This window comes from Sphaerodactylus townsendi, linkage group LG11 (genome assembly GCF_021028975.2).
Source record: "Sphaerodactylus townsendi isolate TG3544 linkage group LG11, MPM_Stown_v2.3, whole genome shotgun sequence".
Lineage (NCBI taxonomy): Eukaryota > Metazoa > Chordata > Lepidosauria > Squamata > Sphaerodactylidae > Sphaerodactylus > Sphaerodactylus townsendi.
In genome coordinates, this window is record NC_059435.1 from 21,898,971 (window position 1) to 21,970,721 (window position 71,751).

Genomic DNA, 71,751 nt, shown 5'->3' on the forward strand with positions numbered 1-71,751 from the left:
AATGTCCCGTCCGGTTGCTTATCTTGTATTGATTCACGCTGTGTGATCCGCTGAGTCCCAGTGAAAAAGGCGGGCTGTAAATAAGGCAGATAAATTAAAATAAATAAATAAAGTGACTGGCCGTGCCATTTGAATGCACTTAAGCCTGGAAGACTCTTACTTCTGAGGAAGCATGTTTGAGATTCTATGACACCTTAAGGTAGCCCAACATCTCCATTATGTGTTTATTCAGATATCAACAACCCTCTTTTTTTCACTATGCTCTGTACTGCATACATGTGACACCCAATCCATCTTTCCTGGTGTTGGGAATTCAAGGGCAAATGCTGGACATGTACATGATTGCCTCTTCGAAGGGCTTCGCTTGAACAACTGATACCCTGATGTCAATTCCAATTTCCTATTGGTCCCTGATACCTGAGGTTGGGCAGGCCTTGGGTATTTATTGTGCTTTTTTGCTCGATTCAAGACCAGCAGCACCCTACAAAACAACAAGTTTAGGGGGGGTGCGGGGGGGATATAGCTTTCCAGAGTCAAAGCACACTTCCTCGGATACCAAGGAGGCTTTGACTCTTGAAAGCTGCTACCCTGAAAATCTGTCGGTCTCTAAAAACGCTACTGTTCTCAAATCTTGCTGTTCTGCCTCAGACCAACACAGCTGCCCCCGGCTGAAACTATTATTTTTCTGCCCACAATGGCCTTGGGCTAGAGGCGCTTCCACCCTGTGTGTGCATCCACACCTTACAGGTGTTGATGGAGGCCTTGCCACCTCAGCATCGGGCTGAGCTGGGCTCTCTCTCTCTTAGCATCGCAGTTCAACTTCACCCTGGAGCTCCTTCGGCCTCCTCAGCCTGGGGGAGCGCACAGCCGCCACCAAAGTGCAAACCCTTTTACAGGCAAGAGGAGCTACCCACTCCCCCCCCCCCCATGCCAAAGCTTTTAGCACATTATCCGCTGGCAATTGGACGATCATCTAATTGTCAGCCCCCGGGTCTTCATCCAGCTTGTCTTTTGCCACCCTCGGATTTGCATCGGGAAAGACGCCTAATGGGCTTAAGAGGGCCCAGCACTTAGCGAGGAGGTGACTTTGAAATTAGCTGTGGGGAGGGAGGCACCGAGAAAGCCCCTGCATGCCCAACGCTGGGGGAGGGGGGGTCTTTCAGGAGCAGAGGGGAGACTTCCTTGGCTTCCAGCTGTTGGGTTTTTGCTGCCCAGAGAAGTGGTCAACACACAGATTTAACCCTTCTTTCCTTCCTCTTGTGGCACAGCGGTTAAGAACAGCAGATTCTAGCCCAGACAACTAGATTTGAGTCCCCACTCCTCCACATGAGCATCTTCGGAGGACCTGAGAGCCTGCAGGGAAGATGCCAGCCACAGATGCAGGCGAAACGTCAAGAAAAAAATGCTACTAGAACACGGCCATGCAGCCCGGAAACCACACAGCACCCCAGTGATTCCAGCCGTGAAAGCCTTCGACAATACAGTGTTAGTGAAGATAACTTGCTCAGTTATCCCTAACAGGCTGGGGTGGGAGGAGACAGGATGGGTTGTAAATATTTAACTTTCCAAGTAAGGCAGTCACAACCGAACATAGGGTGATCGTTCAATGCAATGTGGCTAGACATCGGCACCTTTCGGCTGCAAACTTAAACACAATCATGGGGCAGTTAGCCCAGTGGTGGGATTCAAATAATTTAACAACCAGTTCTGGTGGTGGGATGCAAATAATTTAACAACTGGTTGTTTATAAGCACCATTTTAACAACCGATTCTGCCAAAGTGGTATGAACCTGCTGAATCCCACCAGTAAGCCCCATGGGGCATGTGGGATTTACTTCCAAGTAGACCTGCACTTTTCACTACTCTAGGCACTGTCGGTGAAGGCAACTGAAAAGGGACAAGAGTAACTCTTCCACAAATCGATAATGATGGGCAGCGCTGGTGGCTCAGCTACTGCTGACAACACCAGGCAGGCATTGGACATGCAGAGCGGAGGTGAAGCGGATTGGAGTGGAGGCGGAGCCTGTGGGAAAGATCACAAGGCGAACCCAGCCTCCTTAGTGAATCCGTATTTCTGATTGGCTGCAGTCGGGGCATGCGTCGCAGCAGAAAGAGGAAGAGTCATAATTGTTGAAATGGACAAATGGCCCCGCAGGCGACATTCTTATTTTGATTGGTTGGTTGGTTGGTTGGTTGGTTGGTTGGTTGGTTGGTTGGTTGGTTGGTTGGTTGGTTTTGATATACCGCCCCATCCCCTAAGAACTCTGGGCGGTGTACAGGTCAATAAAAACACAGTTAAATTTAAATCTCTTAAATCATTCTTCCCTCCTCCTCACCTCACAACAACCCTTTGAGGTAGGATAAGGTGAGTCTGGTCAGTGAGATTCATGACAGAGGGTGGATTGGAACCTGCGATTCTCAAATAGTAAACCTTCACGCTGATCTCTACATCACACCAGGTCACATGCCCTGCCATGTAAGAAGGGGAGTCTTTAAGATCACTAGGGAATGGGACTTTAAATAGGCCTGCTTTCCCCCCCCCCACCCCCCACCCCCGAGTAAGAGGCGGGCGGGTGGAGTTAACCAAATATGAAATGCAAATCATCCTCCACATAGTTCGATTGGTCTGGTCAGTGGCCTCCAAGAAGAATAAGAATAAGAGTTTGGATTTATATCCCCCTTTCTCTCCTGTAAGGAGACTCAAAGGGGCTTACAATCTCCTTTCCCTTCCTCCCCACAACAAACACCCTGTGAGGTGGGTGGGGGCTGAGAGAGCTCTGAAGAACTGTGACTAGCCCAAGATCACCCAGCTGACATGTGTTGGAGTGCACAAGCTAATCTGGTTCACCAGATAAGCCTCCACAGCTCAAGTGGCAGAGGGCTTAGATATGCTACCTTCAGTTCCCTGAAAAGGTGGGGGCATTATAAGAAGGTCGTAAAAGTAAACACACACGCTTTAGTGGTCTCTGGATGGTGGGATGAATGTGCTTCTGTGAACCTGTCAGCAATGACTGGTGCTATTCTTGGGAAGACCAGCATTGTTGTTTTTTCACCCAGCCTTGGGGGAATCTCCCAACATCTGAATGCCTAGTTTCTTGAACAGTGCTCAGCAGAGAACGTGAGATCCAGGACTTTTGAGTCAACTGCTCCTGTGAACTAATTTCTGTTTATGCCATGCCATGTGCTATACTGTGTGCATTGGCTGGGAAATCAAACCACTAAAGCGTGTGTGTTCGCTTTTATGACCTTCTCATAGTGCCCCCACCGTTTGAAAGTAGCATATCTAAGCCCTCTGGCACTTGAGCTGTGGAGGCTTATCTGGTGAACCAGATTAGCTTGTGCACTCCAACACATGACAGCTGGGTGACCTTGGGCTAGTTACAGTTCTTCAGAGCTCTCTCCAGTTATATTTATTATTTATATTTATATATTATTTATTATTTGATATTAAGATGCTGCATTTTAATGAGGTTGATTTTAACATATAGAGCCATATCTAATGATTATTTAAACCTTGATATTATGGATTTTATTTGTGCTCTATCTATTTGTCGGTTCACCACCCTGAGCCCTCCGGGGGAGGGCGGTTTATAAATATAATAAATAATAAATAATAAATAATAAATAATAAATAATAAATAATAAATAATAAATAGATGATGATCGACGACGACGACGACGATGATGATGATGATAATAATAATAATAATAATAATTTGTTTGTTTAATCCGGTTGTTGTCGCACCCTATCCCCACAGGGCTCGTGGCAGGTCACGACAATTATAATGCAATCATCAAACATGTAAAATCAAAAAAGGACCAATACAATACCTATGATAGAAGCCGCCCTGAGCTCCCAAGGGGAAAGGCTGCATACCAGTGTGATGCACAATAATAACAAGCCAACACAGGCTGATTGGCCGAGCCTGTCATTCAGACTGGGGCAGGGAATGATTCTTGCCGCAGAGAATCGCCTGCTGCGTCTCAAGCCAGCTGAGAGATTCTCTAGTGTGGAATAGATGGGGGAGAATAGGAAGGACAGCGCAGAGGTCGGAGAAAGCAGCGCGGGGCCTGTGACCCAAGGGCTTTCAGGGCCATTGAGTATTGCTGCTGAGTGCCCTTTGCCTCGGAGAGAAAATCCTCCCTCTTTCCTTCCCCCTTCGCTATCCATAACCCAGCTTGTGGCCGCAGATAGGCACGGTGGGGCAAGCCGGTGGGCTGTTCGCCTCGGCGCAGGTGAATAGCTGGGGGTTGCTGGCTTGCCAGAGTAAATCATGGTCAGAGGCGCGCAGGAAAGGAAGGTCCATCACCGGAAATGGGTCTGTGGACACACCATACAGTCAATGTGATACTCTGTGAAGACAACCATACACTATGCCCATTGGCTGGCCTACTATTACATATACCAGGGGTAGGGAACCTGCGGCTCTCCAGATGTTCAGGAACTACAATTCCCATCAGCCTCTGTCAGCATGGCCAATTGGCCATGCTGGTAGGGGCTGATGGGAATTGTAGTTCCTGAACATCTGGAGAGCCGCAGGTTCCCTACCCCTGACATATACCAACCACGCAAGGACGTAAAGTGCCGGTGCTCTATTCTAAAGTGCCATATACATAAACAAAGGGGCAGCACATAAATACATGTAAACAAGATACAAGAATAATACACACGGATCACGGTTAAGCATGGAGTGCTACTGAATGGGCATCTTATACTTGTGATGCATACATCTATCTTAGGGACTTAAGTCCTATAAGCACAACTGTCCATGAGAGTTTCTATGGAAACCAATATTCCAGACCAGCTCCAAGGTCCTAGAACTTAAGTTCCTAAGCTAGATGTATGCACCACAAGTATAAGATGCACATTCAGTAGCACTCCGTGCTTAATAGTGATCTGTGTGAACTGTACCTTGTTTACATGTATTTATGTACTGCCCCTTTGTGTATGTATATGGCACTTTAGAATAGAGCACCTGTACTTTACGTCCTTGCGTGGTCTTCTGTATATGTAATAGTAGGTCAGCCAATGGGCATAGTGTAGGATTTTGAAAGAAATCCAGGTATGTCAGCCGTCAGCTCTTGCAGTCCGGGCTTCAGTGGGGATGGGTGTCGAGATCTATTCCTCAGGATCATGTCCAAAAAAGTCACCTTTCCCTTCGTCGTGGGGTGCTCACCGGCCACCCAGTCAAGCCGACAACCAAGAGAGTCTGGCCTTCCAGCCCACACCTGGAGAAAATTGCTATTGCTTTCTACCATAGGTACTGCCACCCGCCACTCTGATCCTGAGCGGGCTGGTTGGAAGAGGGGGCGGGGGCGGGTTTTCCCCAATCTCTGTGTATCTACCCAGAAGTAAGTCCCGCTGAGTTCGAGGACACTGCCTAATTGGTGTGCAATTGACTTGGCCCTAAATTCACTTCCCGGGCTTAAGCCTTCAGGATTGGAACTTCATAGCCCATTTTACACCGTCTGTTTTTGGGAGGAGGGGGGAGTAAACTCACAGGACACAAAAGTTTGGAGTTTTTTAAATCAACTTGAAGGTCACTTCTGTCCTGAAGGTAGTACACCTGCATCTCTCACTTTGATCATAGGATCATGGCAAAAAAAGGCCAGGAGTTTTCATGGGCGAAGGAAACTTCAGACCACACAGCATATTTATAATTTATAAGAGCTGCAAACCTGCAATCGTTATAAATGAACTCGTTTTCCGGAAAAAATGAGTTCATTTATAATGATTGCAACTCGTCATACATCTGCAGTGCGGAATCCACTGATCGTTCATTCCCCTGTTGGAAGAAGTCTGACTGCATTTGATTCCCTTGTGTAAAATGTCCTACACAAACCCTGCATTTTTTGTTGAGCAGATACTCCGCAGTCTGTTAGATTTTTTCCAGGAGTAAAACCCATTGAGTAGGAGCCTGAATGGACCTGCTTAAGGGTGCTCTCCTAATTGTAGATCTACTGGCAGTTAAATGGACTCCTCCAAGGCCCCTTCCACACATGCAGTATAATGCACTTTCAATCCACTTTCACAACTGTTTACAAGTGGAATTTGCTACTTAGCACAGTAAAATCCATCTCCCAAGTGCATTGAAAGTGGATTGAAAGTACATTATTCTGCATGTGTGGAAGGGGCCTGAAATCCAGCTGCAAAGTGCACTGAAAGTGGATTGAAAGGGCATTATTCTGCATTTGTGGAAGGGGCCCAAGAGACCAATGATTAGTGGGATTAGGCAAGCAGATTAAATGTCTTTTTAAAATCCCACAGAGAAAGCTTCTGCTATAAGCATGACTCGGGCACTTGGCTTCTGGCTGGCTTCTGGCGGCAGCTCTCCCATCCGAATCCCTACAAGAGGTTTACAACGAGGTTGTGGTTATTTAGGCTCCAGCTCTTATTCATGTAAGGGGGTGGGGGCGCAGTTTCCAAGGAGTAGAACCTGAAAGGGAAAGCAACCCAGCGGAAGTTGGGTTCTGCAGGGCTGAAGTGACCAGCCAGGAGCGCAGAGCAACCTTATTGCTGCCCCCAGTTTGCAGCCCAAACCCTGGTAACAGCAGCCAGACACAGGCCCCTTCCACACACTAATGCGTTTTCAAACCACTCTCACAACTGTTTGCAAGTGGATTTTGCTATTCCGCACAACTTCAAAGAGCACTGAAAGCAGTTTGAAAGTGCATTATTCTGCATGTGTGGAATGAGCCTAACTGTGTTGCCTTACGAGACAGTTCGGCTGGGATGCGGGGCTCACTCCATCCTCCCAGAGTGCAGGGCTGGGTTGCCCGTTACCCCACCCCTTTCAAATCCTGCCTGGAGAGGCAGGGCAGAAGCCCGCCAGCCCCTGGAGCCAGTCTGGCTTCTTCTTGACAAGCAGTTCTCCGGATTCAGTTCTTAATAATAGGAGGTACAACTGACCGTGTGAACGTACTCTGCGGGGTACCTCACGTGCGACTCAGCCATCAAGCCGTGTGCCAACAGGCTCTTGGGTGAAGCTGTGCTGAGGCCCCTTCTACACATGCAGAATAATGCCCTTTCAATCCACTTTCAGTGCACTTTGCAACTGGATTTTACAGTGTGGAATGGCAACATCCACTTGCAAACAATTGTGAATGTGGATTGCAAGTGCATTATTCTGCATGTGCGGGCCTAAGTCCAACCTAAGCGAGGGTTTTCTGTCATTACCCTTTCATCGAATAGAGTCACATAAGAGCCTTTGATGGGGACTTTTTAACAAAACGTCCCTTTCAAATCTGTGCTTTGAGATTGTCAGGGTTACCCACAAAGCTCCAAGCCTCTCCCCCAAGGGATTTGGGGCACGCAAACCTGGGGCTCACTGCAATTCCAGAGGGGGCTCGTATCTGGGGACACTTGGCTTATTTTTATTTTATCGTTAATTTGTTTTAAATAACATTATGTTATTTAAAGTCCGCCTTTCTCAGTGGGACAGAAGTAGATTCTGCACAACACATTTATAGCGAGTTGCAATCGTTATAAATGAGCCCGGGGAAATGAGTTCATGTACAACGATTGCAGCTCCTTATAAATGTGCTGTGCGGAATCCACAAGAGTGCGTCAATACAGCCAACAGGTTGGACCACCACGGGGTCAAAACAATCAGATCTGGTTTGTAGAAATCTGGACTCAACCAAAGGGAAGCAAAGTTAACGGTGGGGCACTAAGGCCAAAAACCGCACTTCCGCACATGCAGAATAATGCACTTTCAATCCACTTTGCAGCTGGATTTCCCTGTGCGGAACAGCAAAATTCACTTGCAAACATTCATGGAAGTGGATTGAAAGTGCATTATTCTGTATGTGCGGAAGGACCTTTAAAGGGGATCCCGCATACAGCAACAGGCAGAGTGGGAAATACTCGGCCCTTTCGCCTACAGCTTTGCTCCAACCAGCTTGCCAAACCATTCGGTACAGTTCGACCCCAAGCTTTGGACACACGCGGTGGATTCTCGCTTTCGGCGCCTGGGAATGGAATGGAAGCCCCCCTACTGTTGGGGACCGCGGGCGGCAGCGAGTTGATCCCGCAAGGTGTAAACTGGTCCTTTGACCGGGCGCGGGGATGCGATCCAGTGGGCTGCATGGAGAGATCTGTTGTCGGGGCGCCCCGGGAGGGCTTGGCAGGGGCGCGCTCTTACGCCCAGGGCAGGCGGGCCCTAGTTGGAGATGGCTGGTCTGGAGGGAGGGAGGGAGGGCGAGCTTGTCCTCCGCAGGATCCGGGAGGCCTGACGTGGCCGGGCGCTGATTGGACGGCAGCCGATAGGATCTGGGCGGCCAGCAAATTAAGGCCGGGGAGCCGCGGGGGCCGGCGGCACTGCGCGCCCTCCAGCCCAGCCGAGGGGGATGAGCGCCGCCTGAGCCAGCCGGCCGGTCGGTCTCCGCCCGCGCAACTTTCCGGGCCGGCCCTTCCCGGCCTCGCCTCGCCTCGGGGGCCAGCATGGAGTACACGGCGTCGCCCAAGCCGCAGCTCTCCTCGCGGGCCAACGCCTTCTCCATCGCGGCGCTCATGGCCAGCGGCAGCTCCAAGGCCAAGGGGGACCCCGACGACACCATCAAGCCGCTGGGTGAGTGAGTCCGGCCACCCGGAGGAGGGAGGGAAGGAGGGGCCCGATCCGGGAGGAAGAGCGCGCTCAGGAGTCAGCCGGGCGCGGCAGCAAAGGCGCCTTCCAGGGACCCCCCAGATCCACGCGGGGCGACCCTGAGGGCGTGCGGTTTTCGACCCTCTCCCTGCCGAATCCTGTGGGGTAGAATCGGAAACCGCGCGCCTCCCGCGTGGATCTGGGTCGCCCCGCGTGGATCTGGGGGGGTCCCTGGAAGGCACCGCGTGGATCTGGGGGGTCCCTGGAAGGCGCCGCGGGGGCGGACCGGCACCTTTCCAGGGTCTTTCCAGCCCCTCGAAACTCCCGCGGTCGCCTGGCTGTAAACGGGGAAGGCACGAGTGTCTGGGCTTTAAATTGTCATTTTGCATAGAGGGAATTGTTTTATCTGTTTCAAGTTTTCATACGTTGTCCGCCGCCTGGAGCCCTTCGGGGGTGGGCAGTCAATTAGATTCAAATAAGAAATAAATGTATAAATGAGGACGGGGACTTGGGAGGCGAACCTGGGACGCCTAAAGTCCGGCTGCCCGAGGGGGCTTCTCTCCCAAGCGAAAAGCCAGGTGGACCCGCGCTCTTGGCAATGTGGGGAAGGGAAACCAACCCGGAGAATCCCCAAGACTGTTCAGCCTCCCTGCTTCTCCCCCCACCCCCCCGCGCGCAGCATCTCGCAAATCTGGGCAGGCGCTTTTCACAACCCAACTTGCAGACTCGCCCAAACTTCTGCCGCCGAGAGGAAATCAAGATGCCCCGAGGGCGCTGCAAAGGGAATCGGTGTTATTACTACTGGGGACGGTCTCTTTTAGGGCCGAAACATCCAGGCTGAACAACTAATCGGCCCAGAGGAACCGGATCCGACGGGATCCGCTTCTCCAGCTGGATCCGTAGTTATGAAACTAGGGGGAAATAACCAGGAGTTTTGTCGCCCTTCGGAGTCGAGAGAAATGTCCACCGGGCTACGTTTGGATTCGAACTCGGGGCTTCGGATGCGCACAGCGAGGATCCGCTCCCCGCATCTACAGAAGCCCAGGAGAACTTTTGCTGGGAGACGTTTCTGTCTGGTCTTTCGGGTGCTACCAAAACTCCTGGCTATTTTGATTGCAACAGACCGATCCGGCTATCCCCCCCCCCACGCCCCCGGAAGAGAAAGTAGGGAAATCAACTGGATCGATCCCCTCCGGAGCGCGACCCGTGATCCACTGAAAGCCGTTCGACGGAACTGTAAGCGAGCTTCTTAGGCGAAGATCCCGCGCGCTCTGGGCAAGAATCGAACGCTGCCAGGAGGGGCGAACGGCTTCGAGGATCCCGCTGTTTATTCCCAGCCCAGAAGAAAGAGGCGCTCTGGAGGACGCAGATGGGGCTGTCGCCTGGGCCCGAACTCCCTTCCGCTGGTCAAACTGAGACTTCGAGGGGGGAAGAAACTGGCAGCGGTGTCCTATTTTTTTTAAAAAGAACGAAACCAAGAGATCTCTGCCTCCGAGGAGCTCACAATTACCCGAGAGAGTCAAGCCGACCTTCCCCGAGCTATTGAACTCCCCGTTAAACTGGCTGAACTGCTGCCAGCACTTCTGGGTCGCAGGCAGATCTTTTCCCACCATGTTATGATGGTTCGAGACCTCGCCCTGTCCAAATGCCTCTTCTGTCTTCCGGTTTGTGCAGCCCCGTTTTAGTTACTCATATATAAAGTCTCTTTCAACCAACTGTAGCACTGCTGCTGCCATCTTGGCTAGTCAAACAGGAAGGGCAAGAAATAGCTTCAAATATTCTGCTGTCGCGAATCGTTTCTTTTTGGAAAGGAAAATAACTTTTACAGGGAAATAATTCAGTGTCCCACCCCCCACCCCCACCCCCATCCAAGCCCTGAAGACCGCAGATAGTTTGGGATGTTCGTTAGTTCCCAGATTTGGCCAAGTGAGATTTTTGCAAAGACTTTCCCCGGAGAACCAAAAATTAGCAGCTTGTCTGTATCTCTCTTGGAGCCTCCAAGGAAACTCTGGTCTCCCCCCCCCCCCCCCCGCCCCTCCAGTTTCCCCAGGAACAAAATAGTAAAGTCCATATGTTTAAGTTTTTAATTTGTGGTGTCATTGAGAAGGAGCGGGTCTTTTGGAGCGGATAAACCCACTAGGACTTTTTTTAAAAAACTAATCTATTGAGTAAACTGTACCTGTTTTAAAGGGAGGTTGAGTTGAATTTCTGCTTTGCAAGGATCCGGAAAGACTGGAGGCACCGGAGCATCTTCCAGCTCCATTGACTTCAGCGGCAGAGTCTAAGCTCTCGCCATAAAAGTCCTGCCCCGCCGGCACAGTGCTCCGCTTTCTTTGGATCGTGAATCCGCTCCTGCTGTGTTGCCTCCAGTACTGCTGACTTTTCAGCGGCCAGAGGAGATGGCCTCCAATTGGGCGCCTCCAATTCTGTTTAGTCAGTCACAGCCAGAGCTGGCTAAGACCCCTTCCACACATGCAGAATAATCACTTTCAATCCACTGTTAGTGTCCTTTGCAGCGGGATTTCACTGTGCGGAATAGCAACATCACTTTGAAACAATTGTCAAAGTGGATTGAAAGTGCATTATTCTGCGTGTGCGGAAGGGAACCTAGATCTGCTGGAATTCCCTGGGTTATTTCGAGCAATTTGGGTGAGGGGGAGCCAGGTCTGAACTTGCACATGGTGGTTTTCTCCACAACATCTGGGCAATAGAAGGATATTGACTGGCTCTTCCAAGAGGTGTGGACATTGCAAGAGTGCCTGTTCGGAATATGCAGCTCACCCGCAGCTGTTGAAGGAAAAAGGGACTCGACCTCATAATAGGGGGAACTTGGGGTTTCTTCCCACCAGTTTGTCCCAGTTCGCATTTATTTTGTTTTCGGACATCCAGGCTAAAAGATACCGCACTTTCACTCTCAAGAAAGGGAAAGAAGCGGTGCCAAATATTCTTATATCGCACCTCCTATGAAGGGACTCTACTTCCGAGTAACCCGGTGCGGGATCAAGGTGCAAACGTGTGCATTTTGCCCTACAGCAAAGCGCGCACCGCCTCCCCCCCTTCCCCAGGACACCACTTTAAAGTCCCAACGCGTACAGAATTCTGCAAAACTGTGGAGTCTGATTTGTTGACAAGTACTGGGGTGACAGTTAATTAAAATTTAAAAAAAAACGCTTTAACTTGTCTGAAATGGGCGAGCGGAGAATGCCTTCCCGTGCACGATTTTCCTACGAAATAAGCGCAGGCCGTTTCGCGAGGCTGGTCCTAAACAAACGGGGTTTATATCCGATTGCACAAGGGTATTGATAACATCCCCTCTAGAGCAGTGGTGGCGACACGGGTGCCAGAGGTGGCACGCAGAGCCCTCTCTGCAAACAGAATGCCCCCCCCCCCCCATCTAGGCTGGCCTGGGCCGCTGGGCTCGATTATTAGCATTAAACCTAAGACCTAGTTTTGGGGAGGCAGTGTAGGTAACCCTGTTAAGGGCTGTTAAACCCCACTGATTTTCATTCGAAGAATTAAAGCACGATCCTTTACCTGGGAGTAAGCTCAGTTGCTGGCAATGGGGCTTGCTTCTGAGTAAACCCTCCTAGGGTTGTGATTCACCCGTTGGAAGAGTTGCACGGTTGCTTCAAAGCAAAGCCACCAACTGCCACCAAGCTTACTCCTGAGTAACGCACGACTCGGAGCCAACCATTTTTTCTAAACTAAAGCCTCAGTATTCAGGTTAAATTGCCATGTTGGCACTTTGGGATAAATAAGTGGGTTTGGGGTTGCAGTTTGGGCACTTGGTCTCGAAAAGGTTCGCCATCACTGCTCTAGAGTCTGAAAGATTCATCTCAATGTAAACATGATTATAAGGTCCCAGTTCGCCCAGGAGTTCTGGGAACTTCGCCCGCTTCAGCGAATGGCAATGCCCCAGAGTAAAAGCCATTCATTTAGAAGGGACTTCCTCAAGAGAAATGAATGCCCTGTGGGTCATGCTCCAAGCCGGGTGGTGAAAAAGCAGCAGTCGACGCCCCCAATGTCAGCAGCCTGGGAGGGGTGGGGCTCAAGACTGGTCAGGGGGTGAGGAAATATACCTCTGGGTTCCAAAGCGCAGGGGAACCTGCAGGCTTTGCTTAGGCCCCTTCCACACCCTTTCAGTGCCTTTTGCAGCTGGATTTTGTTGTGCGGAATAGCGAGATCCATTTGCAAACCATTGTGGAAGTGGATTGAAAGTGCATTATTCTGCACGTGCGGCTCTTGGGTTTCCACGAGATTAATTCTGTCTCCTGCGGGATCGTGAACCCCCAACACAATTCCCATCCTGTTGGACTGCACTTCGTCTGAAAAGGGGCTGCATAAACCAGTTTACTAGGCAGTCAGATATCCCGGAGCTAAATGGGAATGACTCCCCAGACAGTCAGGCTGTGCAGGGTGAAGGAGCATGCCCATTAGGTCCAGTTACATCCTCGGGGACCGGGAATTGCTGGGGGGTCGCTCCTTTTCGATGGTGGTCCTTGTCTCTGGTTGATTTCAGTCCTCAAGGAAAGATATATTTTGGGTTTCCCTTCCAAAGGGCTCTTGCAGCTAGACCCTCAGGACCCCACCCCTAGGGAAAGGGGTTTCAAGTGGTTTCTTTTTTAAAGGGTGAAGATTATCGGGGCCATTAGGACCAGCTTCCCTGCTCTCAATCAAACGGAGTCGTCCAGTCGAGAGCCCCTTATCAGCTGGAATCCCAAACTTCTTGGCAGGAGGGCCAGGAGAAATTCTCCGGATCCCGCCCTGTTGGGAGATCTTGCTTGCCTTCCCGACAAGGCATGGGGAAGAGAACTTTCTCGGCGGGTTGGGGCTTTGGGGAGACTCACCGGCTGCTAACCTTTGCGCAACGCATCAGGAGCCCCGTGGCCCTTTAAGGACTAACCACGTATATTCCCGCAGGAGTTTTGGGGAGCCAGAGCTGGCTGCATCGTGTTGTGCACAGTCCCAACGCAAATATGTTTACTCTTAACGTTGTAAGCCGATATGTTTGCTAGGGGCGCCTACTGGTGCAGTAAACTCATGAAATGTTCTGTGGGAATAAATGTCATCAGTCCTTAAAGGGCCAGCGCCCCCTCCCCTGGAATTATAACTTTCGCTACGGGACAGAACGGTCACTTGACGTTGCTTCCACTTTATTCGGGCGAGATTTTCGCGTCTTTATCCTGCCTGGTCTGTCCGGCTCTTCCACCCACTCTTATGTAAACTCCCTTTGCGCCTCTGATGCGGATCTAAACGTGTTGTGGAACGACCCCTCTTGAAAACACAAAACACACCTGTCAGGGTCGAATACCTGTCCTTCCTTGCGGGATCCAGCTTCGGCTTTCGCGTGGATCTCTTCGGAACCAACTAGGTCCCTTCTCCTCCGGGCAAGAGGCCGGAAATCTCGGATCCAAGACAGCTAGAAAGTTCTGGAGACAGCGGGGCCTGAGAGATGGGCCCCCATCTGAGCCCCCACACCACCGCCCTCCTTCCCCTATCTTTGATCTCAGCAAGTTCTGCTGCAATAGCTAGTTTTTAAAAGTTATTAAAAGTGCTTGGAGGGGGCCCCCGGGCTAATCCCCCACTCTGGTTCATCCTGTGCATCCTGTCCATATCCGGTTTCCCGCACGCCAACCCCGCAAGGACCCACTGTCTCCTCTTCTGGGCGTCTGAAGAGTGAAAAATGTCGCCTGCAAAATCTCGTGCTAGATTTTTAAAAGGGGGGGGGGCATTCTGGAGTTTCCGTTTAACTTTTACGCGCGAGGCAGACCTGCGGAGTTTCTCGGGACTCTTCCGAGGCCGGTGCCCCCAAGCCCGGACAGCTGGGCGTTCGCTGGAGAAGAATCACTATTGAAAACCCAGGTTATTAAGATTCCTCGCCGAGCTGAAGCTAAAGCTCGCCTCGGCCCGGCGCGATCCGTGAACCTTTGATCGGACCCCCTTCCCGGGCTGTTTGCAGTGCCGACGCCGCCTGGGTCTGTCTGTTGCGGCGTCCCACAAAAGCCCACTGACAAACTAACAGCGTCGATCCAGCCTAGCCTGGTCGGTCTTTCAGGGGCTAGCAGACCTCTCTTGAATTTGGCCGCAACAGACGGAGGAGGCGGGGGGTGGGGGGAAGCGATTTTGAGAGGTTTAGGACACCAGCAAAACCACCCCAGTGCCTGTCCCAAGCAAGACCGTTAGGGGTCTTTTCCGTGCCGCCGCGCCAAGCGTCCTGTGCAAATCGAAAGTCTGCGCATTCTTCCAGGAAATTGCCGATTACTCCCCCACCCTTCTTGATTTACCTATACCAATTTTAAAACAAAAACAAACAAACCTAATTACAGCGTGCAGAATGGAAAAGCAGCAGCCGCAGAAATAAACTTTCTCTCTACAACATAAAAAAAAAACCCATAACGTTTATCGCTTGTAATCCTCCGTAATTTGACGTGACGGCGGGTGAGCTTTGTAGTCCTCGGGTTCAAGCTGCCCTCCGAAGAGCAACACAGAGAAAGGAAACCACAAAAAGGTGCTTTTGTGTCAACTCTAACAGGATATTTACTCGGAAGTAAATTCCAAAGGGCTCCACTGCGTTTATGCCCAAGTAAACGAGCCCAACACTGCAGTGTTGTTGTGGTTTTAATGTAAGCAGTGACAGGATGTCAGCGGGTTTAGAAGGGTATAAAGTCTGGTTAGGATCTCAAGGTGTTTTACTGGCAGCACCGGGATAACGTGATCTTACAGCTTCCGCACTGCATATTTATGACGAGTTGCAATCGCTATAAATATGCTGTGCGGAATCAGGCGCTCCCAGTGTGTTTCTGGCTGCGGGGGTCAATCCAGCCCGCCCTGAGCCAGTCTGAATCTGTTGGAGAGATTTCAGCAGATGCGTCAATTCCGCCACTGAAATAAAAGGGGTTGGAGTGGGGTTGGTTTCTGTTGCTGTCCCCTGTAGTTTTCCACGGGCCGTTTATTCAAAAGGATGGGCGTTTAGACAAGGGCCGGGGGGGGGGGGCGTTTTCAGTTTTATCTTTAGAAAAGCAAACAATTCAACAAATCGAAAAAGAGAGAAAGAGAGAGAGAGAGGTTGACTTGATCCACTACAATTACTATTGTCGATTTCGTGATTGTCAATTTCATTTCTAGAAGCTTGTCAATTTCTCCTGCTTGTCAATTTCACCGCAGTAGATCTTCTGGCCTTTTTTTTTGAGCGGGCGATTTGGGTTTCTTTGAAGTGGATGCAGTTGTACCTGGCCAGGCTCTTTCTCACTTGGCCGTCCCCCTTTCCCGCCCCCTCCTCTTTTCTCCTTTCAGAACAATTCGTGGAGAAGTCCTCCTGCTCTCAGCCTCTGACCGACCTGCCGGCCTTGGACCCCCATGGGGACTTCAGTGGCGGGGGTAGCCCCTCTTCGCTGTGCACCGAGCCCCTGATTCCCACCACCCCCACCGTCCCCAGCGAGGAAATGGCCAAGATCTCCTGCAGCCTGGAAACCAAGGACCTCTGGGACAAATTCCACGAGCTGGGCACCGAGATGATCATCACCAAATCTGGGAGGTAAGACCTCCCCCCCCCCACACACACACATAGCCTGAAAGTTCTTTCCCCTTAACAGTAAGGACAGGTACCCATATTTTTATGTCCTGGTCACCCGCTGTGGGACAGCCCCAAGTATGTGAAACCATTTTATTTACAGAGTACTTTTTAATCCCCATTCTTCTCCCCAGAAGCTCAGGGCATTCCCTTTGCTCCTCTGTTTTATTCACACCGACCCTGCGGGCAAGGCAGAGAAAGGATGACTTGTCTGAGGTCACCTAGAGAATTTACAGATGAGAGCTATTTGGTAGAAAGAAGTGCACACAGACCCCTTCTGCACATGCGGAGTAACGCACTTTCAATCCACTTTCTAATCACTTTGCAGCTGTGCAGAATAGCAAAATCCACTTGCAAACAATTGTGAAAGTGGATTGAAAGTGCGTTATTCTGCATGTGCGGAAGGGGCTGTAGTTTGGGAATGGAGAATAGCCACCTCTCAGGTTTGCCGCCTCCTCTTGCAGATTTCTGCTAGGAAAGGTTTCCCATTCTTTATAAAGAAGAGCTGAGTCCCTCATTGGCCACTTGTAGCTCTTTATGCTGTTCCTCCGCACTTTGTGGCCTTCCATGTGAACAGCATTGGGTATCGGGCAGTGTTAAAACTGGGTTTGACCTGCCCTGGCCATTTCACACATTCATGTAATTGATTTATGTTGCAGTCACTGAGGTGATAAACCTGCATATGTCACTTGGCCCACCTTGGGGCCTTGTAGGTTCCCCAGATTGTTCTCATCTGGTGAACCAGATGTGTTTGTGCATTCCTACATTCCTGCTGGATGACCTTGGGCTAGTCACAGTTCTTTGGAACTCTCTCAGCCCCACCTCACAAGGGCTCATTCCGCACACGCAGAATAATGCACTTTCAAACTGCTTTCAGTGCTCTTTGAAGCTGTGCGGAATAGCAAAATCCACTTGCAAACAGTTGTGAAAGTGGTTTGAAAACGCATTATTTTGTGTGTGCGGAAGGGGCCAAAGTGTCTGTGGAAGGGAAAGGAGCTTATAAACCACCTTGAGTCTCCTTACAGGAGAGAAAGATGGGATATAAATCCAAACTCCTCCTCCTCCCCCTCCTCCTCTTCTTGCCTTTATTTTGTAAACAGCGCAGAACTGAGGGATTAGGTTTGTTTCCTTTGGTTTCCTTATGAAAACAGATCTACAAAATATTGAGTTGAGCTGGGTATCCATATTTGTGGAAAGGAAGGGTCTGTGGGGAGAAAGGGTTTTTTAAAAAACGCCTGAATGAAACGAGCAAATAAACAATTTTCTGAGACTCCCAAATAAACAAGCAAATAAACAATTTTCTGAGACTCCCAAATTTGATCAAATTGATCAACATACAGATCAATTTGATCAAATTTGGGAGTCTCAGAAAATTGTGTGCCGCCTGCCCTGTAAAGCATCAGCACTGCCATGAAAAGAGGAACAGAATTTGAGGTGTTATGTTTATGCCACCGATATGATTATTTAGTTCTTACTGTTGTCGAGATTTAGGAGCAGAGCAGAATGAGAGCAGGCTTTTCTACTCAAGCCTGATGTGTTCACCAAAAGAGACATCCAATTATTCATTTTGCAACAAACACTTTCAATATCAAGAGGGTATAATTACAGCTTCACTTAAAGCCGGATCGTACTGAAAAGGGGAAATGGGTATGTTTTGTTTTAAAGCATCCCTGAAGGAACTCCACCTCCTTTTAATGCTTAGTATGTTTGGATAACTTCTATGATTTAAGATATTATTGGGTGAAATATTAAGGACCCAGTTTATAACTTTACAAACTCAAAATATCAGTTGTTCTGGATTATTGTCCCTGGGGTGGCTGAGCTTGAAACCACCACCACCACCACCACTACCACCCCCCCCACACACACCAGATTAGAGGGTGATCTGTAATTATCTCACTGTCCCATTGCTATCTAAAAGGCCTGGCTTCAGGGCCCCCTTCGGATTCTGCTGTTTGACATCCAGATTCAGTTTCATGCTGTTTGGAGGCAGGCATCCTCTTTTGACTGACTTGGCAATTTCTCCTTTGAAATCTGACACAACTGTGCCAAGAATTGGACCTTGGGATTTATTCAGGCTCATTCCACACATGCAGAATAATGCACTTTCAAACTGCTTTCAATGCTCTTTGAAGCTGTGCGGAATGGCAAAATCCACTTGTAAACAGTTGTGAAAGTGGTTTGAAAATGCATTATTTTGCATGTGCGGAAGGGGCCTCAGTAAATAAACTCCTTCAGAACAGTTTCTTTTCTTCTTGGGTCACAGCAATCTGAGCAAAAAATTATGTCTAGAAAAAAGCGGTGTTCTTTTCTCTGTGGATGCTTTTCTGGAGAGTGTGAATAAATGTTAGCAGCGGGGTTGTGGTGTTGAGGTAGAGAGTCTACTTGACATGCAGAAGATCTCAGATTCTATCCCTGCCATCGTCGGCTTAAAAGGTGTAGTAGGTGATGCTGAGGCTGGCAATGGCAACCATCCAGCGTGGTGTAGTGGTTAAGAGCAGGTAGATTCTAATCTGGATAACCGGGTTTGGTTCCCCACTCCTCCACTGGAGTGATAGAGGCTTATTGGTGAACCAGATGTGTTTCAGCACTCCTACATTCCTGCTGCGTGACCTTGGGCTAGGCACAGTTCTTCAGAACTCTCTCAGCCCCACCCACCTCACAAGGTGTCTGTTGTGGGGAGAGGAAGAGAAAGGAGCTTGTTAACCACCTTGAATCTCCTTACAGGAAGAGAAGGTGGAGTACAAATGCAAACTCTTCTTCTTCTTCTTCTTCTTCTTCTTCTTCTTCTTCTTCTTCTTCTTCTTCTTCTTCTTCTTCTTCTTCTTCTTCTTCTTCTTCTTCTTCTTCTTCTTCTTCTTCTTCTTCTGTCACTTGCCTTGAAAACCCTACAGGGTCACCACAAGTCAATTGTGGCTTGATTGCGCTTTCTACCACTTGTAGGTGATGTGAAAGACCTTTTACCTGAAACCCTGGAGAGTCTCAGCCAATTTGAGTAGGATATAATAGAGCAATGGTGTAATTCAGTGTGAGGCAGCTTTGTATGACGGGTGATCAACACCTCCATTAAGACGACCCTCGAAATACCCTAACCCATATGGCCCAGACCAGTCTGATCTCAGAAACTAAGCAGGGTTGGGCCTGGTTAGTATTTGGGTGAGGGACCATCCAGGAAGTCCAGGGTCCCTATACCCTATACCGAGGCAGGCAATGACACTCCACTTTCGTTAGCCTCTTGCCTCGAAAACCCTGCAAGATTGTCATAAAGCAGCACTTTCCACCACCAGAAATGCACCTCAAACTGGCCTTCAGTGTGTATTAGTGGAAAGGAAACCATCTTCCCCTCTTTGTATTGTCAAAGACTTTCACAGCCAGAATCAACTCCCTGTGGTCGGTTTTCCATGCTGTGTGGCTGTCGTCTTCTACTTTCTGCTCTTAACGTTTCACCCATATCTGTGGCCGGCATCATGAGATGTATATCACTGAAAAGAAGAAAAGGTGGCAGCAGAGGGGGAATTTGGGCTTAGACCACATCTTTCTTTTCTGTAAGAAGAGGAAGAGTTTGGATTTATATCCCCCCTTTCTCTCCTGTAGGAGACTCAAAGGGGCTGACAATCTCCTTGCCCTTCCTCCCTCCCTCCCTATGAGGTGGGTGGGGCTGAGATAGCTCCGAAAAGCTGTGACTAGCCCAGGGTCACCCAGCTGGCGTGTGTGGGAGTGCACAGGCTAATCTGAATTCTCGAGATAAGCCTCCACAGCTCAGTTGGCAGAGCAGGGAATCAAACATGGTTCCTCCAGATTAGAATGCACCTGCTTTTAACCACTACGCCACTGCTGCTCCTAAGGTGACTCAAGGCAGCTTACCAGCTCCTTTCCCCTCCTCTCCCCACAACAGACATCTTGTGAGGTGGGGCTGAGAGTGTTCCGAAGAACTGTGACTAGCCCAATGTCACTCAGCAGGCTTCATGTGTAGGAGTGGGGAAACAAATCTAATTCACCAGATAAGAGTCTGCTCACCTGGAGGAGTGGAAAATCAAACCCAGTTCTCCAGATTAGAGTCCACCACTCTTAATCACAACATTGCACTGGCCATCTTACCATGACATGCCTCTGAAGGTGCCAGCCATAGCGGCGAGCAAAACCTACCAGACCACAGCAACACAGCCCTGAAAACCCACAACAGTCACTTCCTCTCTGTGTTCCTGTCTTTGTTTCATATCTTGATTCAAAGTGTAGATTGCAACTTCCTCAGGACAGGGGCTTGCCGTTTTGTTCTCTATGGAGAACCACACACAACGAGGTGTTATGTTGCCCTATAATCGGCTCAGCACAGTGGGACATCTTCTTCCAGCTTTCCTTGTCAGGTTGGAGGAAGGTTCCCCCCTTTATTGAGTGGAGGAGTACAGGTCATCATTACATTAAAAGAGTGTAATGTATACTCGAGGAGGCCAACAGGGGTTCTTTTGATGTGGGGAGTCTGATGCATGCAAGCCAATTGGGCAAATTATTATTTTTTGCTGTCCATGAATTGCACGTTTTTTTTTCATGCATTAATTATGGCCGGAATTCATAAGACACCAGCAGATGTTGATCTTAGGAGAGGTGCTAAAGAGTGTTTCCGATTGTCTCCATAATGACTGCATGGGAAATTGTTTTGAAGGCTACTTCACATACAGGCCAACCCTGGCTTGCCAGAAAGAGTCCATGCAACAGTGGGCTGCTACCAGTCACAGATCCCCAGTAGGTCTCTAGAACATCTTCCACATGTTCTGAAACAAGTAACGGGTGATGTGGCTTGAGCTGCTTGCAGAGTTGTTGGCCAAGAGTTGCAGAAGGTCCCGACACACGGCCAGACCAAGGGCTCAGGGTGTCTGAGAATGCCAATCCCCCTCTTCAGGAAGTCTCTGTTTAGGAGTGGGCTGTTCGTGTGCAACGTTAAGGGGCGTGGGAGCTTAACAGTGGGTGGTTTGGGGCGTGATACAGAGCAGAAGCACGGATGACTCATGTTTCTGTGTCTCGTCCAAAGCCCAGACTTGCACGTACCTTCCCCGCACTGCCAGAACGTGGGGGGGAGGAGATGCAATACAGATGTTGGAGATCGACATATCGAACTGTGGCTTCGTTCTCCTGTCCCCACTTTCTTCCCGCCTCCCATGCAGTCTCCATTCAGCCGACTATGCCCTCACCCCCCTTTTCAGTATGGTTCATGGTCTCCGAAGACCCTGTGGCCATGGGTCCTCCCCAGTGGTGGGATCCAAAAATTTTAGTAACAGGTTCCCATGGTGGTGAGATTCAAACTGTGGCGTAGCGCCAATGGGGCTGGGCGGGGCACGACGGGGGCGTGGCATTCCTGGGCAGGGCTGTGGCAAGGACGCAGCCTCTGCGCCGGTCCTTGGGCGGGAAACAAATGCACGCAGGCGTAGGCTGCCATGCACGCCAGTGCACCTCCTGCTAGACTGCTTCAAGTTCTGGCACACACAAATAATTAGTAACCTACTCTCAGGAACCTGTGAGAACCTGCTGGATCTCACCTCTGGTCCTCCCAGATCAGCTGCTTCTACCGCTGCATCTCTTCCTCATCTTCTCTTCCTCATCCATAAGTTTTCGGCCATTCAGCGCACAACTTAAAGGGGAGAAGGGCAAGTCTTCCAGCAGTATATATATATATTATAATGTTTAAATATATTGGGAATGGGCAGTGGTGGGATTCAAATAATTTAACAACGGGTTGTTTACAAGCACCATTTTAACAACCGCTTCTGCCGAAGTGGTGCGAACTGGCTGAATTCCACCACTGGGAATGGGGTGTATGACTTATGGCTCCCCACAAGCCAAAGCACCCTGCAATAGATGTGGATTGAAGCCAGTCCATATTATTTCCAATGTTTGAAATATGGAGTGGCTTCAATCCACATCTTTTGCAGGGCGCTTTAGCTTGTTTTTAAACCTTACTAAACAAAGATATGCAAGCATGTTTGGAATTTCCCTTCCTCTCTGGTGGCCCTGCCATCGTGTCTGTTTCCGATCAGTTTCCAAAGGAATCTTTTCTCTGGGGCCTTATTTGTATGTCTCCCATCACCTCCTTTGCTTCTGCCTGTTTCAGAAGAATGTTTCCAACCATCAGAGTTTCCTTTTCGGGCGTGGATCTGGAAGCCAAGTTCATCGTGCTCATGGATATCGTCCCTGTGGACAATAAAAGATACAGATATGCCTACCACAGGTCTTCGTGGTTGGTAGCTGGCAAAGCTGACCCTCCTCTGCCAGCCAGGTCAGTCCATTTTGGTCTCCCCCCCAAAATTTATTTCTTCATTTTATTACATTTCTGTACTGCTCATCCCCTTCCGGGCTCGACTGTTTATTTCTATTCTGCTTCTTATTTTCTTGGCAGTTTTCAGATACTGTAGCAGGAATTTTTGGTAAATGCCCAAAACCCAAGAAATACTTAATTTGATCTGAAAGTTTTGTTCAAATTATTTCTCTGGCTGGTTTTAAGTGAGCTGTAGAATCTGTGGGCGTGAGAGGCAGGGACATTGAATAAAGATCCTCAAATCTGGGACATGAACACTTACCATTCCTGTGGTAGGTATCTCTATGGCCATGGTGGGCGAACCAATGGCACTCCAGATGTTCATGGACTGCAATTCCCATCAGCCCCTGCCAGCATGGCCAATTGGCCATGAATTGTAGTCCATGAACATCAGGAGTGCCATAGGTTCGCCACCACTGCGGTATCTCTGCATATGCAGGAATCTCTGCATATTTACTTCACATATTAGAGGTACATTAGTTGGGGCTGGATCCCCAACCCTTAAGATTTAACATGATGACATGAGATATGGGATCTCCTCAATTCCTGCAGGTGAGCATTAAGTCATCACTATTGCCAAATAACACAATGACGATCTCTTAAACATCTTTTCAAAGAGTAGTTATTCTAATTCTAAAAATGTTGCCATTCCATCCAGGGTACCTCATTAAATCCTGGAGGCAGTGTGGTGTAGTGGTTAAGAGCGTCAGACTCAGAACATGAGCAACAGACTCTAATCCAGTGAACTGGGTTTGTTTTCCCATTCCTCCATGTAAAACCTGCTGGGTGACCTTGGGCTAGTCACAGTTATCTCAGAACTCTCTCCGCCCCACCTACCTCACAAGGTTGTGGGAAAGGAGAATATAAGTTGTTTTGAGACTCCTTCAAGGTAGCAAAGAGCAGGGTATAAAAACCAACTCTTCAGTGGTCCAGTGGGTCCCTGGATTGAGTTTATGCTCACAATATGTGAATTGGCTCTATTGCTTGAAAACCAGAGGCAGTTTCTTCTTTGGGTCCAAAGAAGCCTTTGCGGAGGGCGGTATATAAATATAATAAGTAAATAAGTAAATAAGTAATAAGTAATAAATAAATAAATTCAGTGCTCATTCATTTTGTGGCTGTTTGACACAGAGAGGATTGATCACACAGTTATCAAAGTCATGTATGTACTGTGCCACAACGATGAAGGGAGCAGTGCTTCCAAATTTATCCCAAGAGCACTTTCCCGAGGAAGCCACATTGAATAGATGTGAGTGAGGTTTTGTGAAGACTTTCTTAGGACTTCACATACCAGTTTCTCTAAGGTGCTGCCATCTTAATATGGGGCAATAGTTATATAGACATTAAGGACACAATCATTCTACGTAATTCCGCCTTCCCGTCTAAATTTCCTTTCCTTTCACAATGGCAGATTTCAAAGCTGATTCAAACTGAACTCCTGCAAGCTGTTATTGTGAGAAAAAAACTGAACTCTATATGCTCTTAACATTTTCGTGTGTATTTTGTGTTAAATTTTCATTCATGAAGACAGATTTTAAAGCTGAAAAGAGAAGCTAATTAGGCTTCTTCCACACATGCAGAACAATGCACATTCAATCCACTTTCACAATTGTTTGGAAGTGGATTTTGCTATTCCGCACAATAAAATCCAGCTTCAAAGTGCATTGAAAGTGGATTGAAAGTGCATTATTCTGCATGTGTGGAAGGGACCTAACTAAGCCGAAACCGAAAACGTAAGCGGTTCTTTCTAGAGATTCTTCCAAATAAATATTCAAATGGAAAACCCAGTTTTGTGCATTGGTTCTTTATCAGTCATACACCTGATTTTCCATGCCAACAATTCTATGTCTTCTTCCTTGGGTGCAATCCACCACTGAAATCTTCTCAGGAAACATGCATAGAATTGCGCTGCACAAAACCTGGATCTAAACTTCTCTGTCGCTCTAAAACCTGTTATTGTCATCTTCGGCAGACACTGTGCTTCTTGTAAACCAATTTGTGGTTTGTAATTTTAAGTGTGCTGTTTACTGCTTTCTGAGGCTCTGATAGCAAAGCCACATATCCATATGTATTTAAGTGTAGGTGATGAAATAGTGGTGTGTGTTATTTCAGGATTCGGTCACGTGAAATTAACTTGTTGATTTCAGAAAGTCACGTGCATAGGTTTACTTAAATGAGTGAATCTCTCCGCACAAGGAATGACGGCTGGTTGTAAGCCTTGGTGACATTTGTACCCTCAGGCATTCCCCCACATCCTTTATGTGCAGAAATAACTTTCAGCGAGACAACTGCCAAGGTTGAAATTAACAAGGATTATGCAATAATCAGTTGAAAGCATTTCCATTCATAAACCTTCATTACCAATGACCATTAAATCCTTCTTTTCCTGCTGTCAACATGCAAAGCAGTTCCTCCCCTCTCCCTTGCTGTGAACGTGTAGGTCAAAATTCCTTTAAAACTCTATTGTGAAACTTTTAAAGGGGCTCTCAGCATAGTATACAAGTTAGCTTAAAAAGCTATACAAACTAGCCTAGACTCTGGAAAGAAACGTCAGCCTTATGAGTTCTAGCTTGCACCTAAATTTTCCATTGCTTTGAGAGTTCTTGGTTTTGTTTCTCGAAGACTGATATTGAATGTGGTTTAATTCCTTTGGCAATATGAGCCACGCTTGCTGTTAACCCCTTATTAAACGCACTGGATCTTAGTTCCTGTGCAATCCAGCAGAGGGCAAAATGAATGGTAAAAGTGGTTAGATTGCACAGAATCCAGCCATTCCCCTCCAATTTCCCCTCCAATTTACTATCAGAACAGCCTTATGAGGTAGGCTAGACTGAGAGACTATGGCCCCTTCTGCACATGCAGAATAATGCACTTTCTTACTGTGCTCAAAGCTAAGATGTTCTTTGTTAAAGGAGCCAGTCATTGTTACTCAAAGTCTTGCTCAGAGAAAGGAATGATGGGGAAAGACAATCTGTCTTCCATTTGGAAAAGTCATGACCATGAACACTGCTGAATAATAAGCAGGAATGGATACATCAAGCATCGACTAACCAAATAAAATTATGCTTGTGATTATAAATGGAATGAAAAGCTCAGGGAACAATAAAGATGTGGAGAGGAAAGCTCTTATTCACGATCTAGTCTGCAAATGAGGAGGTTAATGAGCTTGCTTCAGACATCTCAATCTATAGAGCAGCATAGTGGCGTAGTGGTTAAGAGCAGGTGCATTCTAATCTGGAGGAACTGGGTTTGATTCCCTGCTCTGCCGCTTGAGCTGTGGAGGTTTATCTGGGGAATTCAGATTAGCCTGTGCACTCCCAAACATGCCAGCTGGGTGACCTTGGGCTAGTCACAGTTCTTCTGAGCTCTCTCAGCCCCACCCACCTGACAGGGTGTTTGTTGTGAGAGGGGAAGGGCAAGGATATTGTAAGCCCCTTTGAGTCTCCTACAAGAGAGAAAGGGGGGATATAAATCCAAAGTCATCATCTTCTTCTATATCAGGTTCACTTGAAACTAAATCCCATTGATTTCAATGGAATTCATCTGCAAGGATGTGGATGTGGATTTTATCCCATGCCTATTTATTTGTGGATAAGTCCCAGTGACTTCAGATGAGTTTCTGATTCTGTTCTCTTCCTATCCCATGTTGGTCCCCCTTTTCCTCTGCAAAGCTGCGAACATTGTCTTCTCCCCCTTTCATTTTATCCTCACCACAATTATGTGAGATAGTTTGGGCTGAGGGAGGGTGGCTACTATCCCCTGGTCACCCACTGAACCATGCATGAGTGGGATTTGAATCCAGGTCTTCCCACCCTAAGTAGAATTGGACCTAGCATTTCGGCCTTAGCCACTATAACAAGTGACAGAATTCTACACAAAGTGAACTAGTACCATGGATACTCTTTCCCCCTTTGCAATTACAGAATATTAGCAAAATGCATTTAACTAATTTCACTCACATGCTTTCCAACGGCTTCAAACTTTGAGTTCCATGAGGATTGGCCAGTTTTTAGCAATGAATGATATAATGCCTTGATCTTCCATGGAGAGAAACAATCCAAGCATCAAAACCATTCCTTTCTGCCTCTTCCAATAGGGGGACAATTTCAACCACTGAAGCCACCCAACCCCATAAGGCTGTCAGTCTGTGTGGGTGACTCTGCCCTGGGAATAAATTTTCCTAGGGCCAGAAAAGTGGGGATACATTTTCCTAGGGTCAGAAAAGGGGGGAGGCAGGTAAAACTCAGCAATTCTAGCAGCCTTAAATGTGAAACTAATGGAAGTATTGAATTAGGTCAAACTATACATAAAAATAGAAGTTCTGTGTTTGGAGTTCCCAAACTTTTTCAAATAGCAGGCACAGAAAGAGGCTGAATCAGGTTCAGGCCATTGGATGGGAGGGTTAGCCTTTTTATTTTGTACCGTTTTTTCTAAACTGTGGACCTGCTGTCTTGTCCCACTGAGGATGATACTCTGTCGGCGGTTTTATGTTTCCCCCCTTTGGGGAAAATAGCAGCCCTTTTTAAATGTTTCTGAAGGGGAAAATATGAGGGAGCAAGGTTGAATCCACCCCTCGTGCCACGGCTGTGATCTACGCTGGGCCCCTGCAAGCTGTTATTTATGAAGAATGGGAGAGTGGAATGCAGGTTTTAGGAACTCTGAATGTAACACCCATAATCTGACCCTTAGGTCTTCCCTGACTATTTCATGGCTAACCTGGCTGGGTCCCACCTTTGGTGAGCTGTATAGCCAAGACGGGAATCTTTGCAGATTGTTAGAAAAGCTACTGCACATGTTCGATCGAGTCAGGGCTTCAAAATCGGGACTGAGTCAGGGTTACCTTTCATGACAGCGAATGGCTTTCTACTTCCTTTTCTCATGAAACAACAAAGTTAGGGCTGAATATTGCTAGTTTTTAAGGCCCCAGATTCCTGAAATTGCTTTGAAGTTTCCAAGAAATACCAGATTTGGCATTGTGGAAGACCAAACTAATACAGATCTCTAGAATAGGTCAAACAAAGTGATTTCTGGGCTCCTCTAGAAATAGACATGGAAAGAATTGATGCCATGTCTTTGCCAGCCTAGCTCCAGTTTCTTCTAAACAAGCTCAACACAGGTGGCAGATAGTTAGGTCCAGAACTATCTAGCATTTCACAGGGGGATATTTGTGTAGCTTTAAGTATTTTGTAAGGGCCAGTTCATCTCCCAAGTCTCATGGTTCAGAGAAGCCTAGTCTTGTCAGATTTCAGAAGCTAAGCAGAGTTGTCCATCATTAGTGCTTGGATGCAAATCACCTTCACCAAGGAAGTCCGCCGCCGCCCACGAAGGAGCTGCCAGCTCCAGCCTGTTTGTCCCTTTTGTCTGGGAAAAACTCCTGCAGGGTCATCATACTCTGATGCACTTGAGCAGTACTTCCACTCAAATGACCATCCCTCGCTGTTCTCCATCCCATTCTGCAGCCTACAATGTTTTGCCAAGTCTCCCCACTTTACTTAGATTGCCGGAAGAAGCCAGGCTGCTGCCGCCAACACCCAGGGGTCTGCCGTTGAAAGCTAGCTGCTTTGCTACCAGTGCGCAGCTTACAAGGATCCTGCTTGCTCAGCTTCATCCCTGTTTCTGCCCATCTCCCAGACTGCATGTACAGGATTCCCCGATCTCCTCTTCACTGGTGAAACAACCCGAAGCAGCTTATGGTGTCCCCTTTTAAAAAAAAAGTGAAGCTAACAAACAACTGAGCTGGATCAGCACGGGTCCACAGTGTGAGTGGGTAAGCAAACCCTTTGAGAATCGAAAATAACATGGATACAAAATAACTTCAAACACACTCACTTCCTTTTTTGCTGGGTTTCTAAAAAAGTCCTGAAACAAGGTCAGTGCCCATGCCTCCTCCCTTCAGTCACCTCTGTCCTCTGGTTCAATTTTCGGTTCCACCCGGGTATGGCCAAAGTAACAATGTCTAGCCCGCAAACCTTAACTGAGAAGAAGACCCACCAGGGAGCCAGCAAGTGGTCAGCTAGATAGGTTAGACCTTCCATCCTTTTGTGTCCCTCTTGTCTGTCTCAGGTCTAATTTTGTCCTTCTCTGAGCCCTCCTCTGCATTCCCTTTAGCCGCAAGGACAGCCGAAGACTATCCCCATGCCTCTCGTGCTCTCTACCCGGCAGCTCTATCTGAAAAGTAGACTTTAATAAATGCTTATCGGGTCCCTTTACTCTTTAATCAGTCACCGTCTGCAAGCATTTTTTGTAATTTGCAGTAAATCTGATGTAAACACGCAAGCGTTATGGAGTCCCAGGCTCAGCTTATACTTTAGTTAAAGGAAAAGTTTGCCCGGGCCCAGAGGAGGAGCTTCTACGCACCAGGCTTGTGGAGATATAGCGGGATAACGATAGGAGCTCATTTAGTATCCCTTTTTATTAGCATAAAATGATAGCTTAGGTCAGTGATGGTACGATATAATTCAGATAAACATGGAAATACTCCGACAGCCACCTGCCAGCATAGCCAATTGGCCATGCTGGCAGGGGCTGATGGGAATTGTAGTTAATGAACATCTGGAGTGCCATAGGTTCGCCACCACGGTACTAGATAATAATACCAAAACAGAATATATAAAAACTCGCAGCATCCATGGCTGTGAGAGTGACAGAGTTAAGATGGCCGCCTCCCATGGATCGGTATGAGCCCTGCATTGAAGCATTAAGAGGTTTGAATTATGGCACCTGGCATGCCAGGATGAAGACATTTCTAAATAAGAAGAACTCTGGAGCATGATCTCATTGGACGGACATCCAAGTGTTGTGGAATGAGAAAAAAAGACTAGACCAGAGGTATTATAATTTCAGCAGTCTCTAATGAGTTGCTCATGAAAATAGTGGCTCTCGAAACAGCCAAGGAAGTCTAGGTTGATTTAAAAAAGGTGCTAGGAAAAAAAGTAATCAAGAACAATAATACTACCTCTAGCAGGAGTTATTTCCTCTGCACATGCCTGAAAGGAAAGATCTAAATAAACATTTAAACCAATTGCTTTGCCTGGTTTAAAGTAGCAAGAAAGTAGCAAGAAAGCAGATACTTCATGAGGACTTTATATTGTTATTATTGAGTCATGAGAGTTTGGTTGCTGTAATACAAAGCAAAGAAAAACTACTTTTGGCAGAAGTTATCAAAGAATTGCAGGAGGGACATATTAGAAGAGAACTCCTTCAAGCCACAAATAGTCTCAAAGCCTAGAATATTCGAGATAAAAGGGAACGAAAAGTGTCATGCCTGTAGGAGGATGGGTTATTTTGCAAATGAAGGCAGATAAAGAGAGAGAGAGAGAGAGAGAGAGATAGTGGTGCTGGCTAGCAAGCAACAGACAACCATTTGCCTCTTCAAAGGGCTATAAAATTTGGAGGAGAGCAACTGTAAGTAGCTGTAAATAGCCATGCTGGAGCTGCAAATAAACAGATTCTATTAAATATTTTTTTCTATTAAACCGGGGTGAATTTGCCCAAACTCAAAACACCTGGATCCTTGGACAGCAGTAAAGTTGAACAAACTCCATTTATGTGGAGAGATAAAAGCTTACTTGACCCTTTGGATGAAAGTAAATGAGAAATATTGTATGTAGCAGATGATCACCCTGCAGAAGCAGTGGGAATGGGGAAAGTTACCATCAAGTATTGTCGAAGGCTTTCACAGCTGGAATCACTAAGATGTGGTGGGTTTTCCAGGTTGTATAGCCGTGTTCCAGTAGTATTTTCTCCTCGACGCTTTTGCCTCCATCTGTGGCTTTTCGGTATCTTTCAGAGGATCCCTTTGAAGTTGCTCCAGCCACTGATGCAGGCAAAACGTCAGGAGAAAATACTACTGGAACATGGCCATACAACCCGGAAAACCCACAACATCTTACCATCAAGTGCTTTTACCAGTGGGATTTGTGAGAGATCTTAAAATTACAAATCCCCTTTTCACCCCCTTGCTTGCAAACAACTGGATTTCAATGAATGCTTTAACAGACAAGGGAATGATTCTTTTGCACTTCATTCGAAGTGAAAAAATGCCTTCATAAAGGAAGGTAGGAGAAACCGTATGATAAAACAGGCAACAAGAAAAAGATGGACAGGTATCACCCTGATCTATATGCGTGCAGAAAGCTTAATCTGCCCAGTGCGATACGCTTTCTGATGGTGCATACATTTATGGCAGAGACACTATGGGGATAGAGATGTTAACGCAATCAAATGATTTGAAAGCCAGGATTGAACTGTTCCGATTATTAGATGCCCTGAGGAGCAGAAATGGAAAATTTGCATTAAAGCAAAGGATAGATATGAGACCAAGTTTTTCAAAGCTGCTGAGCAAAGGCAGAGCACATTATGCTGTGAAATTAATACATAGAAAGGATTTCTGTAGACTTTGCACTGGGATGGAAATGATACAGAACCCTCAACCCAGAAACGGATGTAATAATAATCTGCAACATGATCTACATTTATGAAAGGGAGGCAGCAGATTCCAGCGCATCCACTTTACCAGAGCAAAATCAAGCTATCAGGCAGCCAGAAGCTGTCTATCTGAGTACCATGGACAGAGGGCTTGAAAACATCTGCGGTAGTTCAGTGAGTACTGCCATGGACAGTGCACATGAAGCATATACAGAGCCTGTGCAGCTAGAAGGGGTTGCAGAGCTGTGTGTCAGAGACTCAGCAAGATCAACCAAAGGAGTACCGCCTTTGAGATTCACTTGTCTCAGGAAGGCAGCAGTCATTCTGCGTACGAAGACATTGCAAGAATTCCTGCCAGAGAAGCAGAAAGGACAAGAAAAGCTGCAGCAGAAGAAATGGATGCAAAGTATGAACACTTACAGAATTATCAACTACCGATAGAAAGAAGGCAGTCAGATGTGAGTGTGTCTTTAAAACCAAGCATAGTCCAGAAGGGGATGTAGAAAGTATGAAGCAAGACTAGTTACTTCCAAACAGGACAGGACTACAATGAAGTCTTTGCACCAGTGGTGAGACATGTTTCAGTGAGAGTACTTTTAAACATTGCAGCAGCAAGAAAGGTGCAAACGGAGCTTCTCGATGTAAAGACTGCTTTCTGCTTAGAGAAATAAAGGAGGAGTTCTGCATGGAAGAGCCGGCAGGATCTGAGCAATATAAAGGCCAGCAGCTTGTTCGCAAATGACAAAAGAACATCTACAGGCTAAAACAAGCTGCTAGGTGCTGGAATGAGATTCATCGAATGCTTCCCAAAGCAGGATTTGAACAAGGCAAAGCAGAACCTTGCATGAACTCAAGATACAGAGACAACAAATGGATTTACATTTTGACCTATATGATCTGATTCTATGCTATGAAAGCAGAGAGGACTGTGACAAAATAGTTCATCATTTGAATGAAGAAGTGGAAGAGAAATAACTTGGAAATATCCACTATTATGTTGGGATACAAATGGAAAAGGAAGAAGATGGGAAGTACCTTTTAAACCAAAAGCAGAACATCTTCCCTAACTGAATTTCTAGATCTTTAGTGAACACTGGAAGATACTAAACTAGTCCTACAGAAGCAAGTTACTTGAATCAGAAAGGAAGCAGTGAAACATCTACCTGGTAATAAGTGCTAAAAAGAAACAATTGGGAAATTACTATACATAAACACACTGACATGCCCCAACATAGCAGCAGCTGTGGGGATCTTGGGCAGAAAGACTAAGTCACTGAATACAAGAGCTTGGAATGTAGTCAACAGTCTTGCCAGATATCTATGTGACACTATTCAACTGAAACTAAAATTGTCAGTAAATACCAATTTCAGACTGATGGGATACAAGAATGGAGACTGGGCGGAAGATACAAAATATAGAACGTAAGTCAGTGATACTTGTTCTTCTATGGAGGTGGATTCATCAGTTGTAAGAAAATAGTGGAACCTTCCAGCATAAGAATCCTTGCAGCCACTTCATTAGGAATCTGCTACCCTATCAGTTTCGTCAGCACTGGCCACCCCATCAAGCCTGGCCATGCATGGCCACAGTAGGGGCTGATGGGAATTGTAGTTCCTGAACATCTGGAGAGCTGCAGGTTCCCTACCCCTGCAGTAGCAGAAACCAAGAAAGCATAGCTGTATCATTGTCTGAAGTCGAAAATACGTGTCTGTAGCTGAGGCATGCAAACAATGGATACTGCAACTGACACAGGACTTGGGGATAGATGAGCCCAAACCCATACAAGACAGCCAAGGATATATAAAACTTCAATAAACTCCAGAATCAAGCACATGTCTGTACAGCGTCATCTAGTGAAAAACATATATGAAGGTGGGCTTGTGGATTTGCAGCACTTTCATACAGAGGAAGTTATAGTAGATGAAGCCCTTGCCTGGAGACAAGTTTGAATGTCTGCGTAAAAAGATTAATCTTGTGGATTTTGCAAACTAGGCATTGAGAAGTGTTGGAAGTAACAATGTCTACCATGGAAAGTAAGTGAAATGAAGATCCAACGGGGGTGAGCAAGTGATCTACTAGGTAGGACTGTAAGGTTAGAGACCCTTCCATCCTTTTGTGCCACTTGTTTGTTCTTCTAGACTTGTTTGTTCTTCTAGACTGATAATTTCAGGCCTACTTTTCTCCTTCTCCTTGGAAGTTTCCTTTCTCCCTTCCCTAGCTATACCTTTTTCAGAATAAAGATGATAATGGATTTGAGAACTCATCTATCATTTCCTGGACTGTCTTTGTTCTAGAATGTTCTGCTTGGGTCCTAGTGCCTTGGGGGGACGGATGAATTCTCAAATCTGGTGTCATCTTTATCCTGAAATAGGTATAGTAAGGTGACTGAAGGCTATCTTTGTCTCTCATCTTCCTGAGCTGAAATGCAGTTCTCTAATAAATATTTTACTTTAATCAGTGAGTCTGCTGCTTCTACACAAATTTAGCAATCTGCCTACACACCCAAACTCTGCCCTTCTTTTCTTTATCGGTGGCTTGAGGTATGTGCCTCCTGATTTCCATGGTTAAGAGAGACTGGTCTTCTGGGTACAAAAGATGGTTGTAAACAACCTACACTGGTCACCTACTCACTGTTAGCGTGTTCTTTAAAGCCCTAATTGAACTGGGATCTTAAAGGAATAGCAGCACCTATATGTGCCTCTCCATGTGCTAAAGTTATCTACAGGTGTCTTGCTGTGTATCTCTCCCCTTTCTGTGAGTGGGTGTGAGAGATGGAGCCACTTCCTAAACTCTGAACTCCCTCCTTACAACAATTTACTTTGACAAGCTTTGGGTACCAGGTTCCCCATTCTTTTTGTCAATGATTTCTTTGACCTGTCCATGTTCTCTTTATGTGTTGGGGTATGTATTGATATTTTGCTACTATGTACTTCTTTCTATAGTGCTCTTATTTCTATCATTCTGTTGTTTCACTGTCAACGTTCATCATGTTTGAATGTTTCATTTTACCTTATTTTATTAAATTTAATATCTTGCCCTCCCCAGCCTAAGCCGGAATCAGGGAGGCTTGTATACATCATTTCTAATACATAAAATGTAAATAAACAGTTTATAAGATGGCGACTAAAACAGATATCCAAAGGACTCCAAGGCAGCCTAGATTTTAATGATCAACCCTGTCTCATTATGTGTATAATCCTAATTATTAGGATGGGGGAGACAACACCCAGAAGGCCTTCAGGATTTATCAGACCCATGGTGGCCGCAACCATGGCCTCAACCTGGCAGAACTTTTCTGTGTTACAGACCCTACAGAATTAAGTTCTCGCAGGGCCCTGACATCAACTGGTAAGGAATCCCACCAGGCTGAAGCTGGGGTCGAAAAGACCCTGGCTCTGGTTGTGGCCAGCCGAACATCCTTGGAGCCAGTAACCACCCAGAGGTTACCACTGGAGGAATGAAGAGCCCCCCGTGGTCAGTATGGAAAGATGCGGTCCCAAAGATAGGAAGGAAGTTGCCTTGGGAGTAGGGAGAGCTGTGGCTGTGTTGTAGACATTATTTAAATTTGACTCTCCTGTATTACTTCTCTTCTCTTCTCCCATTGCCTGTCCTTTCATTGATATGCTCAAAATATAACAGCTAACTGAGTGTCAGAGAACAAAGGCTGGGAATTGGCAGTTACACACAGATTCTCCTTTGTGGTGGACTTACATTAAGAAGATTCTGTTTTCCACCTAGTCTGCAGAGGTTTTGCACAGTGGCTTTCAGCCTTTGATGAGCTCTAGGCTTGAAATTCCCTGGCTGTGAGTTTTTAGCTGTATCTGTCTGTGTAGAGGCAGGGAAGGAAGCAGTATGCTCAAGCAACAGTGATACTGAGTGCTTTGAAATGAAATAGCTGTAACCTAGCAATATTGCAGGGATTAAAGCAAAGATCCATTGCTTTTCTTTGTGGCCTACAGTTCCACCAACATGCTCTTTAATCCAGCATACGACCTCTGATGGTCACTTTGCTGGTGATAAGGAAAGAGGCCATGCCATGACTGAAGTGAGAAATCTGCTTGTCTGGTGAGTCTCTGGGTCAGATCTCTCTCCCTGTGTGTACATGTTTGGCTTTGTTTGGGAATAATATAGACTATTTCACTCCCAAAGGCCATCATGTCCCCACAGAGACAACAGAAGGAAAGGTCTGTTTACTGTTCTGCCTCCAATAGAGGTGGGGAGGGGGAAATGGCGCATGGAACAAAACCTGCTCAGTGCCTTGCCCTCATGCCTCCCCCCCTTGCCCCAGTTATTTGGCTGGGCCGCTGCCAGGCATCCCTGGGCCATTCAGGAGCATCCTGGCAGGACAGGGCCAAGGGGAGGGGGAATGATTCTCCACCCCCCACGCCACCAGCTGGTGTGGATCCGGGACCCTCTGGCCTCCAAATCCTTTTTGCTAATATTGTCATTTTTTTTACCAAACCTTAAGGCTGTTCAACATACATTTGCAGTAGGATGAGAAAGGTTCACTTCAAATTGTAGGCATGATATCGCATTCTTAAATGTCCTCCTATGTAAAAACAAAAACTCCCTGTAAACAAACTCCTATCATATTAAGGCAAAAAGTTCTGTCTTGGCTTGCTCCCTTCTGTGCAGGGTGATTTTATGTATATGTGTTTTTTCTTCCAGGCCTTAATGATAGGACTGGTGTTGTGATGTGATAGATCATTTGATGATCATAGGCAGGCTGACCAGACGTCCCGCTTTTGGCGGGACAGTCCTGCCTTCAAACAATTTGTCCCGCGTCCCACGGGTTATTGAAATTGTCCCAATTTTTGGGAGGCTGCCACACTGCCTTCTGGGGCACAAGGCAGTATGGCAGCCTCCTGCGCGTGCGGCTGCCTACCCCCGTCCCAGTTCAGAAAGGTGACCATCTGGTCACCTTAATCATAGGGCATTTTGTTCTTCTGGAATAGAATGAAACCAGCTTGCATGATCTAAAACCCGCTGGTTTGAGTATAACGTAAGAATGAGGAGACCAGGAGAGATGAAGTGCTCAGTGTTGAAAAAGTGAAAGTCTGCAAAGAAATCTAAGAATCCAACAAGATATAAAGAGGAACACCACAGGGAGCGTTAATGTGCTTTTCCTCATTTCCTTCAGATAATCTTGAATTCGATGCACAAATATCAGCCCCGGGTGCACATCATTAAGAAGAAGGACCACACCGCTTCCTTGCTTAACCTGAAATCTGAAGAGTTTAGGACATTTGTATTTCCGGAGACGGTGTTTACGGCAGTCACAGCCTACCAGAACCAATTGCGGGTGCCTGGCGGGATAGGTTTATATTGAAATACACTGGATCATTTCGTAGTCAAAATTAACGTTTCAAGAAGCTAACCTATGAAAATGGAGGCTTGTTCGGCTCGACCCTGGTTGGCGGTTATAGATCAGGGAGCGACCTTATAATTCCATGGATTCGAGCATTCTCCCATCAACCCCTTCCAGCATGGCCAATTGGAAGGGGCTGATGGGAAATCTCGTAGTCCATAAACATCTTGAATATTAAGTAAGGTCCTGTCACCACGGCATAGACCAGTGGTTGCGAACCTTTGACACTCTACCAGATGTTATGGACTACAATTCCCATCAACCCCTTCAGCGTAGTGGAAGGGGCTGATGGAAGTAGCAATCTATTACTCGTCCTAAACCTAAGCGTTCAGAAAATGCCTGGCCTGCGCTGTGTTTCAGCCTCAAAACATTTTAAATGTTTTAAAACATTTAAATGTTTTTTTAATGTATATGTGTTTTTTCTTCAAGGCCTTAATGACATTTAAATTAAATTAAACATTTAAATTAAAATGTTTAAAACATTTTAAACATTTTAAATGGTCCATCTAGTCCAGCATCACACAGTGACCATTCAGATGCCCTGAGTTGGTTCAGAAGGAAAGGGAAGAGGTCACCGGCTCTGAGAAAATACTGGTACTGAGAGGGGCCCTTTCTACACAAATCAGCTAAAATGTTTGTAAAACGTTTTCAACCTCCCCTGCCCTTTACCATGATGTTTGTCCGCACTCACCCCTCAAAACAGTTCATGGCTGCCGTGAGGAATTTTGCCCTCTTTTTTTGGTTATTTTTGAACTGATGCTTCAGTGCTTCTTGCTGCAATTCTCTGTAGCTTATATAATTGATGCTTTGAAGGTTGTACCGACCCCCCAATAAAAACACACAGAGAAATTATGAAAATAAACAGACGAGGGGGACAGGAATGAGCTAAGTGATGTGATAAAATAATGCCAAGGAGGAGGTTTGGATGGGGGGGGGCAGGCAAGGAAAACAGCAGCAGGATAGATAAAACATAGTAAATATGATTGCACAGGAAGTGAAGATGTTTTGGAAATATTTCAGACTAAAGAATAATTGTAAAAGGGGTTCATTTAAAATGTTTTGAGGCTGGAAATAAAACATGTTTTTTGGAATGTAAGGGGGGGAAACAATGTGGAACTCCATGGACGATGTGTTTTATTTCCTGCCTCAAAACGTTTTAAAAGGTATGTTCAGAAAGGGCAACGGTTCATGCTATGATACATTCTTTCCTTCAGTTTAGTTACCATGGCAAATAGCCAACCATGGGCCTGTCCTCCATTAATTTATTTAATTCCTTTTTAAAGCCAACCAAAGTGGTAGTCACTATTTTATCCCATGGCAGAGTATTCCACAAGTTAATTATTTTTTTTGACTGAGCAAGCAAATCGCTCTGTCCTGAAAATTAGTTTGTGACAATCTTGGGAAGAGGGGTTGCATATCTGCCTGCTGCATCTCTGCATGAGTTACTGTTGTGGGATGACCTCATTCTGATCAGAAGGCACATCAAGATCGACAGGGAGGCTTCTCTGAAGACATGAAGTTCAATAACTTTTCAAAAACTTTTTTTTGGCAATATTAGTAAAGTTTTAAGAAGTTTTAAGAAGATAAGGGTTACTTCTGCTATCAGAATTTTGGAAAACACCATTCAAAGGCTATAACTTTGGCATTGCCCGAAACATTTCCTGAAAAGAAGTCACTTCTCTGCTCCTTATAATAAAACTGCTTCTTACAATAATGCAGAATTGCTTTAATTTCAGACCCAGGCACTCTGGTAGTCCAGTAATTTTGCCATCTTGGAAACTATGGAAGAGTTTTCAAAAATGATTTAAAAAAAAAAACCCTTTGGAACATTTTCTAAAATGGCCTTGGGAATATAACTTTTCTGTTTTGCAGTGGAATCTAACTGGAACACTTTGAAGTGTTGGGATGAAGAGTATCTTTTGATGTATGTCTTGTATCGCTCAGAAGAGCTTTTTGACTTGTCTCTTGAGCCATGTCGGGAGAGACTCTTCTCTGATCCTGGGTGAAATGCTCAGATCCAAGCCATTTGGGGAGGTGTTATTGGAGAATCACAAGATGACTGCCTATATCAGAGAGAGACAGCGTTTTCTAACACCTTGCCAACATAAGACAATCCTGAGTTTTCTGATTAAGTGGTGAGACATGAGCATGAACCAGCCAAAGCTGGCTTTGACCCCAGCAGAGCTGACAACAGGCAGAGGCAGGTACCGAGCAATGAGCCCCACACAGGGGAAGGGTGGGATCCTTTTAAAACCAGCTCCAGAGACTCCTGCAGATCCACAGGGCCAGACTCTGTTCCCCACCATAATCTCTATCTTATTGCGGCAACATCCTCAGTTTTGTCAAACTGGAAATGCTTTGACGCAGTGCAAGGCACAGTTTCTATTTATGTTAACTTGCAATAACCTGGGGTTCTCTCAAGAGCTTCAGAGTAGGCAATTATTAAAAACTGAAATACATAACAGACACTCCAGACACCCAAGCCCTTATTTAAGTTGTTTTGTACTGAGTAAGGTAATTGGTCTATCCAGGTCAGTACTGTCTACTCTGATTGGCAGGAGTTCTCAAGCAGAGGTCTTCTTTCCGGCCACCTATTACTAGATCTTTTGACTGGACATGTCAGGGATTGAATCTGGGCATTTCTGTATGCCAAGTAGATTCTCTCTTGCTAAGCCAAAGCCCAAGTAGTTAAGAATTTTTGGTGCTACTATTTCCCCCTTCCCTTCCTTCAAGGATCTCAAGGCAGTATACATGACTCTCTCCTCTTTTGTACTCAAACAGCACTTCAAAGCAGGTTAGGCTGAGAGGGGGCAACCCAAGGTCACCAAGGCCCCTTCCGCACACGCAAAATAATGAGTTTTCAAACCACTTTCACAACTGTTTGCAAGTGGTTTTTGCCATTCCGCACAGCTTCAAAGAGCACTGAAAGCAGTTTGAAAGTGCATTATTCTGCGGAATGAGCCCAAGTGAGAGATAGCATTGTATAGCGGTTAGGAACGCTCGGCTCTTATCTGGAAAAGCAGATTTGATTCCCCACTCCTTCACATGAGCGGCAGACTCTAATCTGGTGAACTGGGTTTGCTTCCCCGTTCGTCCACATAAAGCCTGCTGGGTGACCTTGAGCTAGTCACAGTTGGTTCAGAACTCTCTCAGCCCCACCTACTTCACAAGGTGGTTGTTATGGGGAGAGGAAGGGAAAAGGCATTTGCAAGCCGCTTACAGGATAGAAAGGCAAGATATGAATCCAAACTCTTCTTCTTCAAGGGTTCTTTGTGGCAGAAAGGAAGATTCGAACTCGAGTCTTCTAGAGCGGTGCAGTTTGTCACACATGTGGAATTTGCTCTGCAGACAACATGGCCAGTCTTCTTTCATAGAGCTGATCACTGGTGGTGCTGGAGGACATTCTCTAGAGTCAGTTTCCAGCAGTTCTGTCATCTTGTTAAAGGCACTTATGGGCTGGTCCAAATAAGTTGGGTATACTAATCAATCCACCCTGCGCATGAATAAAACAATACTGGGACCACCCCGTCTTATTTGTACATGGTGCACCATGAACTATAGCAGTACTCCCTGAGAAGAGCTCTTCTCTGCGACAAGGGGATGCCCGTTCTAAGAGACTATGCATTGGGGTTTTACACAGAGGTGGGATCCAGCAGGTTCTCACAGGTTCCCGAGAGTAGGTTACTAATTATTTGTGTGTGCCGAGAAGGGGTTACTAATTGGTGATTTTGCCACGTGATTTTTGCCTTAGTTATACCCCTCCTCTCAGCAGTAGCGCACAGAACTTGAAGCAGTCTAGCAGGAGGTGCACCGGCGTGTGTGGCAGCCTGCGTGCATTCATTTCCCACCCAAGGACCGGCACAGCGGCTGTGACCTTGCCACAGCCCCGCCCAGGAATGCCCTGCCCCCAGAATGCCCCACCCAGCCCCATTGGCGCTACGCCACAGTTTGAATCCCACCACCATGGGAACCTGTTACTAAAATTTTTGGATCCCACCACTGGTTTTACATGGGTACTTACCATGTTTTTAAAAAATCTATTGCCAGATTAATGGGGACAACTTTTGTAATTGGCCAAAAGCCTTGTAATTGACCAACTTAATTGAGCGATGAAATCTTGCTCAAATCCCTGTTTGATGGAAGAGCATCACATGAGTGTGCACATGGCTCAGCTACTGGATTGAGAGTCTCACCGATATGCAGTCCTTTGGTTGCCTCTGGTAGTCTGACCGAGACACTGCTTGTTGCATTCTCCTTGCAAGGCTGGGAGGAATATATTTCGGTTTGATATTATTTTTAGTTCAAAGTGTCTCGGGTTTTCCGATCCAGTTTCATCAATCATTTCCTATGTGCAAGTAAATAGCCTATAAATGAATTATTACAGAGAGCAACAGAATGGATTTGCTGAGTGGGTACATGTTGTTGAGTGTTTCCATGCAGATGACAGTAATCGGTAAATCTGGAGCCAAGCTCTGAAACAAATGGGGTTGGCCTTGATCAATCAGTTTCAGAAAGCTTTGGTCTGATCCTTAGGCACCTACCGTAAAAACAGCTGAATTTCCCAGTGGAACTTCTCTGGAAATCCTAGAGATGGATGCTGTCGTATTATGTATGACTAATGAAAATGGAACCTCTCATTTTTGCCATTTCTTTCAGTGCTGGTTTTAAGGGGCCTGATTACATTTCTGCAGGTTATTAGATAAGGGCTAAATACATTATACTTTCAACAAACTATCTCACATTTAAGATTTAAAGGTCATGCATTTGTTAGGCAGTCCAGCCGCTGCGACAGAGTTGAATTGTAGGTCAAATTTCATTTCTCCCCCCAGCTTTCTTTCAGATGTTCTCCTGATTTATTTGTGAAATGGTCTGTGGAAAATTCTACCTGCCCTGCACTTTTTTAATGCTTTTATACTCCGCTTTTTAAAGCCCACTTTTTGTAGCCCACTGGGGACTCCAAGTGGCTTATAAAGAAAGGCAAAAATACAGTTTAGACAAACATAACAAAATACAAAAACACAAGACACTGACCTTAAGAAGCCCCTTCAGAACCACAGGGGGTACAGAAAGCAACAATGGGAGAGAGCGGTGGGGAAGTTGCCTACCCCTCAAGTGATTCCAATTGCATTGCTGAGGAACTGAGCCAACAGTCCTGGAATCACTTTTGGCTGAATCTTCTCTATCCCTGTTTCACTGAATTATTTCCATCCCTCATCCCTGGTATCCCTAAGTCCTGATTTATGCTTCCCTTAGACTTGCCAACTTTCATTCGGGGCATGGAACTCTCTTTGAAGTACTGATTACCAGACTGCATAGTTCTACCACATTACTTACCTGCTGAGCTCCCCACTCCTTTCACACATCCTGCTATCCTGTGAATTGCTCCCAAATCTCCAAGAAGTTCTCGAACCAGAGTTGGCAACCCTAATTCTCTGCATACACACAATGGCTTTTAAAAATTAAAGAACACATAAGGAGTTCCAGTTTTGGAACAACATTGAGGGTAGTCTGGTTATATTACAGTACAGTTGTCCTTTCCACATTGCAACTTTCCCTGTCGCAGGTTTGATTGATCACGGGTTGGCGTAAGAAATTAAATAGGTTTTTTTGAGAGTTTTGCAGAAGCCGCAGACATGCGAAGGCCAGCAAATGACACAGAAAATGTTTAGAAACTCAGAAATGCATAAAATATATGATTCGTATTGTATAATATCAACATATTTTGTCTTTTAATGCCATATATACACACAATTTCTTTTTTAAACGTTAAAAGAAAAAGAAAAATTCAAACTCTGGTATGAAGGGAGGGCCAAAAAGTTATACATGGATTTCCAGATCATGGGGAGGGGGGTGCCATGCCCCTAACCCCCGCAATGTGGAAGGGATAACTGTACTAGCAGCAAGTCCTATACTTGTCAATCCTCCTCCTGAGATGCAATCAAATTTGTAACAGATTCAGCAAAGAACTCAGCGAGTTAGTTTGGGTTGCACCTTGTCAGTTTTAGGATTGATAGCAGATGTCCTGTTCTTTTCTCTGCTTCTAGATAACCAAGCTGAAAATTGACAGCAACCCATTTGCCAAAGGATTCAGGGACTCTTCCAGGCTCACTGATATTGAGAGGTAATGGGGCCTTTATTTACTTTTTTTTCATTCTGATAAGATAAAGAGGGAAAAGGGAGAGTTGAGATGAAAAGTATCCTTTCAGCTGTTGCCCATGAAGCTGTGCATGTGAACGTTATCCTGTCCCACAAAAAGAGGTCTCATCTTCTTTCACAATGATTGCCAACTGTCTGAGGATGATTATTAATGGGTGGTTATATTGAGCCTAGCTTTTCTATCGAATTATTTCTGGACCTTTAATATACCGGTACATATGCATGCCTTTGTCAAAACAGATGATAGTGGAACTTGGGGATTTGCCTTTCCCTTCTGGTACGTTGAAGCTTTTATCATGCCCCGTCTCACAATTCAAATCCACTGGGGTCCAAGCCCACTGGAGCCAATTCAAATACTCAGTAAGATTCTATAGCAAAATCCTTAATGAACCACCCAAGAACACATTTTGTCGGGAGGGGGATGCTCTGACAATCCGTGAAAGGAAGCTTCTGCCTACTAGTTGATCACTTGTGGGAAAAGTTCACTTCAGAGAAAAAGCTCTAATATATGACCTGTGTTACAGAGTGGTAAACTGCAATACTGCAGGTTCACAACCTGAATTCGATCCCAACAGAAGTCAGTTCCAGGAAGCTGGCTCAAAGTTGACTCAGACTTCCATTTTTTAAAAAATGGCTAAAATGAGTACCCAGCTTGCTGGGGGTAAAATGTAGACAACTGGGGAATCCAATGAGAAACCACCCCATGAACACAGCACATCTCTACACAAGTCAATGAAAATGTTTGCAAAATGTTTTCAATCTTCCCCATTTGTCCACTCACCCCTTTGAAAACACTTCCTGGTGGCCATTTTGTGATTCTCCCATTTTATTTTCACGTCTTCGTGGATTCATAGCTCAAAGAAGCCAAAGCCTTCTTTAAAGCCTTCTCCCTGCATCAGTTCATGAATGTGGCTCACCAAGAACAGTAAGTAACTAGCTGGGAAATGGGAGTAAATATGGGAGAAGAAGAAGGAAGAAGTGAAAATGTAGATGTAGCCCCAGGAAGCCCCAATGATATGTTTATTGTTTATATGTTTTAAGTTTTAAAAAATAGTCTGAATCCTCCGTTAATGCAGAATGAATGATGGCAGTTTTAGACTGAAGTGCTAGTCTGAATAGGACTTGATAGACAGAGGTGTAGCACCAAGGGGAAAGGGGTGTGTGCAACGCACTGGCCGGGCGCCCCTGTGGAGGCATTCCGGGGGCATTCCAGGGGCGGGGCGGGGCAGGGGCTTGGAGGGGTGTGCAGCATGCGCACACACTGGGCATACTTCCCCCTCACTCCATCCCTGTTGATAGAGCATGGGTGGAAAGAAACATTTATCTTTTTTCCCTCTTGCCCCATTTTCCAGCTGAAATGTGCACCATCCCTACTTGCTTTTAGCCCCACTGGAGACATTTTATGAGAGCTGTAACCTTTCATCGGTAGAGATAAAACTTCTTGGGAGTAGTGTTTTCCTCTGGAAAACTGGTATGGGAAAGAGTTCTTATAATCAAAGAAAGAAGCCTTTGGAGAAAATCTATTCTTAGATGTGTGATTAAAAATGTTCTTGATCATTCGGCAGGATTGTGCAGGTAAAGGCTTACCACAATTTTGTAACTAATTCGTAACTAACTCCCTTCTTCTGTTGGCTCCAACTACCAAACACATTCAAAAGCACCAAGCACTCTCTGATGTGCTACTTCCCTGTTTGGTGAAATTCATTATAACTTTTAAAATGTCAGTTCTTTAAAAAAATATTTTGTATTGTTTCTCAACATATATTAAACAAACCAGCAAAAAAGCAAAAGAAGGCCCGTTCTGCACAGGACATTTAGACCAGAGTGGGGACAGTAAAAACGCCGTTGTGGGGGAGAAGATCGCACAGCTGCTGATGCTGCAGCACAGCAGTGCTGGCATTTCCCTCCCACAACAGCGTTTTCTCTTTTTGAAAATGGCAGCTTCCATCAGGTGCCGAGCAAATGGCTTCATGTGGAAGCTGGTGTTTTTCCTGCGCCGCTCCTGGTCCCCTTTTACCTCCTGCTAGCTCCGGTCGCTCTGTGGAGGCCAGGGGACACACCTCCTGGCCTCCGACCCCGGAGGCATCACTATGGCCATGGGGGCATGTCCCCTGGCCTACACAGAGCAATGGGAGCTGGCAGGAGGTAAAAGGGCACTAGGAGTGGTGCGGCCTGTGCGGAGGGCGTGCCACCGGCTGCTGGGCCAGCGGGGGCTGTTCATGTGAATGGCCCCGGGGGGTGCACCAGCATAGACTATGCCGGTGTACCCCCGTTTGCGTGGCCCACATGGAAAGGGCCACTGTAAAAGCAAACAGACAAGATTACATCAAAGAAAACATCTACCCATCATTATATTAAGTACATATTACATAATGGATCCCAATGTAACATTTTCTGTTTATTAGAGAGACTTTATAATGTTTTAGAATCTTAATCATTTGCTTACTCCTGGGCATTTTAACTAAAAATTTCAGTTCTTAATAGGCAGTAGCAGAACGAGCGTGGTGTATGGTTTAAGAGCAGTGGACTCTAATCTGGAGAAGCAGGTTCGATTCCCCACTCCTCCGCATGATGCCTTCAGGGTAACCTTGGGCCAGTAATAGGCTTTTCAGAACTCTCTCAGCCCATGTGGAGGCAGGCAATGGGAAACAACCTCCAAATGTCCCTTGCCCTGAAAACCCTATGGGGCTGCCATCAGTTGCAACTTGATGGCACACAAACACAGTAGGCAGTAAGTTCTATGCACTCAGTAGATGTTACTGAATCTTCTCGCAGGGAACATCTTTAGGACTATTGAGCTATTGATTTGTTATGTGACATCTGAGATCCAAGTTGATTTTAAACTGCTGACTCATGATATCATTCTCCTTATATGACTGATTTACCGTGTAATTACAACTCAGTAAACCATGGTTCACCCTTTATTTTAGTGTTCTTAGTTAAAACATCAGAAATAACATTGGCTTGTTCACAAAACCCGTGAATGTTTCTTCCCAGTGCATATAATCTGATGAACATGAATGTTGCTGTAAACCCTCAGTTCATCTCTACCTCCCCAGTTCCACATAGAGGACTTTAGTCTCTTTGGGATAAGGATAAAGTTTTATGGAAAGCTCTGCGTTACCAAGTCCAGTTGGACCAGTTATAGAGAAAAATCCATAAGACTGGTAAATTGGAAGCACAAGGAAAGTTCTCCTCCTTTTGACTATATGCTAAAAGTCAAGCGTTGTACAATTTCAATAGCTGCATTGAACAACAAACGTTGAAGGTAACTTGCAAAGTTAATAGAGTCTCAAATGCCACTTCTGGAAAGAAATAATATTATCTGGTCCGTTTACATGTGTTGGCACAATTTGTTTGCCAGTTCACACCTGCACTTTCTTGAAAGGTGGATATTTGATTAGCCCTTGTAATCAGATAATCTGTTTCATAAATGTTCTTTTTCAAGCAGTCATTTGGTGCATGAACATCTTGGGAGGCTGGCAGTGTCTGTTTCGCCATTGTTGCCGCTACTGTGAATTGCCTCCAAGAGAACACAATCGTTTGGCAAACATTGTCAGTGTTTGAGTCAACCTAAATAGTGTACATATGGGACAAAGCTTTGGATTTAATTTCCAGATATTTAAGTCTGCTTTTTTCCTAACTAGCCTTAAGGGAGGGAAGCAAATCTGATCAATTGATCTTTAGAGACCTAAAGAAATTAAATTAGGTGGGAGTCAGTTACAGCACTAAACCATCTGGTAATTGGATTGCTCCTTGTAACTGATTGAAAACAGCCGCTATCTGAAACAATACCAGCTGGTCTGCCTTACAGTAGATCTGAGAGGGGGGGAAAGCATCTTTTTTATGACATGATGACAGAAATTGCACTTTTCTCACCTAATTGAATCTGATTTTATAAATATGTGACTTTAGCAATTTCAAACTTTGCATTTCAGATTTACAGTCAGGGCACAACTCCAGAATCTATAAATTCAGCTCTGGAAACTGCTACTGAGGTCAAGGTTTAGTTTTGGAGCACGTTAAGGAGAAGCAAAACCCATAGTGTTTCTGGCCGTACACAGAATGTTTTCTCTCAGCTGTGAATATGTTATAACCAGTAGATGAAACAGATGGGCTCATAGGAAAGGAGTTTGGAGATCAACTTTGGTCGAATCCCCACTACCGTCTTAGCCAGGTTTTAAAACACAAACTAACCAGGTTTGAGGGACGACCTCCCCGGTCAAATCACCACTACTATCTTAGCCAGGTTTCAGAACACAAACAACCTCAAACCTGGTTAGTTCGTGTTCTGAAACCTGGCTAAGACGGTAGTGGGGATTCGACCGGGGAGGTCGTCCCTCAAACCTGGTTAGTTCGTGTTCTGAAACCTGGCTAAGACGGTAGTGGGGATTCGACCGGGGAGGTCGTCCCTCAAACCTGGTTAGTTCGTGTTCTGAAACCTGGCTAAGACGGTAGTGGGGATTCGACCCGAGGGAGGTCAGTCTCCTCAAACCTGGTTAGTTCGGTGGTTCTGGAAACCTGGCTAAGAGGCGGTGAGTGGAGAGGTTAGGCCGAGGAGGTCGATCCCTCAAAGCCCTGGTTGGGTTAGTTCGTGTTCTGAAACCTGGCTAAGACGGTAGTGGGGATTTGACCGGGGAGGTCGTCCCTCAAACCTAGTTAGTTGTGTTCTGAAACCTGGCTAAGACAGTAGTTGGGATTCGACCTTTCAGGCAGGTGGAGCACCAGAACCTCTTGGAAATGCAGAAATTGCTTTATTCACTCTGTGGAACTGCTGGAGAGTCCAGAAAAATAATTGTGGTGGGGCCATGGCTCAGTGCAATAGCATCTGATTTGCATGCATGTTCTGTTCCTGGTACCTCCAGTTAAAGTGATTAGGTAGGGCCAAACAAGATGATATGTGTGATCTAAGTTGAATCTGGAATCCCTTGACCTGACTAACAGACACATGTAACATCAGGGAACTAAAGTTTTCAAGTTCTTTGGGGCCTACTTTGGCTCAGAAATGCAGGGGTGGTCATGGTAGTTGGGCCTCAACCTTCTCTCCCACAGGTTGAAACAGCTGTGGGGCCCCATTTGCCTTACTGTGGAGCTCCACATGCTGCAGTCAGGGCTGGTGCAGCCCTACAGAAAGGCAAACAGCTCCCCTGGTACCAATTTTGGCTAGGGGAAGCAGTGTGGGAAGCCCCTCCTCCCACTGTGCTGTGTTTCTGAGCCAAGTTTGTGTCACAGTCTAGTTTGGCCCATAGTAGGTGATGTGAAACAGAGATATCTGAAACTTTGGAGAGACACTGCCAGTCAGAATAGAGAAGCCTGACACTGGCCCCGTCCGCACATACAAAATAATGCGTTTTCAAACCACTTTCACAACTGTTTGCAAGTGGATTTTGCTATTCCGCACAGCTTCAAAGAGCGCTGAAAGCAGTTTGAAAGTGCATTATTCTGCATGTGTGGATGGAGCCACTGATAGATCAAGAGTCGGGCTCAAAGACTAGTTTATGGATTTAGTTAGGAATGTCCAGGTTTTACACAGAGAGCTGACACAGGTCTTCTCACTTACTACCTTTTTCAGCAGTCATGCTTTATTCCCAAACTTTTCTGGGCCACTGCCTCATCCCCAGTACCCCCTAACCCTACCCTATAAAAAGCATTATTCAAAATAGTGGTTTGCATGACTCACTAAGGAAGACAATAACATTTAAATTAAAAACAGTAACAATTTGATTGCAAATCTATTCAAAATCCAATTAAACCTTTTCAGTTTATTTTGTTCAACAAAATTAATGACCCAATGATACCAACTTTTCAAAATCAGGAAAAATATCTGATAGTTTCCCCCAGATTTGTCAGCATGGTTCCATAGCTTGATCTATTGTAAATAAGTGAACAACACAATTGAAGGGCCCACCTCCAGCACCCCACTGCTGCCCCCTGCCTCTTAGTGCCCCCCCCAAGTAATCCCATCGCCCTCCAGGGGGCAGTACTGCACACTTTGGGAGCCACTGCTTTATGGCAGAATGCTACACGTCAGCACTATTAATCTCAAGAAATTTTACCATAGTTTTGCAATATTTGGCCCCTCTGCAAATGTGTGAGGGACTGAAACTAGGGGTGAACACTTTTTTTAAAAAAATGTGGTAAATTTTGGGTTCAGGTTTTAAATATCCAGACATTTTTTGTAAAGTCGAATAAAGTTGATGCCCATTAACTTTATTCAGCTTTTTAAATGTTTTTTTTAAAAAAAGGGGGGGGGGGTTAAAACCCAAACCTGAAATTTACCGAATTTAAAAATTTCTCCACCTTTCCCCACTCGGCTGCCTTTTCCCAAGTTTACGTGGACCTGGAAATTCATTTGAAATCAGTTGAAGTTCTCCACCTCTCGCTATTTCCCAAGTCCTTGTGGACCTGGGAAACAGTGGAGGGGGGGGGGCATGGGGGAGTGGAGGCTTGAACTGCAGCTGAAAAAGGTAAATCATTTTCAGCTTTTCAGCACCAGGGCTATTTGCCTCTGGTGAATACCCTGGTTTCTTCAGTAAAGGAAAACCCTGGCCAGGGGGAGCCATGACGAACCTTTGGGGTTTACGGGGTGATTTCGTTTTACTGAATCACCACTCCTAATTGTAACTAGTGGCAAGTCCTCCCTCTTCTATGTGTTTCTTTAAATTGTTCATTTTAACAATATATTTGATAGACACCAAAAAAAGATACAAACTAAAAAGAGTTCAAAACAGATAGAAACAGAACAAAAAAAAATTAAACACAGTACATCTACCCAAGACTGCATTAATAAATTCATCACATAATGGATCCCAATGTGACATTCTAATATTGTCAGAGAAACCGTGATGAAATCTTAAAATCACTGTCTTCTGTTCACCAGCTCTAAATCATCGTTACCAGTCAGTCTCTTCTATCTTTATCTGTATGAGAGGCTATATCTTCTTTCTGTGTCTGGAAGAAACGCATATAGCATTTGTGACAATCCTACATAATTGTTTTTAATGGATATTGCTGGCAAAGTTTATCATTTGAGAAAAATGGGATTACGTGTTAGGGGTAATGAGTATCTGGTTATAAATGAATCCAAAGCTTTCTGAGATTAAACTGGAATTGCATAATTGTTCACAAAATGACCAGCTCAATATGTATTATTTTTGAAAAATGTGCATTTGTGCTGTATCAGAACACCCCAAATTGAATTTCTGTCTCAGATTGCCACTGAAGTATTTTTATGGAGTAGAATTGTAATAGGAAATATATTGATCTGTCTGCTGGTAATTTATACAATTGTCTGCATCTCTTTATAGAAAAATATTGAAGAGGCTTCCTCTTTGTAACGGGTGCTTACAGCTGAAGTTTTTTTAGAGGTGCTAACCAGCTGTTTGTGATAGGGGCTGAATTTAATCCTGTTACACCCACTTGAAAAGTTGATTTGCCTGACCTGGGTCCTTCATCCCTCTATCAGCCAGTCCTCCAATGCTCCATGCACATTGTAGCACGGAGCCTCTTCTTCCAAGTGAGGTCATCAGTCTGGCTGTTCCTCTTCCTGTCACATGGCTGTTGTGTTTTTGCTGAATTCCAGGGGGATCATGAATAGAATTTTAGGCCTGCAGCAGAAAATGCTCAAAGACTTTTGGGCTGGTGCTTTGGGAGGTGGAACTTCAGGAGAAACTGATGTCACTTCCAGGTGATGTGCTTTCTGGGTAGGGAGCAAAGAGAATGTTGGAAACTCCTAGGCATTACCATTGGCACAATTTCCCAGTTCCCCACATTTTCATCTTATCCTTCTCCTACATTTTCATCTTATCCTACTTCTCAAATTATTCAGCGATTGGGAGATTGCCAGCTGCTGGTGGGAAAAGGGTCCTGTGAACATTATGTGGGAAATTGACTACGCGCTGTTGGCAAGCACGTGTCAGGGACAGGATAAGAGGCATCATCTGGATACAGCTGGATTGGAAACCAGAATGGAGAAAAGGCAAATTAACCAAAAGGGGAGACATTGGCCATTTATTCACTAGTGGTCTGCTTCGCAAGGAGTGCACATTTCCTTTGGGCTGAATTCTCTATAATGCGTCCATTTTACCCCCCTCACGAATTCACTGTGCTTCAAATCAAAGCATGGTTTCCAAAACCTCTGAAAGTGCGACTTTTCCTCTCCCTTTGCAGGGAAAGCAAAGGGAGACATACGCATTTGACTAAAGTCAGGTTTTCTCACTTCTCTCAGCCTTCTCCCACCCACCCAACAGCAATTTGTGTTGTGGTTTCCGAGTTAAGGACAGACCTCTAGCAGCATTCTCTCCTCGACGCTTCACTGCACTGTGGCTGGCATTCAGAGACTGTGGTTTTCGTGGCCCTTCAGATCCTGAAGATGCTGCTACAGATGCAGGCGAAAACGTCAGGAGAGAATGCTAGAACACGGCCATACAGCCCGAAACCACATGCCAGCACCTGCGATTCCTTCCGCCGCGGAAAGCCTTCTCGGCACCCCTTCAATTCTTTCCAGCAACAATTCGGAGTAATTGGAACAGCTTTAAAACATTTTTTTTAACACTGCTGGTGAATTGCTGGAGCAACAGGCCAGTGAAATCTATATGAAATGTACATGCTCTAACAAAATCACACAAGACTCAAGAGGGTGCGCAACCTCCCTAACTGGAGGTTGCGCAGAGAGAAACAGGTGGGTAAAATGGCAGATCAGATTGGCTGGGGACTCTTTGCAACAAAAGAATCCTGTTTACACAAACAAACAAAATCCACTGCAAAGCTGACAGCTGAGGGGCAAGCACTGCACGTGTAGAGGATGCTCCAAAGATACAAGGACTGTCAGGGAATGGAACAAAAGAAGCGACACAGGAAGAGACCACTGAGGATCTCTAAACAAGAGCTTTGGGCTGTTCTGCTGTTTTAAGGGTGTTGTTAGGTGGCTGATAAAAGGCAAGAGCAGAAAAATAGAAGTGTCATCAGAAGAACATCTTGCTCCTTCCATTTGAGAAAAGCAAGAGACAGCACATTGCTTTTTGCTCCTGCCCTTTTCCCAAGGTCCACAGGGTTGTGGTCCCAGTCTCAGGGTTGTGGTCCCAGGAGCAGCAGTGGCGTAGGAGGTTAAGAGCTCGTGTATCTAATCTGGAGGAACCGGGTTTGATTCCCTGAGCTGTGGAGGCTTATCTGGGGAATTCAGATTAGCCTGTACACTCCCACACACGCCAGCTGGGTGACCTTGGGCTAGTCACAGTTCTCTGAGCTCTCTCAGCCCCACCCACCTCACAGGGTGTTTGTTGTGAGGGAGCAAGGGCAAGGAGATTGTAAGCCCCTTTGAGTCTCCTGCAGGAGAGTAAGGGGGGATATAAATCCAAACTCTTCTTCTTCTTCTTTTATCCCTGTCAACAATCCGTTTTCACAGTGGCCTCCCCATAAGACTAGTTGCAGAGCAGACCATGAAATGCCCAAATGTTCTCACATCAATCTAAGTTCTCATTTAAGAAGAAAGCAGGATAGAAATGATAATGGAAAAACAACACACATTTTAGGTCCTTTTTCTCCCCTTCCCTGCCAACCATTGTTTAGGCTGGTTACAAGATGGCTGCCTTCTAGGTTCCAACAACCCTCAAGCTTATACGATGTTAATTTCTCATTCTAGGTAGCAACCCTCGGTCCTTCTGTTCTTCAAAAATAATAAAAAATATATTGATATTTCTTCTATTGCATGAAGCAAGAGAATAAGGCAGGGAATCCATAACAGAACCAAAGCAGTATTTCCACCACCCCCACCCCCCTTTCCCCTATGAGATCTGCTGAGAGATAACTCGGGGATGGCCTCAGTCTTCAATCACTTAAAAGGCAATAATTCAATTATATCATCCTCTCAGTAGCAACTGCCATTGTTTTCTGTCCACTTCCAGACCACGCAAGTAAATTACTCCGATAAGATTCTCTCCCCCTGCTCTTCACCCTCTTACATAGATTTTTTTTTTGCAAGAGACTTGCATAAGTAATCGTACCAGTGATAGTCCAAGGACAATACAAATGCAACCGCCCTTAGTAAAAGAGAGAGAATGCACCATTGTGAAGATTTATTATATGGCAAGCCTGTTCCCCCTTTCCAGCCTTTAAAAATACTCGATTGCTGAAATGATACATATTTTCAGCAACCCTGAGTTATCACCACTCATCCGGCAAGTATGGAGGGTCCTTCCGCCAAATGCCAGTTATTAACAACTATTAACTTGGTTGTCTGTGAGTACAAGAACAAGCAAGTGATTTGGAAGAGCATCAAGTCAGATGGCTCTTTGGGGACTCCTGCTAGCTAACGTGGTTTTGTTGGCTGCTGTGTGTTTCCTGGGCTGTGTGGCTGTGGTCTGGTAGTTTTTGTTCCTAATGTTTTGCCTATGACTGGTATCTTCAGAGGCATGTCGTAGTAAGATGTATTTCTCTCCCTGGCACAGTGCCGACTTGCCTGTGAAGATGCTAGCCATAGATGCGGTTGAAATGTTAGCAACAAAAACTACCAGCAGCAGTGGTGTAGGAGGTTAAGAGCTCATATATCTAATCTGGAGGAACCGGGTTTGATTCTCCGCTCTGCCGCCTGAGCTGTGGAGGCTTATCTGGGGAATTCAGATTAGCCTGTACACTCCCACACACGCCAGCTGGGTGACCTTGGGCTAGTCACAGCTTCTCGGAGCTCTCTCAGCCCCACCTACCTCACGGGGTGTTTGTTATGAGGGAGGAAGGGCAAGGAGATTGTAAGCCCCTTTGAGTCTCCTACAGGAGAGAAAGGGGGATATAAATCCAAACTTTTCCTCCTCCTCCTCCTCCTCTTCTTTCTTCTTTCTTTCTTTCTTTCTTTCTTTCTTTCTTTCTTTCTTTCTTTCTTTCTTTCTTTCTTCTTCTTCTTCTTCTTCTTCTTCTTCTTCTTCTTCTTCTTCTTCTTCTTCTTCTTCTTCTTCTTCTTCTTCTTCTTCTTCTTCTTCTTCTTCTTCTTCTTCTTCTTCTTCTTCTTCTACTACCAGACCAAAGCCTCGCAGTCTGGAAAACTCACAACAGCCAGTCAGAGGCGTAGCAAGGGGGAAAGCGCCTGGGTGCACTGGTACGTCCTCCGCCCTGCCCTGAAACGCCACGCCCCCGGAATGCCCTCACCACACCTCCATAGGGGTCACGCCCTCCTGTCCCCTTTGAGCTACGCCTCTGCAGCCAGTTCATTTCAAGTTGATTCCAGCCGTGAAAACCTTTGACAGTACATTAGCATGGTTTTGTTCATAAATAGGCTAAATCACTAAACAGCTCCAGCTTCCTGAAAGCTTCAGTGGTGAATACTGTTTGGTTTCCATTCTTCAATCCATTTTCCATTGCAGGGGTCAATTTCCTTGAAAGGCAAGAATACTTAGGAGGCCCTCAATGATCCCGGACAGCATTTCTAGTCAGGTGCCCATGGGTGCCATGGTCCCTGTCAATACGTTTCCTGATGCCTATTTGCTTTTGTTTCCCTGAAGCATCTCTTCTCCAAAAGGAAGATTCAGCATGGGCTTTCCTCTACTCCATTTGGAATAGAAGGTGGTTCAGAAGAACCCAAGAAGCATCCTTTTTGTGCCTCCAAGTGGACCCCCATTTGGAAACTGCTGCCTCTATCATAGCAGGAGGCTCAGCCTGGCCCTCCTAATATTTTGTGGAACCTCCCCAAGAGTTGTGGTTAGACTAAGCTTCTATGGCAGCCTTTTTACTATGGTGCTAAGCTCACCACCATGGTGTCAAACTCCTAAAGGTGCCCACAGGTGGGAGAACTCTGAATGTCTTATGAAATCCATATCCCCGTGATGTCAGAGATGACCTTCTTTGGGAAGGGACTCCTTTCTTCAGGATGCATAGCACCACCCACCCCTGCACTATGCAAGAGCAGTGGTGCTGAAAGAAAGTCTTGTAGTCACCAGTAGCGAATCTAGGAGGGGACAGAGGGGTCATATGACCCAGGCGCCACTTTAAGGTATCACATGGGGGGTGTATTGGGCCAGTCCCCCCCTACTGTTCCCACCAAAAAACCCTCTTTGGTAAGGTACCTTAAAATTAATTTGAGTCACTTGCGATGGTGGCCACCAACTTCCCCACCCCCTCCAGCCCGCAGAGGGATGGCAAGTGAAGCAACAAGAGAGTGAGGCAAGTTTGGGCATTGGGCAATCCCTGGCTGGCCACTTGAGTTGGCCAAGCGCTGTCTGATGGAGCAGCAGTCTGCTCTGTCAGCATCAGACTTCTACACGGCCGCTTCTTCTGCCCGGCTTGCCCACTCTTCTTTCTAGTTCCCCTGCTTCTTCCTTCTGCTCCACCCTGGGAAAAAGAAAAGAAGAGCAGGCAAGCTGAGCATGGGGGTTTGGGAGCAGTTTGGAGTTCTGTTGGCTGTTTGATAGCTCTTGCTGTATTTGTTTGTGATTTTTATTGATTTATTTTTTCAGTGGATGGTCTGGTGTTTTACTGCTTCATATCTAAAGATGCTATAAGTTTCTTCTTCTTATTTCTCCGTCCCTCCCATTGTGGCATTTTTTAGCTTGAATTCTCTATTGGTTTTCCCCACACGGTATCTGAAAGTGACCAGTTCATAAAGGTTCGAGCTCCTTTTATAATTTAATACCAGCAACATAACAATTAGAAGAAGGGATGCAGTCAGTATATAGTTGAGGCTGTTAATGATTGCAGCGTGTTATCTTCCGCAGGGAAAGCGTGGAGAGCCTTATTCAAAAGCATTCCTATGCACGATCCCCCATCAGAACCTACGGGGGAGAGGACGATGTTCTCGGAGATGAGAATCAAGCAACACAAAGCAGAGGTAAGAGCCACAGTGCTTCTGCCCCAGCGGACAGGTTGCCCAAACTCCCAGCTTCAGCAAACAGCCCTTGGGTGAGGAAGCAATGCTCAGCCTTGCTCAAAGACTACCAAAGAAGCCATTTTGGTTGAGGGAATCCACAAATCTCCGCAAACTCCTTGAATCTCACTTCTCCTCTTAAACAGGGTTCGGAGCCTAAGGATGCAGCCAGATCCAAGTTGGGAGATTCCTAGAGATTTGGGCATGGATCCTGGAGAGGGTGCAGTTTAGAGAGAGGAGAGGTCTCAAGAGGGCATCATGCTATGGAGTCCACCTCCCAAAGCAGCCCTTTGCTCCAGAAGAGCTTGTTGACTGGAAATCAGTTATAACTGGGAGATTTCTGGGCCCCACCTGGTGGTTGGCAACTCTACCCTTTCTCTTCATTTGGCTGCCACCATCTCTGATCCCTGCCCCCTCACAGTTTGGTGCCAGGAGGAGCATCCAAACAGCAGGTCCTCCAGTAACGTGAACAAGACATGTCCTCTCGTCACCCTACCCTAATCCTTCCTTGGGAGCTGTGAGCCATGCAAAAGCCTGCAAGCACTGACGTGCACTGACGACGTCATCAGAGCACACCAGTACCTAGAAGTCTCAGCCATTGAGGTCTTAGTTACACAGTCCATCTGCTGTTTCTGTACATGCTTCTCCCTGCCTCCCAAGTTCATTGTCTGTCTCTGAACTGAAATGGAAAGTAGGTGTGGCCAAGATGGCTTTTGTCTCTCGGCTTGTGGGATGGAATTTTGTTTTATGGACTCCCCTCCACATGCCTGGTTTAGGGTTACAAACCTCAAGGCGGCATCTGGAATTCTCCCAGAATTATAACCCATCTCCAGATTATAGCAATTAGTTCCCTTGGAAGAAATCTCAGCTTTGGTGTCATATTCATCTGGAGCTCCTCCCAAATGTCCCGGATATTCATCTGGAGCTCCCCCAAATCTCCTGGATTTCCTAAACTGGAGTTGTTAATCCTAGTCTGACACCTTCACTGTTCAGCTTTAGACTTCCTTATATGTATGTAGCTTTTTATACTTGGGTACCTTGGGCTTCATTGCTTGGATCTTACAGCCCAGTTTAGCTTTATTTATACCCTGTTGCCTGCATCTGTAACCTCTATCTGTGGGGCAGAACTTGGAAGGAGTTGCAAAGAACAAAATTTAAAACAAAATGGTTTACTTTCTTAACAAATAACACTTTTAACATTTAACATTAACACTTTACAGTCCTGTTAAGTTGCATTTCAAGTCCTTATATTTACAGTCTACTGCTATTGCCAAGTCCAATTCTTCTTTGCTGGTGGTTGGCTTATGAAGACTTCAGAGGCTTGGTGAACGGGATCCAAGATGATGAAGGTCCCAAAAGAACTCTCACCAATTACATATACAAAACCCCGAAACAATAAATTCTAACATTTACAATATAGCAAAAATAAACACTCCCTTCCCACTAGTTCCCAACAACATTGCAGTTACCTTAAACAAGGCGTTAAGGGCTTGATAAAATCAATCAAGGTCCCAGCCTGGTAGCCTTGCTTCCTCCAACCTCATGAGTTCTGCAGCCTTCTGCTTCTTTTCAGACTCCACCCCTTTCTGGGTCATCCCATTCTTACATAGGGGTTACACATCCTGCTATTTTTAATCTTGTAGTTGCTGCTGTTTGATCATTTATTGCCGGTCTTATCTGTTGTGATTTGATTGCTGTGCATTTTTTTTTGCATACTGCCTTGTGAACATTGTAAAGTAATTAAATCAGTATTTAAAAAGCAAAGAGGGTTATGCGGGGAGTAGAATAGCCAAAAATCTGTCTCTTCATAGCCTCACAACAACCAGTTTTGCAACTGAACATCCAATCCAATATACAGACTTCCTGAAGCTGTCGGCCAGGTCTACATGTAAGACTCACGCCTGACTTTTGCAAGTCATAAAGTTTTACAACTTTGGTCACAATCACCTTCCCTTAATTTTTTTAAAATCACTTAAATCTGTAAATCTTGGTCCTGTCCTCTGGGAGTTGCTTACTGGCATTTCTCTCTGACCTGCTGGATTAGGCAAGCATCCCCTCTATCCAGAGGTGGGATCCAGCAGGTTCTCACAGGTTCCCGAGAGTAGGTTACTAATTATTTGTGTGTGCCAAGAGGGGGTTACTAATTGGTGATTTTGCCACGTGATTATTGCCTTAGTTATGCCCCTCCTCCGCTCCTCAGTAGTAGCGGGCAGAACTTGAAGCAGTCTAGCAGGAGGTGCACCGGCGTGTGTGGCAGCCTGCGCCTGCGTGCATTTGTTTCCTCACTAAGGACTGATGAAAGGCCAGCGCCCTTGCCACAGCCCTGCCTGTGCAAATGTTCTGCCTCTGGAATACTTCCACACGCCTCTATCAAGTGGCCCGCCCAGCCCTGGCTAGTGCTATGCCACTGTTTGAATCCCACCACCATGGGAACCTGTTACTAAAATTTTTGGATCCCACCTCTGCCTCTATCCCTTTCATTTCTTCTCTAAATGTATTTAGTGTTGCAGCGATAGCAGTACCACTTAATGCTGACGAGTGATCTGGATTTAGTGGTTCCTACGATAAAACTGCATTTGCCTCCTTTGCTTGCAGGGTCAGCCTTCACCTCATCCGATAACTTATCTCTCAGTTCCTGGGTCTCGCCATCCTCAAGTTTTCCCGGATTCCAACATCCACAGTCCTTGAGTGCTCTGAGCTCCAGTACCGCGTCCTTGGCCACCCCGATTCCCCATCCGATCCAAGGGTCCCTGCCTCCGTACAGCCGCCTGGGAATGCCTCTCACCCCTTCAGCCCTTGCCACCTCCATGCAAGGAAGTGGCCCGACATTCCCGTCTTTTCACATGCCCAGATACCACCATTACTTTCAGCAGGGGCCTTATGCGGCGATCCAGGGACTACGGCACTCCTCTGCAGTGATGACACCTTTTGTATGACTGACCTAAAATGGCGGGAAGCTGAGGCTGGGCCTGAAAATAACTGTGGACCTCTTCGAAAGGCCTGTGGAGAAACAACTGGGGTGGGGGAAACCCCTGTTTGCATAAAACATGAAGGGGTTAGATTCCTCCTCTGAGGGATCAAGGGAAGAGTGCAGGTTGGAGGGGGTCAGAAGTCTATGTCTGACGCCGCCAAAGGGACTCCAACCGCTGCAGGAATGATCTGATGGTGCATTATAACCGCTAGGTAAGAGGCTGTGTTCACGCAGCAGTTGTATAGTCGTATTGTGTATAGACTTCCTCTCCTGACGGGGGGCAAAAAGAAGCAATATTGTGTATAGGGACTGTATTGCTCTTTATGAATAATGGGAAATGAAATATTTGTTGCTTTGAGCATGCATAGGCTGTTTCAGCATCAGGTTCGCTAGGAAAGAAACTGAAGGGAAATGCCATTCTCTTCACCCTTTTAAAAGATACTTTAAAATACCGACCCCAGTGCATTGAGAGCACAGGGCAGAATCCACTGGAATTCTTCTGCAACAAGCCCTGTGGAAAAGGAATGGGGAGCTCTGCAAAGGTGAAGTGCAGATCTTTTTTCACTTCAGTTGAGTTTTGCACAGAAGATCATCGCATGGGACGGTGCTTTGACATTAGTCCTTTTCAGATGTTCAAGGTACATACACTGAACAAACATGGGGAGGGGAAGAGGAAGATGGTAAACTCTTCCCCAGCCTATGAGCGTACATGCACAGAGCTTCATCCATGTAAATCACAGGTGTCAAACTTGCGGCCCTCCAGATGTTCATGAACTACAATTCCCATCAGCCCTTGCCAGTATAGCCAATGCTCATGTTGGGAGGGGCTGATGGGAATTGTAGTTCATGAATATCTGGAGGGCTGCAAGTTTGACACCCCTGATGTAAATGGAAACTCTGAAAGGGTGGAGAACCCGAATGGAAGGAGAATGAAAAGAACCACACATACAGAGTCTTTGTGCACACATTCCAATCTTTGTGCATCAGGTGGGGCAGAGCTTGCTGTCAATATTCTGCTGTCCCCCATCCCCAACCCTGTGCAATGTGTCATCAAACATCTGAAAAGGGCTGTAATTTCCTCTCTATTGGACCACGAGGCAGAATTTTCCCACTCATCCTTTTCTTCCTTTTATGTTTGCAAAATCGGGTTAGCTGTTCAAAACTGCATAGGGAAATCTGGTATTCGGTTGAGAAATGCGCTTTTCATGTATCCTGGAAGGAAGGGATTTACTGTTGGAACTGAAGGACAGCATTAGTTCCTAAAGATCTGTTGATTTGAAATGGGAATATGAAGGATCTTCATGTCATGCCGTATAGCATTTCACTGAATATTTATTACAATAGCAGTGGTCCACGTAGATTAATTCATTTTTTTGTTTTGTTATTCATATCCGTAGAAATTATGGAGGACAAAACAAACCAGTTAAGCATTGTTCAGCCTTCTGTTAGATCACTCAGTTTTAAAAGAAGCATTTGGGACATCTTCACCGGTTGTGTGGCATCAGTCTGTGGCATCAATAAAATACCTCTCATCCTCAACCTGCAGTAACATTGTCTGGTAGTTGCTGAGAGTGGATAGTAGCATGGGGTCATCTTGTTAGCAATTCTGCATGGGCAAAATTTCCCTTTTCAACTCAGGCCTGATCCATGCAATTGTGCAATACATGGCTGGATGCTGTGAAAGGAAGCGATGGTAGTCTGGATTCATGTTAGGATAGTGTTGGTGCTAACCACATTGTTGTCAACAAAACAGACAGTAAATGTGCATAGGCTAAGCTGACCATCCGTCCCGCTTTTGGCGGGACATTCACGGCTTGAAAGAACTTGTCCCAAGCGCCCCGCCGGTTTCTTCCCCTAATGTCCTGGGTTCTTAAGGCTGCCGCGACTGCCTTCTGGGGCGCAAGGCAGTGCAGCAGCCTCCTGCGCAGCTGCAGGAGCACACTGCCTTCTGCGGCGCTGCCGTTTCCCGCCCTGTCACAGGGTGGGAAACGGCAGCGCCCCAGAAGGGTGTGTGCTCCGTGTGTGTGTGCGAGTGTGTGTGGCTGCGCGAGTGTGTGTGTGCGAGTGTGTGTGGCTCCGTGTGTGTGCGCGCAAGTGTGCGCTCCGTGTGTGTGTGCGAGTGTGTGTGGCTGCGCGAGTGTGTGTGCGTGCGCGGGGGGGGGGGGGCGCCCGCCCGTCTGGTCACCTTAGCATAGGCTAGTTTCCATGTGATCCAAACATCATGTGATCCAGTTATCAAATAATAAAGGAGCATCATGCAGAGGCGTAACTAGGGAAAGCGTAGCCTGGTGTAAAATCTGAGTTTTCCGGGGGAGTGGGTGGCCGCCCTCCCACACCACAACCAAACAACTTTTTTTTGCACCAGGTCTTGAAGTCAGTGTATGGACCTGGGGGAAGGAGGAGGGGTGTGGGGGGCAATTTTCCGCCCCCCCATGTGACTAAATGGCCACAGCCCAGGGAGATTTGCCCCTATATGTTCCCCTGGGCGGTACGCCCCTGGCATCATGGGATCCAGTCATAGAGAATGGGTAGCCACATTACTCTGGGAATGTATAAATAAGTCACCACTGCTGTATATAAAAAAAGAGAAAAATCTGAAATATTCTAGGATGTCTTCTTTTATCCCTACGGCTTCTTCCTTGTAGTATACAGTACTCAAAATGTAAGGTCTAAAGAGGCTTTCCTTGATTATGATTGTTCAAAGAGAGCCAGCATGGTGTAGTGGTTAAGAGCAGCAGACTCTAGTCTCCAGAACCAGATTTGTTTCCCCACTTTTACACCTGAAGCCTGCTGGGTGACCTTTAACGAGTCACAGTTCTCTCAGTACTCTCTCAACCCCACCTACCATATAAGGCTGTTTATTATGCAGAGAGGAAAGGCAAGGAGTTTGTAAGCTGCTTTGAGACTCCTTACACTTGAGAAATGTGGAGTATAATTCCAAATTCTTATTTTTCTTCTAGGCGTCAATTCATTACATAAGCAATAATAGGTTCTGTAGTAAGAATTACTCTGGAGAGTTTAAAAACTGTGCCTGTCCTTGTCTGAGACTGGAAAAAATGTGTCTGGGAGGATAGCAGCAACCAAATCATGCCCAGGAACAGCTTGACTGCTTGGGGAATAAGCCCCACTGTATGAGGATATCCTACATTTATAGGAGAAAGAAGCAGGACAGCAGCGGTCTGTGAAGTTGAAAGGCCCAGGAGCAAGCTACCAGCTAGCGCTGCAGGTGCCATTCAGCTCAGATCTGGCCTGTTGCGCCCACAGAGGGTGTTAACTCACCTGTTGCTTTATGCAGCAGTGCATGATAGGGGTGCCAACTCTGGATTATGAAATTTCAGGAGATTTGGGGGGCAGAGTTGGGAGAGCGGCAGCACATCGGCAGAGCATGATCCCATACTGTCCACGTTCCAAAGCGGCCATTTTCTTTAGGGGAACTGAACTCTGTAGTCTGGACACCAGTAGTAATTCTAGCAGAAATCCAGGTGCCACCTGGAGTTTGACAACCCCAGCAGGAGGAGGCAATAGATGAGCTGATATCCGGGGCTTCTGGCCAGGTCTGAGCTGAATGGCTCCTCCGGCCCTGGCAGATCTAGTGGCGTTTGAACTGGCTTGCTTTGGTCTGCTGGAAGCCCTTCAACACAGTGGTCTGCCAGGAACTTCCCCTGCAAGTTAGATGGCCAGTCTGCCACTGGAGTAAATTGTCACATACCAAGGACATGGCATCAATGAAACAGTCTCAAACATGAGTTTCTGGGCTTTCTTGGGCTGACAGTACATCTATCTGGAGCTCTGTTGAATCCATGTGGCAGATAGAACCCACCGAGACAGAAGGAACAGCTCTTGCTATTGAGCCTGTTTAATGCATCAACAAGCATAAACATTCCCATTTCACAGAAAGCTCTGTGGAGTTCAATGGCCAGTGTCCTGTGTGCTTTTGCCCAGGAAGACCAATACAGCAAAAAGTTTGGGCCTTTTACTTCAGTGCCAGGAAAAGCAGGTCAGATATTTCCCCCCAGTTAATCATTTACATTTTCATAGAATCCGGAATACTGGAAGGAACCCAGTGGGCTAGAAGACAAGTAGATAACATGTGGTCTTGAGTCAATCTGCATTCTCTTGTTTTGTGGCTGGTGGGAACTTGGTAAAATCATGACAGTTTCATTTTCTAGTTGGAGGGAAGGAGAATCGGGTTTATGTGGCTTCAAAAATAAGTGATGGTTGAAAAACAAAATGTTTAACATTCTAATACATTAGGTATCAGATCCCATAATTTTGAATTTCTTGCTATGAAGAACAGTTCAAAAGTTGAGGTTATACTGGAGGGATACCCTTTCAGAGCAAGAATATTGTATAACTGATTCATCAGTTCTAGTTTGGTATCTTGCAAGTTCTTCAAAATGGTGGCTGTGATTCTGGGCACATGCATATGAAAGTAATTCAATGAAATGTGGTGGGGCTTAAAACCAAGTAACTGCATTTAGAGTCAGGGAAGTGGTTAATTCCTGGCAAATAATGTATGAAGGTTAGTTATGACCTCTGAATTGGCTCTCATTGGTGGTTTCTGTACAGCCCAAATATAATGGGCTAAGGAAGCTATTTATCCCGTTTTGAGGAAGAACTTTACACAAGGCTCTTCCCCAAAATTGGTTCAGCCGGTTATATTTCCCTCAACCCGGGTTTACAAACATTGCTAAACTAGCGATCTTTTTGGAGAAACCAGAGGAGCCACAGCAACCCAGACTGTTTGCAATCACTTTCTTGAGGGGTGAAATCTCCGGTGCAAACAGGGGAAATCGGGATAATTAATAACTTGTTAAACACATTATTTGTGTGCTGTGCAGAAACCACTATTGTTGAACCAATTGCTAGCTTATCTCTAAACCCTCTTGAACTTGGCGCTTTCTGCACAAATCCCTGAAAACGTTTCTTAAATGTTTTCAGTTCTCCCCCCCCCTTACAACGATCACTCCCGACAAACGATCCCTGGCCGCCATTTTGTGATTTTTGCCTCTTATTTTGAGTTTGTCATGTGGAATTTCTGTCTCCATGCTTCACAGCAGGGTGTTGCCATTCTCTGCGCCTTCTACATTCCCTTCTTCGAAAATTAGCCCTCCCCAAACTGAACAAACGCTGCTCGTACGCTCCAAAAACAGGCAAGGGGCAAATAGTGTTGATGAGGAAGCGCAGGGAAGGCAGAGAGACATCCCAAGCATCTTAAAGGAACCACACAGGCAAATGAAAGCCTTTCAAAACCATTGTTAGGCAGAGAATCGTTTCAAAATGGGATTCATTTAAAACGTTTTGAGGCTGCAACACAAACAGTTTGGGGTAAAAGCAATAGGGAACTCCATGGGGGAAATGTTTTATTTCCTGTCTTCAAACGTTTTAACAGGGTCTGTGTGGGAAGGGCCCGTGTGAAACTGCCTTATATTGAGCCCAACACTTGGTCTATCAAGGTCAAGATTGTCTACTCTTGATTGGCAGCATTCTGCAGGAACTTGAATACAGCTCTTTTAGCTTTTTTTATTTTGCTGTCTTGTCACAACTTACTTATGGTGACCCTGTAGGGTTTTCATGGCAAGAGATGTTCAGAGATTGTTTGCTATTGCCTTCCTCTGCTTAATGATCCTGGATTTCCTTGGAGGTCTCCCATCCAGTTACTATCCAGGACTGACCTTTCTTCACCTCTGAGACTTGACAAGATCAGACTATCCTGTATTGTACTAGCGGGTCCTTTTAAAATGATTCGGTGGAAGAGGTGAACCCTATAATGGATCTAGAGCTGTGGTGGCGAACCTTTGGCACTCCAGATGTTATGGACTACAATTCCCATCAGCCCCTTCCAGCATGGCCAATTGGTTCGCCACCACTGGTCTAGAGAAAGGTAAGGGAGGCTGGAATCTCATTGCCAGTCATCATGCTGTAGCTGTTGAAAAATTGACTCAGTGGCTGGTCTCTGTGGAGAAAGTTACTGGTGGGTAACTGTGACAGTAGAATGAGACCAGCACTACTATGTTCCCCAAATCATTGGGGAATCCATGGAAGGGGCTTAGGAATTATAGGAGTGGCTGAGTGGTCAAAGGCTTTAGAGTGCCAAGCAAGTTTGTTTGCACTGATATCTTTATTCAAAACAGAGTCTGGAATTCTTTCTGAGACTTCTGAGCCAAAGTGGAACTCCATATAAACTGGGTTTTCACTTCAGAGACACAGTGTGTTGCATGTTGGAGGTTAGGACATCTTGAGAAACAGTTTCATTTTGATAATGATGATAAGCTTTTATCGTGAGATCTGATTTGTCTTTGTTTTTCGTCTTGTCATTTGTTCCAGTATCTCCCATCTAACGGGAATAAGAGTTATTTATGGCAACGCTAAACTTTCAGTGGTTTCTGGTGTCTGGTTTTCTTTTTAAGGCAGGGTTTTTTTTCCATTAAAAATTAATACGTTCTTTATAAAGGAGTTTGGACAACAAACACATTTCTATATTTTAGCTCCGGCACACTTAAAATATCCATTTAGTTTCTTATTGTACCGTTAGCAATATCCGTAAAGTGTTCTTTACAAGCAGGGAAAATGAAAACTGGATATCGCCTCTTCAATGGAATGTATTGCAGATCTGTTGTTTGCAGTGTTAAACTGTTTTAAAGTTGATTGCGTGAGCACATTCACCATGTGATTCTTTGTGTGTGTGTCTGGGTGAGGCAGGGGCAGACGCAAAAATATGTCGAGTACATAAATTAGAAAGCAATGCCTGACAAAAAAAAGGAGAAATGTTTCTTTTTAAGTGCAATATATTTATTTCTGCCAGAAATATAGTATCAACATGATGTGACATTGAAGCACTAAATGTGATTTGTAGACAGCTTAAAATGATATATCACAAAGTTGTACATAAGTGCAGACGTGTGGATATTCCTGACCTTTCATTAAAATACTGGGATTTTTAAATATTTGTATTTATTGAATCGTTTGTCGCTTTAAATTTTTGGAGCTTAAGAAATAATTTGATGAACCTCAATAGTTAATGCAAAGGTTCAAAAAGCCCTTTGAAAGAACATACTAAGACCTGGACATTGGCCCTTTCTGCACAAATGTCCTAAAATGTTTGTAAAACATTTTCAATCCCCACCTTTTGTTCGCACTCACCCCCTTGAAATGATTCCTGGCAGCCATTTTCTGTTTTTCCCTGTATTTTCTCCAGAGTGTGAACAAATCAGTGCTCCATGTTCACAGCCTCATGCTGCAGTTCCCTGAGTCTCCTGTATTCGATGTTATGAAGATTACCCCCCCCCCCAAATCTCAAAAATGCTCTGAAATGCTTCAAAAACAGGGCAAGGAGCTTCTGTAGGCAAATACTGATCTCAAAAAATGGTACATTAAATGGACAGCGCACAAATGAAGTCTTTTAAAAAACATTTCAGCCAAAAGAATCACTAGAAAAGGGGATTAATTTAAAATGCTTTGAGGCTGGAAATAAAATGTTTTAGGGGACAAAACTGTGCGGAATTCCACCCCAAAACACTTTTTTAAAATCCTGAAAACATTTTATTTGTGCTGTATGGAAATGATAAATGTTACACTTTGTAATGTTAATGGTTGATGTTCTGACTTTGACAATGATAAACAATAGAAGCAAGGAATTTGTTTTTCAGGTGCCGGCTCTAACTGACCCCATTAGAACAGGTCTGTGAGTTCACAAGCAGCACCCAGTGGGTCAAATAACACTTCCAGGAGCTGTTTTGAATTGGAAAAATTGTGTTTGCTGTGGTGGAGATTTTCTAGTTAGTACCTTCTCTTCCTGCATTGTGGTCCTGACTAAAATCCAGACTTAGGAACTAGAAGAAGAAGAGTTTGGATTTATATCTCTCCTGTAAGGAGTCTCAAAGCGGCTTACAAACTCCTTCCCCTTTTCTCCCCACAACAGGCACCTTGGCTCATTCCGCACATGCAGAATAATGCACTTTCAAACTGCTTTCAGTGCTCTTTGAAGCTGTGTGGAATAGCAAAATCCACTTGCAAACAGTTGTGAAAGTGGTTTGAAAACACATTATTTTGCGTGTGTGGAAGGGTCCCTTGTGAGGTAGGTTGGGCTGAGAGAGTTCTGAGCCCAAGGTCACCCACCTGACTTCACATGGAGGAGTGGAGAAAATAAACCTGGTTCACTAGATAAGAGTCTGCTGCTCATGTGGAGGAGTGGGGGAGTCAAACCCAGTTCTCCAGATTACAGTTCACCACTCTTAACTACTACATCTACTACACTGTGGCATTGATGCGACATTAGGGGAGCCCTGACCCCAACATTACAAATTGTAATGTGTAGTCTGAGCCAGCTTCTCTCCTGATTTCCCCTCTTTGTTTGAAATCCCCTTGAGCTTTCTGTGTTGTATGCTGAATGACAAGGAAGCTTCTTTCAGAAGAGGAACTCTAAAGCCCTGCCTAAAAACTGATGTACAGGTTTGGATTTAATTAAATATTTATACTTCACTTGGCTCCCCAAAATGGCTTACAACATTGTTTTCCCCTCTTCCATTTTATCCTCACAGTGACAAACATGTTAGATAGGCTGCGTCTGTCACCCAGCAGTCTTCCATGGCAGAGTGGGATTGGAACTGGGAACTTTCAAATCCTAGTCCAGCACTCTAGCTACTGCACAGTGCTGGTTCTTGATGAACTACACAGTACTGGTTCCTGGGATCCTGAAATCATGAACTGCATCTACTAATTAGATGCTCCCTTAAACCAAATATTTCCTGTGTATGTGAGCTGCTAGCATGTTGGAAAAGGGACTTCCAAACTGGCCTTTATCCTGACACACTAGTTTTCTACATGCAGAGAGATTTTTTTTTAACATGGGAGGACATTCCAACATGCAGTCCTCCCAATTGCAGCTAGTGGAACAGCTCTAACAAGGGCCCTTTCTGCACTAATCTCCTGACACGTTTGTAAAACATTTTTAATCCTGCTCCCCTTTTGATTGTGCTCACCCCCTGCCAGAAGCATATCGAGGGGAAATGGTGCCTGGGCGCTCCCTGGCCCCCCGAGCCCCGCCCCCGCCTTTCTGCAGGCCGGCACCTGCCTGGGGAGGGCAGGGAGGCAGGGGGTGGGGCTCAGCAGCAGGTGGCCCAGGCAGGCACTGCAGCCACCCACAGCTGAGCCCCGCCACCACCCTCTGCAGGGGGTGGGGCTCAGGGGCACCAGGGGACATGGGTCACCCAATGTCCCTATAGGCTGTATGCCTCTGCCCCCTGCAAACAATTCCTGGCTGCCATTTTCTGTTTTTCCCTCTTTTCCCCTAGTGTGTGCACTATCCACACTCTTGCCGTGGTTTTTCTATGGCCGAGTTTGTCTTATGAGAAGTTGCAAGTGGATCTCTCACTGCTACAAAGCCGGTACTTGAACATAGTAGTCCAAAAAGATCTGGGACAGTCAGGCAAACACTTTGTCAGATGCTGTGAAGGCTGAAAGGTAATTATGTAAAATTCAAACACAGTCAAGAAAGGAACAAAGACCATTCAGAACAGCAGTATTTGTCAATGTCCTTAATTTCTCAGACCTGCTTAAGACCTACAACGACTGAGAGGCTTCAGGTTTTGCTAACTAGCTGTAGGGAGGTCACTGCAATGCAGCCAAACCAAGCAAGAGTCTTGTGGGATTTTAAAGACTGAGCAAATCCTTTACTAACATAACTAGAATCCCACTGTGATAATCAAATATCCTTATTGCTTCTTGTAGAGCAGCTGCATTTATTGAAATGGTCCACAAGATGGCGCTGCCACAATTTGAGGGCTGCAGTTGAGAGACACCCAATCAATCTTCAACCTCAATTTACCCTTTCTGTCATTGTGACTGAAGAATGAACGCAAGAGCTGCACTGCAGGATCAAACCCAAAGACTGTCTAGTCCGACACTCTGGCAGCGTAATGTCCCCTGCAGAAGCATCACAAATGAGGCAAGACAGTTTTTGTTTTATCCATAGGAATTTGAGAGGGAGTCGTCTTCATTTGATGGTTTATTAGCTGCCATGCCTAATAGAGACAGCCAGAAGCAAAGGCAGAAGGAAAGACCTATTTAAAGGCTGGTATTTGATCCAAAGGAGCTGTCCAAATTTATACAGGAAAGAAAAGTACAGCCTTAACTTCAGTTAATAAGGATGTATACATTGGACTACACTTTTAAAAAAATCTAAGCTGGATATCATCAATGGACTTTATATCAACAAATTCTGTGTTGGTGATATATTATGTTCTGAACCTCTGTACAATATTGTTCAGCGGCTCCAAGAAGAAGAAGAAGAAGAAAAAGAAAAAGAAAAAGAGGAAGAGGAGTTGGATTTATATCCCCCCTTTCTCTTAGGTAAGGAGACTCAAAGGGGCTTACAAACTCCTTTCCCTTCCCCCCGCACAACAAACACCCTGTGAGGTAGGTGGGGCTGAGAGAGCTCAGAAGAACTGTGAGCCCAAGGTCACCCAGCTGGCGTGTGTGGGAGTGTACAGGCTAATCTGAATTCCCCAGATAAGCCTCCACAGATCAGGCAGCAGAGCAGGGAATCAAACCCGGTTCCTCCAGATTAGAATATACCTTTCTTAACCACTAACCACTGCTGTTCCTGCAAAATGTATTTAATACAGTTGCTGTGATTTCAAATACATATGTTGTTACTGCAAATAAATACCCTAACAATGCGATTGAAATGGAATAATAAGATGAACAAACAAGGCATATATATTAATTCTTGAAACATAAAAGATGTGAGCTCAAGTTAATAGTTAATGTAAAACCTTTAATATCTGATAATAACAGAATTGAAAAATTAATTTAAACTTAATTTGACATGATAACAAAAACTGCAGTTCGTAGAGAAAACGTGGAACTACCGCACTGCACAACGGCAGTTTGCACTAAAATGTTCATGAAGCGGAAGAGAGGGAGAGCCTGTGAAAAGTCAACACTGCACTGCAGAAGCGTGTTCACCAAAATAACAAAGCTAGGAAATGCAGGCTTTTCTTGAAGTTAAATAACGAAGAAAACTCACACTTCTACTCATCGTAACATTGAATTAATTCCATATCTTTTGACTTGTATTTTGCGTTACACTGTTGACACTGATGTACCTTTTTCCTCCATTATATAATTTTTTTGCATACCTCCAAACATTTTGGAGTGTACCTCCACGGGACACATACCCCAGGTTGAGAACCTGTGCCCTAAGCAAATGGTAGTAAATTAAATATTTGAGCCCCAATAAATAGACATAGAACTATACAGCAACCAACGTGCCACAGTAAATCATGTATTGATTACTCTGTAGTCTCCTTAAAATAAAGCATATTAGTGGTAGTTTCCTTTAATAATATTCTCCTAAATGTAATAGACCAAGATCATTTTAAAGAGCGAAAATAAATCTTTCCCAACTACTGCACTGTATTGTTTTGTACCCCTTCAGTGCCATCTGTTGGTTACAGGGTGCTATTCTCATATTCGGCAATTACATTTGACTGGCAGCAACCTTGGGTAACTGTGTGACTCCTGTAACCAATTTAAGACAGACATAACAGTCTGTTTTAATTTGGCAATACAAATTAAGGCTGTCAACAGACAGGAGATTTTTAATCGATGATTGTCTAGACAACTGATGGCTTTATTAAACTTCTACCTTGCCATATAATGTTATTGCTCCGTGCACTCGTGTACTTCGTTAACCTCCAAGTGCCAGCATGGTCCACCTCTTTATGGAGACCCTGCATCATGTGATGTGATCAGTGTGACATATTCTCCTAAAGGGAGAACCAGGTAATTTATGAAGGTAATCTGTATCCTGCTGCTAAGATCTTGCCACATTTCTGCACCTTATCGGAAGTTTGGGGAAGCAGGAGAATAGTAAGAGGAGGCTCCTTGGTACGTACCAATATATATGATAAAATTAAAATTTCAAATCAACATCTTTTTAAAAAAGCAACTAAAACAGGATTGTTGTAAATAGGACAGTGACGAGGGATGTAAGTTAATTAACTTTTATGTATTGTCAAAGGCTCATTCCGCACATGCAGAATAATGCACTTTCAAACTGCTTTCAGTGCTCTTTGAAGCTGTGCGGAATGGCAAAATCCACTTGCAAACAGTTGTGAAAGTGGTTTGAAAACGCATTATTTTGCGTGTGCGGAAGGGGACAAAGGTTTCACAGCCAGAATCAACTGGGGTTTTCCAGGCTGTGTGGTTGTGGTCTGGTAGTTTTTGCTTCTAACATTTGGCCTGCATCTACGGCTGGCGTCTTCAGAGATGCAGATATCTCACCGTGACATACCTCTGAAGAGGCAGGTGAAACGTTAGAGACAAAAACTACCAGACCATGACCACACAGCCCAGAAAACCCACAACAGCCAATGAATTTTTAATCTCTGTAGTATAGCTAAATTAAGAGTTTGCTGATAGGGCAAATAATTATGACCACTTATTGTGCACTGTTAACCTTTTCAATACCTTTTAACTATCCCACTGTATTGACTGTATTCACCAATGATTAAAGAGGGCAGAGGACAGAATCTCTTTCTTCTTTTCAATGCACCATTAATGAAACAAGACTCCTATTTTGCATTAGCGATTGTACATGCAAACCTGGGGGCAGGGGAATCATTAAAGATCGATTAATGATGTTTGGGTGTGTGTTCGAAGGCAACATCTCCCGGGGTACAGAGCACTGCAGGGTTATCTCACCTTCCTGTAAGAATAAATCCTTAAGCCTCTCTACTTACAGCAGAGCACAAAGTACAACGAGTTCTAACATTATGAATGTACGCATCAGTAAGATTAAGAAATGAGGTTTATGGTTCTGTGCAATCCAGCTGCAAATAAATCCTTTCTCACAAAACCAAGAGCATGAATCTGTGTTTATCTATTGACTTTCACACAGCAATGTGGTTAGAGACCAGCGAAGGGTCAGCTCCTGTATTATAAAGAAGTCCCAAAAAGCAGCGAGTGATACTTTGTGTCCTGAATAAGGGATGCCTAGCCAGCTCCCATTACATAGAATACACAGCTTATTTTCATCTGTGTTATTTGGAGCTGAAGGACAAAGAACAGTACTTAAAGCTTCCGGAACGTGGGCGGACATGACTAAGAGACTGTAAAACCTTAGACAAAAGCTCCAAGAAGCATTCAAGTGAGAACAACTGGGGTGCAATTTAATGCATTCAAAATTAATCTGTTGAAGTAGTAGTATCTGTTCTTCGGAATCCTGAATGAGTTTATTGATTTAGAAATCAGCAAGTAGACTTTTTCTATTATCACCTGCAGCCTGTGGTGGGTTGCAGGACCAGACACAGATTTTATCTAAGCTGCAATAACAATGCCTACGTATTTATTTAGGAGATTTATTTTTGCCTTCTTTGTATGATTCTCAATACACATTTAAGGCATAAATTGTATTTCAAATTCAGATACTAATCTGACTAACTATATCCATATGGAAGGGAGGAAAATGAAAAATACAATGCATCTGTTTATGCATTGAGACCTATTCCATTGT

The 71,751-nt window shown here is 45.5% G+C and overlaps 1 protein-coding gene across 1 annotated transcript; it reads left to right on the forward strand.

Moving 5' to 3' along the window:
• The first annotated feature begins 8,335 nt into the window (after positions 1-8,335).
• On the forward strand, positions 8,336-60,107 carry TBX20 (T-box transcription factor 20). Its single transcript, XM_048510459.1, has 10 exons — positions 8,336-8,570; positions 15,879-16,119; positions 22,259-22,423; positions 30,946-31,063; positions 31,198-31,347; positions 34,100-34,318; positions 36,031-36,188; positions 42,302-42,379; positions 55,113-55,225; positions 57,857-60,107. The coding sequence occupies exons 1-10, from the start codon at positions 8,444-8,446 to the stop codon at positions 58,195-58,197; spliced, it is 1,710 nt and encodes a 569-aa protein (XP_048366416.1). The 5' UTR covers positions 8,336-8,443; the 3' UTR covers positions 58,198-60,107.
• Positions 60,108-71,751: the final 11,644 nt, after the last annotated feature.

Bases quoted from the DNA above. Each gene is read 5' to 3' on its own strand.
- TBX20 (XM_048510459.1), top strand. From the start codon at position 8,444: ATGGAGTACACGGCGTCGCCCAAGCCGCAGCTCTCCTCGCGGGCCAAC. The intron at 31,348-34,099 runs GTGAGTGTGTCT...CCTAATTATTAG, and splicing joins TAGAAAGAAGGCAGTCAGAT to GATGGGGGAGACAACACCCA. The intron at 42,380-55,112 runs GTAATGGGGCCT...TATCTTCCGCAG, and splicing joins AGGCTCACTGATATTGAGAG to GGAAAGCGTGGAGAGCCTTA.